General features: G+C 40.8%; 2 protein-coding genes across 4 annotated transcripts; one reads left to right on the top strand and one right to left on the bottom strand.

Annotated features, from left to right (window-relative positions):
• The first annotated feature begins 6,895 nt into the window (after positions 1-6,895).
• Positions 6,896-32,564, top strand: ZFYVE27 (zinc finger FYVE-type containing 27). Of its 3 annotated transcripts, none has more exons than XM_063307004.1 (14): positions 6,896-7,061; positions 8,291-8,491; positions 9,382-9,452; positions 9,744-9,930; positions 16,126-16,221; positions 19,824-19,936; positions 22,544-22,686; positions 23,046-23,117; positions 23,935-23,955; positions 24,282-24,426; positions 25,810-25,856; positions 25,994-26,075; positions 26,454-28,621; positions 28,943-32,564. In XM_063307004.1, exons 2-13 carry the CDS (start codon positions 8,292-8,294, stop codon positions 26,516-26,518), a joined length of 1,242 nt encoding a protein of 413 aa, XP_063163074.1. In that variant the 5' UTR covers positions 6,896-7,061; position 8,291; the 3' UTR covers positions 26,519-28,621; positions 28,943-32,564. The 3 variants fall into 3 exon arrangements, with proteins under 3 accessions (XP_063163074.1, XP_063163073.1, XP_063163075.1); XM_063307003.1 differs by lacking the exon at positions 6,896-7,061 and adding an exon at positions 7,068-7,451; XM_063307005.1 differs by lacking the exons at positions 6,896-7,061; positions 23,935-23,955 and adding an exon at positions 7,068-7,451.
• Positions 32,565-32,950: 386 nt separating this feature from the next.
• On the bottom strand, positions 32,951-40,125 carry SFRP5 (secreted frizzled related protein 5). Its single transcript, XM_063307796.1, has 3 exons — positions 39,603-40,125; positions 35,378-35,455; positions 32,951-33,294 (listed from the first exon to the last, which is right to left on the bottom strand). Exons 1-3 carry the CDS (start codon positions 40,123-40,125, stop codon positions 32,951-32,953), a joined length of 945 nt encoding a protein of 314 aa, XP_063163866.1.
• Between the last annotated feature and the right edge of the window lie 12,051 nt (positions 40,126-52,176).

Here is a 52,176-nt window from a genome sequence, read left to right as displayed (position 1 = left end):
AAAACAGAAGGATGCATTTTAGCTGACTGTTAAAGCTCCAAGTGTTTTACAGATTGAATCTATGCAGTCAGAAACACACATCACTAGGTCTGTTGCAGTCTTATGGATCATAGTGAATGTACTATTACTCTGTGTACATACACCTACGCACTCATAGAGGTACTTCTACAATGAGAGCACTTCAAAATATATCACTATGACATTGTGAGGGCAGCAATAAATATATACTGCCTCAAGCTCCAGAGTATTATTTTAATCCTGCAACAGCCTGTCAAAACCATAGTTTTTGATCAGAAGACAAGCCCAGACAGCAAAGGAAGGAATGACACTCAGATTGCAACACTTCCTGACAGTCAGTGGGAAGTGTGCTTCTAGGACAGAGAGAAGGATTCAAGGCCCAGAGGGGAAATGCTGCATGAAAGATCATCATGACACCCTGGGCAAAGCTGAAAGAGAAGCTGTTTTTTTGCATAAAAGGGCTCTCATACAAGGAAGAAGGAACTGACGAAAACCATGGAGTAACTCAGCAGAAGGGAACATCACAACTAGGAATGTACTTGAGCCATTATGAGCAAATGCAAGTTACTTTTCAATGTTCTGCCAGCAACAATAACATCAGATAGTAAAGTAGGAGACAGCAAAACTGAAACAAAATTCACAGGCTAGCTCTCACACAAATAGCAAAATGCCTTACTAAATTTAAACAATCAGGACTGAATTTGTTAAGGTCCTACGGCCAGAAAAAGGTAGAGGAGAATTCTGAATTAATCCACTGTAGGACGAAGGCTTCTTCATTGCAGGTTATCGATCAAAATCTACCATGCTGATCCACTCTGGGTTGGTAGATACACTTTTCAACTTTCCAGTCTAGCACCTAGACCTAGTCACCTAGCTGGCTTCCAACCTAAGGGTGGGCTAATTTATTGCAGATAAATAACTGGAATCCTTTTTTAAAGTTATGGTAGTAAGAGGGGATGGATTGAAGGCAGTCTGTTGAAAAACTTGTACTGTTAAGTCTCCTTCTTCGTAATTTTAACCCACTATTTCTTATCCAGTCTTCTGGAATATCTCTAAGCAGTACCTCTGGTCTCTCCGTGATAGACTTTCAAATACTTGAAGAGAGCTATCCTGTTTTTCCATGCAAAACATAACCAATGCCTCCTGCTATTCCTCCTAAATATTTCCTTCCAGGCTCCTTATCTTGATAGATCTATTCTTGACGCACTTCAGTTTATCAATGTTCTTCCTAAAATGCAATACCCATAACTGGATGCACAATTCTAGGTGCAGTCTGACCAATGCAAACTAGAGAGAAGCAATGACATCTCTTCATCTTGTTTCTTTAATTACAGTATGTTGATGCAACCTAAAATTGAAATTTTTTTTGCAGCTGTATTACACCATTGGTTCACGTTCATCTTGTGATCCACCAATAGCCCAATCCTTTTTGCATGTATTGCTGCCAAGTATGCACTCTTTATCCTATAATTGTCTTTTTTTCCTACCCAAATGTAGGATTTTGCATTTGTCCCTTGACATTTATTTTGCTGGTTCCTATCCATTGTTTCAACTTTTCAAAAATCCTTCTGAGCCTTAATACAGTCTTCTGAGGTATTTGCTATCCCCCTATCTTTGTATTTCCTGTAAATTTGATAATCATATTTTCTGATCCCTCTTCCAAGTCATTTATAAACATGTTGAACAGCACAGGACCTAAAATGGAACTCTGCAGTTTGACACTCAAAACTTCGCTCCAGCTTGATGCAGAGCCATTGACATACTTTTGGGGTATGATTGTGGAACCAGATCTATATCCATCTAATGATAGTACAGTCCAGCTCATATTTTGTCATCTTTTCTATTATAAGGTCAGGGGAAATTTTATCAAATGCTTTGCTAAATAGGAGATATACTGTGTGCACCACATTCTCTTAATCAATTAACTTGGTCACTGAATCAAAGGGAAAATTAGGTTGGTTTGACATGATTTACTCTTGATAAACCCATGCTAACTCCTGCCAGGCAATGTGTTCTTTTCTAAATGCTCACATACCAACTGCTTAATAATCTTACTAGTATGGTTTGTTGTAAAGTCTAAGACCCTATTTACTGAATATCCTACTCAACCATGCCTTTGATGCATGGTTGCAGTTTATGGGATAGTTTGGACAGAAAATGGATCTTCTGGAGTCAGTTTTCAGGCTTAGATATGAAGTTAAAACTGCACTGTTAGCTCTTGCAATTGTTAAGTTCCATATAGCTGGCAAACCCAACAAACAAGAACTCAGAATTCAGAAAGGCATATTTAATTCTAGTCAGGGATGAAACACATCGTTGACAACTGTAAAAGTCCCCAGGCAGCCTCTTAGCAAATCAATTAAGGCATAACTCTTCAAAATGTTTCCTTCCCACTGCCCCCCATCTGGGCTGGGCTGCCTCTTCTCACACCAACTGAACTCACACCTGTTTTTCAGTCTCTCACTTAGATGATTTCCATGGAACCTCAAGGAAGCCCAGCTCTCTTGATTCTTTTAGATTTCTCAGTTTGTAATACCATTGTCCATGGTATCTTTCTGGACAACCTACAAGTAGGGGAGCTGGAGGCACTGTTCTACAGTGATTTTGTTCCTTCCAAATTAGGCAATTATGATTTTGTTCCTTCCAAAGCAGACAAAAATAATTATATTAATGGAGAAGTATTTGAGCATGTCACTGCTCCAGTATGAGGTGCCACAGGGCTTGTACTCTGCTGATATCCACCTACATCTACCTCCTTTAGTTAAGCAGAAGTGCTGTGTACATTCTAAACTTGGAGGTTGTAACAATCTGAATGGGATGCAACAGACTGAAATTGAATACTGCAAGACAGAATGACTATTTGTTTAGAAATCAGGTGGTTCTCTGGTGGCTCCTGTGCTAACCGTGGATGCAGTTGTACTCCCCTGGCAGAGCACGTCCAAAACTTTGTTCTAGACTCACAGCTCCTGCTAGAACAGCAGGTGGAGGCTGTAGCTGGGTGAAGGGAGGAGGGCTGTGCCAATTGCAGCTCTATCAGAGCAGGGAGTCTTAGTGACAGTCACTCACATCCTTATTGTTGGGCTATTGCAATATGCTTTACCTGAGATAGCCCTTGAGGACTACTCAGAAACATCAACTGGTGCAAAACACAGCAGTTTACATGCTATGGCACTGCTATACCAACATTACAGTACCACATTGGTTGCCAGTTTGTTTCTGCATACAATTCAAGGCACTGGTAATTACCTATGCATTTTTATATAGCTTGGTCTAAGCTACCTACAGGACTGTCTCTTCCAGAGGCAACTGACTTAATGCGTTTGAGCAATCCATGAAGGAATACTCTGACTTCCCCCCCTCTTCAACAGACTGAAGGGAATGGGCCCAGAAACAAGCCATTTCAATTGCTGCCCCATTGTTGTGGAATATGCTGCCTCCTAAAATCTGTAATGCCCCCCACATGCCTATCTTTTCATTGAACAACAAAGAACTGCCTCTTTAAGTGAGCACTTGGAGATTAGGAGCAGCAGCAGCATCAATTTAACCCTATGTTTAATCTTGGTTTTATATTGTTTGCAATGATATATATTATTTTATTAGTTTTTATTTGGATGTCAGACACCCAGAGTTTCTATAGCTGGGGGGATATAATTTTTAATAATAAATAGTAGTGACTGATAGTAATGAACAGTGCTTGGCCCAACTACTGAAAATTTTAAAATGCTGAAGTCTACAAAAATCAGATTCTATTCTTCTCATTTACACATATGAATTGGCTCAAACTGTCTATGGGACAGGCTGAGATAAGTAAAGAAAGGGTTTGAGGGAGACAGTTCATCTGTGTAAGAGGTTTCTGTGGCTCTCATCTCATAGCTATGGAGGGGTTTGTTTTTTTTTAAGTGCAAAAGTTTATCCACATTTGACATTCTGGTTGCTTCCAATAAATTTATTATCTGATTATGGATTTTGAAAGTCTGTTTTCAAAAACAGACTCCCTGCAGAGAAGACCGAGAGGAAACTGCTCTTCCTCCTACCCTTCCAGGCCTAGTGGCAAGGTTTAAAGCCTGATTTCTACTGCCACCTGGTGGCTTTCTTGTGAATGCCAACTTTACTATTAGCAACATGTTGGGTATTTATTATTGTCTGCAAACACACAAACTCAGAATGTAATATGTGGGCAACATGCACCCGTGTTCAGGTCTACAAAAACTTGTAAGCAAGGAGAGTAAACAGCTCAAAGCCCTAACCCATTTACAAACACAATGGCTGAGTTCACACAATATGGTAGACAATGAATAGACATCAAAGAAAGCCAGTGAGCATTGCTTCTGTTGAGAAGTAGCCAACATTCCAAATCAATAAAATAACAAAATTATTTCAAAGTTATGGTTGTAACAGCATAAATATGGAAGCACTTGTAAATCTTGATAACAAAGGACTTGATGTTAAGAGATGGCCTATCAACCAGAGTTTGCACTGCATTGGATAATACAGACTGCACACGATATTCAAATTAACATTTTCAGATGCTTCTTTCAGTCTGCCAAAAATATTGTTACTTCTTGCTCTTATGCCGCAAAAGTTATTATTTCTGTTGTCAGCACAAAATCCAATCACTTTTACTTGTGAACTGAATTTAGCAACGGGCTTTCCATACAGCATAGTAGAAATTTCACCTAACAGAAGTAAATGCCAACATTTTTACTACAATTCTCTTAATATTTAAAGTAAAACATTACTATGGGTATCATCTATTGAAGCATCAATTGGCACCAATATATAATCAGTATATAATCAATCTGTCTCTCATGTTGGTTTTCAGATCATCTGTGGCAAACATTGCAAATATATTCATACCTAGAACTTTGGTCTTTGTATGACCATAGTAGAATTCATCATACATTTTTCAAACTAAAGCAGTAGTGTAGTCAGTTGACCAAAATGGTAGTTGTGCATTCCAACGTAAGAAAATGTGTCTTCAGATGCAGCTCTTAATTTACTTTTTGCAGTTCTTCACTGTATGAATATTGTATTTAGGAGGCACTTCTGTTACCAAGTGGTTTTTATGAATAGCACTGTAGTTTTTTGCACAAAGGAAAACATACATTAAAAAAACAAAATAAGTTGTATCAATATACTGTTCAGAGTATTCTTGACTTTGATTTAGTATGTGCCAACAAGTCATTTTCAGCTTCTAGTGACCACATGGATAGATTTTCTCCATGATGATCTATTCCTAACCTGTTTTTTTTTCAAGTCTCCCAACAGTGCACTCATTGCCACTGTAACTAAGTCCATCCACCTTGCTGTGGGTCATCCTTCCCACCTTTCTCAGCATTAGAACCTTTTTCAGAGAGCTGGGTCTTCGCATAATGTGTCTGAAGTAGGATAATTTGAGCCTGATCATTTGTGCCTTGAGTGAGAACTCTGTGTTGATCTAGTTTGTTTTCTTGCTGTCCATGGTAATCTCAGGAATCTTCTCCAACACCAAAGTTCAAATGCATCAATGCTTCTATTTTGTTTCTTCGAATCCAACTTTTGCTTTCACAGAGTATCACAGGGAATACCATAGCTTGCATAATTCTGAGCTTTGTAGGTATAGCCACATCACAGGATTTGAATATCTTTTCCAAGGCCTTCATGGCTGCTCTACCAAGTGCTAGTCTGTGGTGTATCTCTTGACTGCTTGTTCCTTTACTGTTGATGGTTGATCCTAAAAGGCAGAAGCTATTCACCACTTCGATATCTTCACTGTCAATTCTAATTTCAATTCTAACTTAATGTAATTCTAATAATCTTGACCTCAGGATTTAAATTTTAAAATTATTTTTGCCCAGATGAGTTTGCCTTCATTCTGAATTACCCTATTTACAACTGTTTTCAATAGCAGATACCAAATTCCAAAGAGGAAGCTTCTCACCAGGCGCAGTGAGCATAAATGGGAGTAAATCTTTTCTTCCAACCTTCTCTCTCCTTCCATCAGGAAGTCCACCCCACACCCCTCACCATGAATGACAGAAAATTCAGGCACTATGACAGCCCGGGTGGTTATTTAATACTACTTTTCTGGCTTGCTTCCCTTCCCGCACTGCCCACTCGACCCGAAATACTTGCACAAGCTCAACGAACAACGAATGTGGGAGGCAGTTCCTTTCCTGTGACTAAGGCGAGTGAAGCCGCCGCCTGCTCCTCCTCCTGTTTGTTGTTGTCATCCGGGAGAGGCTCCTGGAAACCCGGATGCCTTCTGGGTTTTAGGAATTGTCAGAAGGGGCCTGAGTTACCTTCCCAAAACCGGGACATTGGTTATCCAATTGCTAGGTCGCAAACAAGCAAACCACATTATGGCTTAGCCATGTTGTTTGACCTCAATCATAACATGAGATGCTTGTGTTTATCTTAGTATGAGGTAATTACTATGAAAAATATTAAACATCTGCTTAACTCGTAAGAAATCTTCAATGATCAGCCACCTCACAATGAAATCAATCTTTCTAATTTTAGGAACCTGATTGACAATGCTCTCGCTGTTTCCAGTAGGCACTCTTTCATTTATGTTACTCTTCTAGTTCTGTGACTGGATTTCAGCTTCTGAGCAAAGAGGCTCGCTAGAAACTCTGCTAACCAACGACTCACATTGGGATAGTATGGAGAGTCGAACAGCTCAAGTCGCAACTACCACAGAGCAAAAACGACTCCAGGAACTGGACAACCAGCTTGCCAGTACTGAGCAAGAAATCCAACTCTTATAGGTTGAGGACTAGAGGCTTTTAACCAATAGGAGGTGAGCTTTTCCAGGGAGACCGTCCGCGGTTGTGACCCTTCCCGCGCTACGGATTGGCTCGCTGCCTCTGATGGGCGGATACGGCCGCCGCTTCCCCGAAGCGTATACTGAGCAGAGGCGCTTAGGCACAGCCGGGTCTTTCCTACTAGGAAGTGCGGGCGGCTGCGAGCGGGGCGAGGTCGTGCGGATCAGTGGCGTTGGGAGGCTCCGCCCCTTCTCCTGATTTGAGATTGGAGTGACTGTAGAGCGGAGCAGGATCGAGGTGAGGGTTTGGTATCCGGTATGTCTCCATTATCTGGTCCAGGGAATTTGTACTTTCCTTCCCCGTGAAGCAAACTTCTCCAACCTAGAACCCGCCAGATGCGATGAACTCCTATAGCTCCCGCCAGCGCGGCAAGGACGTGTTGGATGCGATGCTGGCAATTGTAATTCAGCGCATCTGGACGGCGCCAGGTGGAAGAAGGTGTCATATAGGGAATTTTTACTTCATCGCATCAGTGTGCTTGGTTTCAAACCTCTAAGACTTAAGTTGTGGATTTTTGTGGTTTCCCTTCCTGGAAGGATGCTCATGCTGGTCAAGTGGAAATGCAGCTGGTGAGGCTTGCAGACACAGGGGTGGAGAGAATACAGATGCTGGATTTCTTTGTGTCAGGTAGTTATTAAATCACAGATCTCTTCAGCTATGAGTAAGTTGAAAACTTCCTTCATTTCTGGGAAAGGATTTAGGCTCCTTTTCTGCTATTGAGGGGATGGAACACAGCATCTGTCATAGTTTGTTTTTTTCTGTTTTGATGCAATTTCATTCAAGTAATGGAATTCCTCGATTAGACTATAATGCAGAATGTGATCTGGTCCTTTTTCTTTTTTTTCTACCACAGATGCGCCCCTCAACTTTTGACAAATGTAGGTTAAGGATCGTAATGTAGACTTGTTAGTGCTTGTCAGCATAATTGTTAGATAATAAAGTGGTGATTTATTTCCATTCTAACTTTCCCCCCTATATAATGGATATTTATAAGCAGGGATTTTGGTGTGGGACTGTAACTAAAACAATGATGATAACTGGGCTAGATTAATTCATGTAAATATAATATGATTTTGTGCATTTATGTTTCTTTCCAGTGAATTCTCATGCAACTTCTGAGTTATCTCCATTTGCTCATTATTGTCTGAATGGGAAATATAATTTTGTGTAGCCTTAGAACCATGCAGCTCATGGACAGATGGCAATTTGTGTTTCACTTCAGTGGCACAGAAATGAAATTTGTTGCTGGTTTATTTATTTGCTTGCTCATTATTTTTTGTTGTTAAAGGCTGCTGTTTACAATTTCCACTGTTAACAGCCTTTGAATTTTAGGTTTTATTAGATAATGTGTTAAAAAACAGTTTTGTTGTTATTTCAAAAAAGATTACCTTTGTTCACCTTAAGTTTTCCTTCAGGAAATAAATAAAATATATGTTTGAAGTAAAATTACAAATGCGTATTTACAGTATGCAGGTATCAGAACGTGATGGAGTGTCCACAGGGAATGGATTAGACAGCCCCACAGCATCTGAGTCTCAGCAAGTTTCGCCCTCTCACCCCAAGCCTCCTTCTTTGGACCTCTTCAATCTGGTGATATCCTATAAGCAGCTGGAGCTGTACCTGGAACCACTGCAGGATGTTGCTGAAGGAGTGTGGTTCCTCCTCAGGTGGGTGTCCTTCTAGGCAGCTACTTTTTCAAGTCATATTTCAGCAAAATCTATGCCTTCGGTCATTCTTGAGGACAGAGGAATAAATACTTTTTGCAAGATTTGCTTTTTCAAGTGGGAAAAAGGGAAGGGAAGCCCTTCTGGCTTAAATGTTTAAATCAGAGGATATCTGATTGATGATAATTATGGTCATTACCTTTCTTTTGTCCACCTGAGCTCTTAGTTCCTTTCATCTTAAGGCCATACAAAGGGCTTTGCTAGACCATACCAAAGGCTTATCTAGCTAGCATTCTTTCCCACACTGGCCATCTGCGCAAATTAACTTTTTAGGATCATAGTTGCTGTGGTTCTGAGGTAGCATGTAGCTCTTGAACCTCCTTTTAGTAGCTCTTAGGGGCCTTTTGATGTTGCTTTCAAACTATGATGATGCAGTTGCTGGTAATTTATTCCTGCCATATTGATGTTGGAAACCTAAGAAATCTCTAGTATAAGGTGTTACATGGTTTCACATACTTAAAAAAGAATAATTCTGGATTGTCCCAAATCCCAGGAAAGATTTATGCTTTCCAAATCCTTTCTAATTCTTAATGCTTTCCTCAGTGTTCTCCCTAATTAAGCTGTTAGCCCCCAAAGCTATCAGGTGTGGCGGCCATCAAAAGGTTGCCATCTTCTGGCCACCAGTAAGTCATAAACGCAAGAGCTTATTTTCTCTTGGATCAAGAGGCCCATTGCTCCTGTTTCTGGATTTACTGCATAGATCTGAAGTGAATAGTTGACTGATGATGATCTGATCTTCTTTCATCCCAGCCGTTCTCACTTTGTACTGTATTTCTGTAATAATAACATCCTTTTGGGATTGTAGTAAATGTTTGATTGTTTCTTCTCCACAGCTGGCAGATGCCCTTCTGCTCTCTCTTTACTTGCTTGGGGGTCAACTTTCTGCTGCTTACTCTGAGTGAAGGTGAGAAGTGTTGGATATATATGCTGGGGATCTGTACAACTTCGTTTTGCCAGAAATTGTATGATATTGTATTGAGTTAATGGGAGGAGAATAGAATATGATTTTATTGAGGATATATTTATGAAGGCTGGCAGGAGCTTGTCATCACATATGGTGGGAAATTGCACTGATAGCAGGGAGAGAAACCTCCTTTGATGGGGCAGTATGTTAAGGGGAGAAATAAAATTGCTGCTGATTAGACAAGCTGTGGGTGGTTTAATAAACCATTGTCTATTGCATCTTGCATTGTAGCTGCTTGGTATGGGCTGTGTGTCCTGCTGATCTCAGTGCCTGCCATGCTCGGCTATCTACAGGAAACATGCCGCATCCGTCTGACTGAAGAGCAGCTGGCACGCCGTAGGTATCACAGTGTGCGGCGAGAGGATGTGAGAAAAGTTCAACTTTCTCGAAATGAGGCTGTGGCTGAAGTTAAGGGCTTGTAAGTGCTGCTTGGGAGAGAAGGGTGGGCCCTTGGGCATTGTTTAAGCATGGAATTGAAGGGGTGTTGCTTGATAAAAGTTGCTTCTTGAGCTAATAAGGCTGGAGGGGGGAGTGTTTTATATGTTGTCTTGAGCTCCTGAAGGAATGGCAGGAAAAAACCCCTAACAAATAATAATAGGAAATTCCATAGGCTGAATCCACTATACTGTAGTAACTTTTTCATTTCTGAAGTCTTGTTCATGAGTCGCAATAGCCAATCCATTCCCACCCCCGTGATGGTCATTTCTTGTGTTATTTTTCTGTTTGGGTTTGTGTCATTTTTTCCTGTCTCTTGGGCTGTTACTACAGGAGTATTTTCAGTATAGACAGGTGGTGAACTGTTACACGTACAGCATATGATAGGAATGGTTTAGCCAGGCAACTCTTTTGTCATTCTTTCTGAACTGTCTCAGTCATTGGTGCCAACACCTATCATATCCTATTTGTTTTTTATCAACCACGTTATTACCCTTTTTGTGACAATTCATCTTTTATCTTTTTTAATCAACCATTTTTCTTTTTGCGTTTTTCTTTGTTATTTAGGGATGCTTCAGGTGAACCACTGCACAGGTTTGCAGAATGACTGTTTTTAAACTGTGTTTATTTTTTCATTTATGGAGCTGCAGAGTTGTGCACAATCGCACAAAACTCATTTTAACTTCTTTTCCCTTAAGGTGGCTGTCACAAAGAGCCAGACAGGTACTAGCATAGTATTTATTTATCACAGTTATGTAGCCACCCACCTCACATAGGTGACACTGGGTGGCGTATAATAAAAGCAAACCATAAAACTTAAAACTTATAATGAACATGAAATGTTAAAACTTACAATAAAAACATTAATATTAGCTAAAAAGACTAGGAGAGCGCATCTTCAACATTATGTGTAATGTAGCCATCTCATCAGTTCTCCATTTCCCTGAGATTGCCATGCCAGCCGATATAAACACGTTTTAAGGGACTTCCGGAAGGTTGGCAGGGATGGGGCCAATCTCACCTGTGGGGGAATGATGTTCCACAGAGCAAGTGTCATGGCAGAAAAGGCTCATCTCCTGGTCCTACCAGATGTAACTCCTTGGTGGATGGGACCCGCAGCATACCCCTTCTGCCAGACCTGATGGGATGGGCAAATGTGATTGGGAAGGGGTGGTCCCTCAGATAATCTGGCCACATGCCATGAAGGGCTTTAAAGGTCAAAAACAGCAGCTTGAATTGGACCGGGAAGCAAACTGGCAACCAATGCAGTTCACGAAGCAGAGGTGTAACATGTGCTATTCTAGAGGTGCACATAACTGCCCATGCTGCCGCATTTGTACCAGCTGAAACTTCTGGATACCCTTGAAGGACAGCCCCATGTAGAGCACATTACAATATTCTATCCGGGAGGTGAGCAGGGCATGACTGTGAGCAGAGCCTCTTGATCCAGGAATGGGTGCAACTGATGCACAAGATGAAGCTGTTCAAAGGCCCTCCTAGCCATGACTGCCACCTGCTTTTTGAGCAGCAGGAATCGCGAGTCCAGGAGGACCCCCAGATTGCGCACTGGGTCTGCTTGGGGCAGTGTAGCCTCATCCAATACCAAAGATGGCAAAGTCCTAGAACTAGAAGGCCCCAAAACCCAAAGCCACTCAGTCTTGCCAGAGTTCAGCCGAAGCCTGTGGTTCCCCATCCAGGCCCCCACAGCCCACAGGCACTGGGATAGGGCGTCAACAGCATCACTTAATTTGCTATGGGTGGAGATGTATAATTGGGTATCATCAGCGCATTGAAGATACCTCACCCCATGGTGACATTTGATCTCACCCACTGGCTTCACGTAGATGTTAAATAGGAGCAGAGAGAGCACTGAACCCTGCGGCACCCCACATAGTAGAGGCTGAGGGTGGGATCACTCAACCCCAATCAACACCAACTGGTAGTGACCCTGAAGAAAGGAGAACCAGCACAATACAGTGCCGCCCACCCCCAATCCATCGATTGTATTGAAAGCCATTGAGAGGTCAAGTAGAGCAAGGACAGATGCACAACCCCCATCCTGCTTTCACCAGAGATCATCTAAAAGTGCGATCAATGCTGTTTCTGACCGATACACAGGCCTGAATCCTGATTGAAAGGGTCTAGATAATCCGCTTCATCCAGTGTCCTCTGAAGCTGCTGCACGACTGCCTTCTCTACCACCTTCCCCGAAAAGACAAGGTTAGGTACTGGATGAAAATTGTCCAGTATGGTGGGATCCAGCAGTGGCTTCTTGAGAAGGGGGAGAACCAACGCCTCCTTAAGAGGTGGAGGAACAGCCCCCCTCACTCAAGGAAGGACAAACCACATTATGAACTGCAGTGTGTGTGTTTATTGTGGGAGGCAGGGAGGAGAGGACGTATTGGTGTTCTACCCTCCAATCTACCCCATATTCCAATAAATGCACTCTAAATAGTACAACATAGAGGTCAGCAGTTACATGTCCATCAAACTTGAGGGGATATGGATTGATTGACTGGTTTATACAGTCAGGACCAGAAATATTGGAACAAGGATAACTGTTTTGGCATTTGGCCTCTGTACACCACCACATTAAAGTTGAAAGGAAACACACCCAGATGGGAGCAAAGTCAGGACTTTCAGCTGTCATTCAAGGGGTATGACAAAAGTGGGGCACTAACCATTCTGGAAATACAGCTAGTGGCGTATACACACCACCATTGTTGGTGGCTCATAAGTAATGGAACAAACCAACATCATTACAAACATAAGGATCGCCTTTAATACCTGGATGAAAATTCTTTTCAGTCAATGACTGCCTGAAGTCTGGAACCCACGGACATGACCAAATGCTGAGTTTCCTCCCTCAAGACGCTTTGCCAGGCCTTGACTGCAGCTGCCTTCAGCTGCTGCTTGTTTGTGGGTCTTTCTGCCTTCAGTCTTGTCTTCAGTAAGTGAACAGCATGCTCTATTGGGTTGAGATCAGGTGACTGACTTGGCCATTGAAGGACATCCCACTTCTTTGCCTTGAGAAACTCTTGGGTAGCTTTTGCCGTACGTTTTGGGTTATTATCCATCTGCAATATGAAGTGGTGTCCTATCAGTTTGGCAGCATTTGGCTGAATCTGAGCAGAAAGTATAGCCCTGTACACTTCAGAATCATCCTGCTGCTTTCATCAGCAGTCAGGTCATCAATAATCACCAGGGACCCGGTTCCATTGGCAGCCATAACACTGCCTCTACCATGTTTGACAGATGATGTGGTATGCTTTGGATCAGGAGCTGTTCCTTTCTTTCTCCATAGTTTTCTCTTTCCATCATTCTGGTGCAAGTTAATCTTGGTTTCATCAGTCCAAAGAATCTTATTCCGGAACTGGGCAGGCTTTTTTAGGTGTTTGCTGGCAAAGTCTAATCTGGCCTTTCTGTTCTTGAGTGTTACCAGTGGTTTGCACCTTGTTGTGAAGCCTCTGTATTTACATTCATAAAGCTGTCCCTTGACAGTAGATGTTGACAATGACATGCCTACCTCCTAAAGAGTGTTCTTGACCTGGCTAGATGTTGTGAAAGGGTTCTTCACCATGAGCAGAATTCTGTGGTCATCCACTTTAATTGTCTTCCGTGATCTTCCAGGCCTTTTGCTGTTGCTGAGCTTGCCAGTTAATTCCTTCTTTTTCAGGATAACTGTTGTATTGGCCACTCCCAATGTTTTTGCTGTCTCTCTGATGGGTTTATTTTGTTTTCTCAGCCTAATGATGGCCTCCTTCACTCGCATGGACACCTCTTTGGACCTCATGTTGAGAGTTCCAGTGAACAGCTACCAGATGCAAATGTAACACTCAGAACCACCTCCAGGCCTTTTATCTGCTTGATTGGTCATGGGGTACCCAGGAAGCAGGTCACACCTGGCCATGCAGCTGCTTGTCAGCCATTCGTTCCATTACTTATGAGCCACGAACGGTGTGTGTGTATGCCACTGTCTGTACTTCCTGAATGGTTAGTGCTGCGCTTTTGTCCTGAGTGTATGCTGCTCCAGTCATCCAAGAGTTTGGGATTGGACTGGTTGTGTTTGAAGACAACTGATATGACATCACAGATACCGCATGATTTGCTACAGTATATGTCTCACATTTCACTGGTTGTGATTTGTTGTAAACAAGAATTGTGCAATATTGAATATAACATAGTAATGATGCATGTGTGGAGAATTTCTCTCTTAAGAAAAACTGGGCGATCATTACATATTTACTTGCACTGCCACCCTGTAATTTCCCCCCATAGATTAGCTGTTTATAAGAAACATTACATCATTTCACCCACTGGGAATATTATCTACCATTACTTTGAGTCTGTAACTCTATACTGGAGGGAGAGTTACTAGGCATATGAATGATTTCGTTACCCTCTTCACAAAAGTATGCATTGACATTCTAGAATAGTGAATTGATTTCAGTCACTAAGCAAGAAAGTCATTTTTAAATTATTGATTTTAATCAACTTCTTGATGTATTTACAACTGAATACTACTATTACTCTAGATTTAGCACATCAATTTACTATCGTATGACTACTGTATATAGTTATTAAGGATTTTGGCTTTTATCTTGTCCTCCTTCCTGAGATTGTTCATAAACTCTCTTAATTTTCTTATTTTCATTTCTCCTCCAGTATACAGTTTAAAAACCTGTGCTGGATCAGACCAAGGCCCATCTAGCCTGGTGTTCTGTTCCCACAGTGATCAGGTAGAAATTCACAAATGAGATACAGCATTAACAGTCATTCATAGCCATCACGGCTAGTAGAGGTTGGCAGGAAGGAATACATGCTTTTGTCACTGCAGTTTGTCAGGACAATTCTTAGATAAGGGACTAATCTAACCAGGTGCCAATATTATCTCCCTGCCAATTATATTTTTTGTTTGTGCTGTGGAGTCAGTAAAAATGCATCTTTAAATACTTTGCATGGAATATTTTAATTTTTTGTATCTTTTCTAAATACAAACTGCCTTTTTACCTTCTATAAAGATAAAAATAGCTTGATAATTTTATGGCTTTCTTTGAATAGAATGACTTCAAGTGCATGTTTTAATCATGCTAAAATACTGTATACTCCTACTTACAAACAAGATTTACATTTGGGTAGGCGTCTGTAGGATGAAACTGTTAGCCTCAAGGAGGTTCTGCAAAGTTGCTTTCTGCTTATGGCAGATGCTTGTTCAGGACTGCTTCATAAGGTATCATGGTTCAGCAGGAATTTGAATCCAGGTCTCCCATATTGGGAATATATCACACGTTGTAATGGATCACGCTGACTCTCATCTAGTCTGGGAAACTGATACAGTTGCTTTTTGCCTCCATCTCTGCCTGCCTATCTAGGGCTAGCTGGCATAAGAAGCTCCTGCAGGTCTCGCCCAACTCATGATGGGTGAGCTTAGCATGTCATAATTGGTAATTTACTCACCCAATACTAATCCAGTATTATAAATTTGGGCAAAAGTTTTCAGTTTAAAAACTCATAATAATCTGTAGCTTTCTGCATCCGTTTTTCACTGGCATGTGTACTGTATTCATCCCCATCCAGCGGGTCACAGTGCAAAGACTTGTGACAGCTCATCTTTCTTTCCTGTTACACACATGCTTCATTTTACAGCATCTGGCATCTCAGCATGTGCAATAGTAGGGGAAGTCGGATACCTGGGCATGCTAAATGCACATGTGGCAGAAGTATGTATTAACGTATCCCATCTTGGTTTGAATTACAAAAATATTAAACTTTGCTGGAATGCTTGGAACTTGTGCTTTTAAAAAAATGAAAAACTGTTAGAGCTGATTGATTTTAAATTTGGTGGCATCATTAATCCTAGCCTTTTCTGTGTGTGGACAGGGGGTCTGCTTTCTGAGTGTTGCTGCTTTCTTTGATTTCCTTGGAATAAACAAAGTGGTGGGGAAAGCTTTCTCTGTGAACTTAAGCCAGTGTTTCTCAACCTTGGCAACTTTACGATGGGTGGACTTCAACTCCCAGAATTGCCCAGCCAGCATAGCTTCTGGGAGTTGAAGTCCACTCGTCTTAAAGTTGCCAAGGTTGAGAAACACTGGCTTAGGTTGTCACCATGTTGCAGTCACCATCTGGCTGTGAACTAGATAGCACAGTTATATTTAAAGTTCTTGTCCTTTCTTTTCAGCCTGATCCGATTAGAAGCCCTCCTGAACAGGCTCTGCAGTGGCTGTGAAGCAGCTTACCGTGTCCTCTTCTGGGAGAACCTGACGGTGTCCTCCCGGTAAGTATTGGCTTAGGACAAGGGTGGGCAATCCTTTCAGCTCAGAACAACCTGTGCATGTGTTCATATGCTTTTGCCTTCTTTTCCCCAGTCTAATAACACTTCTTGCAGCTCACCAAACTGTGATTTAGCTATTGCAGCACTGGGGAAGAAAAGGCTGGGAGCTCTTCATGAAAATTAACGCATCACTGCTGGTCTTGCTTTCTTGGAAGTTGGGTATAGACTCATGCAAATTAGAACAGACATATGATTGGATATAATTGGATATAACGAGGCATTTAATTTCATTGGATATAACATGTCATGTGCCTGCTGAGGTCTGCAAGGCCGTTAAGGTGTAACTATAAGGTAATAGGGCAGGACTACAAAGACAATGAGGTTTTGAAAGAACAAAGAGGCAGTTATTTCATGAACATGGTTTACTTCCAGGGAGTTTGTTTGCTTATTTATTTATTTAAATTTATGTCACCGCCCATCTCCCCCAATGGGGGACTCTGGCTGGTTTACAATAAAATGATATTAAAAACATATCCACCTAATTCACCATTAGAAATATAAATAGAAAATAAATGTAAAATCCAAGTGGAGATGGAACACAATCACTAAGGGGTGCTATGGTGCCAGCCACCCCCAGGTGGAGCTGTCACTCTCCCCCTTCTGGCAGAACCAGGTCTTCAGTTTCTTCCGGAAGTCCGAGAGTGAGGAGACCTGTCTCAACTCCAGGGGCAAGATATTCCAAAGGGTGGGTGCCACTGCAGAGAAGTCTCGCCTCCTGGACCCCGCTGGATGAAATTCCTTTGCTGATGGGGTCCGTAGCATGCCCTCCCTGCCTGACTGGGTGGGGCAGGTTGATGTTATGGGGATGAGATGGTCCTTCAGGTACCCTGGTCCCATGCCATGTAGGGCTTTAAAGGTGATAACCAACACCTTGAATTGGACCCGGAAGCAAACTGGTACCCAATGCAGCTTGAGTTACTTTCTTCTGCTTTCCCAGAGCTCTGCTCGCCTCCCAGGATCTTTTCCCAGTGCATCACTATTTCTTGGCCTTCCAAATGTTTTTATGGCTGAACTAACAGTATTTCTGGGGAAGTATTTGTAGAGGGGGAAGGTACCCAATTTGACACTGCATAGCTGAGCCTGTGCTATATTTTCCCTGGGAAGATGTATTTGAGTTAGGGGTTTTTAACTTGTTTTCAAATATTCTCCTTCAGCTCCAACCCACCCCTGAAGCTTAAAGTAACTTACTTTATTTTAAGCTCCATAGCTGTTTTAATTAAAATTGTTTTTTTTTTATTTGGTGGGGGCGTTGTTTGTGTATGTAGATGCAAAGTAAGGTTACTGTGTACAGTATTTTCTACAGGAAACCCAAATGACTTTTAAAATTAAAAGACAAAAAAGTTAAACCCATTTTAAAATTATTTTACCCCATGCTTCTAAGTTGGAAAAAGTAATCTATAAAAAGCCCCAGAAGCTATTTTAATCATGTTTGCAGCTTTGTGGAAAATAATAACACTTTTAAAATATGAGTATTTGTCCCCATGAACAACTTTTCTTTGTGAAAGAGCATAAGCTTTCCCGTGCTATAGTAAATCTAGGGCTATGTATTTTTATAAAGCCACTTTAAATAAATAGCTGTGGAATCAGGGATGGCATAGAATCAAGTTTCAAATTAACAAGTTCCTATGGAAGGATCTTATCTGGATCTTTCGGAAACTGAAATATCAGTTTCTAATACTCTCACACCAGGGAACATTCTTCCTCACACTCCATGGATAAACCCTTTAAATAAGAACATCCTTAGAAGGTAGCTCCTGGACCAGGGATAGGTTACGTCTCAAACATAAAAACCCACCTGTTCCCTTCCATCCCAGAGACTAGACTCACACAAATAAAAAAGGTTGGATTTTAAAAAGTGATACAGCTGTATTTTGCTAATAAATAAGTCTTATTAAACTAGCAAGTCTATTTCCCTATAGGGGCAGGTTATGGCAATAAAAAAGAACCCCTAAAAGCATAACACCATTAACGGGTATTAAAAACTCAGCATAAGGAGGCTACAGAGCGTTATTTAGTATGGTATTTTTGAGAAAACAGCTCTTGTGTATGTATTTTAGGGAACCCTTGCTTCTGTATAGTAGAAATATCCCATGTCATATCACTTCCTTTGCTCAAACTGATAATACTCATATGTGGTAATCTTCAACTCGTTTGATTCCACTGAAATGTACATATTAAGGAAAGGGAGTATAGAGTAGCACCAGCTACTGCCAACTTGTAGGGGTTAGTTCACTGATATTTGATAATAGTTCGGTTTTCAATAGACAGTCCCATTGTTTCATTCAGATCCGATAAATACAGAGCCAATAATATAACAAACATGCATCGTTTTACAATGCAGAAACAGTATCAAAGGCAAAGGCTTTTAGGGTACAACTGCCTAGATTTTGAACAATTATAGGATGTTGATGATGATGATGATGATGATGGTTAATGTGACTATTTTTCAGCCAGCCCTTCTTCACCCTGGTATGTGAAAGGAGTGTTGTTAACCACTTCCTAGGTCAAATGGGGCTAGATGATGATTGTCCAGGAGGGATGATTTTTTGGCAGTGTGATACATGTGTCCAGGCAGATTTATACTTGCACTTTCACTCGGCAGTTTTCCAAGCCATCACCAGGTTTCAAGGAAAAACACTCAGGCAGCTGGTGCTGGATCACTGATCACTGGATTTACCTGGGTGAAATGGGCTAAAACTTTTGGTTACAGATAATATTATACCACCCTCAACAAGGATCCAGGTGGTATACTATACTGGAGAGACAGTTGATAATGAGCACTGGAACTATTTAGTCTAAAGCAATTTGATGGTCTTCTGTTGCATTGCCAAAGATCACTATATTTCAACTATGTTAAACATTATGAAAACAAAAATGTGTGAAGTTTAGTAAAGAGTGCCTCATAGAATGACACAAGGAAAAACAAAATTGCAGAGTAGCCCCTGCCATGGGTTTCCAGCTTGTTTTTCTTGACAGCATCTGGATAAAATAGGGTCCAAAATACAACAAAGCTATATAAAAACTCTGTATGTGCAGAAAACATAAAAACAGACAAAAAACACATGCCAACCTTTCAAACTCTTAGAATTATTTAAGCATTAAACTAGTAACATACTGAAATAAACCATGTATTCAAACATCTCCTTGAATTAAAACTTGCCTTTTAAACTTATTAACTGTCCTTACTTAAAATTCTCTGGAACACTCAGGCTTATAATTTGGTTTTAGGGAATGATGCAGCCTTCTGTTCTTCCAAACTCTGGAATCTTTTCCCAGTGTATCATTCCTTGGCCTTTCAAATGTTTTTATGGCTGAATTAACAATGTTAGTTTCCCTGAAAAAGTGTTTGTAGAGGGGGAAGTTACCCAATTTGATACCACATAGCTGAGCCAGTGCTTTTTTTTTCCTCTGGAAAGATGTATTTGAGTTAGGGAACTTTTAACTTGCCCCCTTCCCCAATTTCTCAGTCATTGGCATCTGGCTGTGGTCCTGATGTTCAAGTATGTCATGAATCTTCTGCTCCATTTTTCTTCTCTACTCCCTAGGTTTTATGGGCTGCTGATGGGTTCAGTTTGTGCCCTTTACCTGCTGCCCCTCTGCTGGATCTTTGTTCTTCTTAATAGTGCCCTTTTCTTGGGCAATGTGGCATTTTATCAAGGTAAGTTATCAAACTATTCTAACACATTCTATATAAGGCAGTCTTTGACTTGGAAGCTTCAGCTAGTCCAAAGTGCAGTGGTTTGTCAGCTAACTGGAGACAACAGATTTAGCTGCATAATATCTATACTGGGGTTGCTGCACTGGCTGCCAGTTTGTGTCTAGGTCCAGTTGAAAGTACTGGTTACTACCTTTGAAGCCCCACATGGCTCAGCACCCAGGTACTTTTAAGGGAAGGAGTACCGAGAGTTCTCACCCCATGCCCTTTAGAATACCTTGCCCTTCAAGGTAGACAAGACTAGGAGGCCAGTGCCATGTAGGTCAATGCTACTTTGTTGTAAAACTATAGCAACAGACTCTCACAAGTTTGAATATGCTTCCCCCCTTTTCCTTTATCTCTGTGAGAACTAGGAAGGAGCCTGTCTGAGATGTTTACTCATGCTACATTCTTGCTCGGGACTCAGATCTTTTATTTGACTGTTGTCTTGGTAGTGGCTCTTCCTCCTGTCTCTCAAGGCCATTCCCTCTGCCCTCAGCAGCCCCCAATCTCCTGGTTTTTAGGAAGATCTTAAAAACATTTTTATTCTGCATAGCATTTGGCTGCTGATGTCCTGGGCTGCTCTAGTCTGATTGTTGAGGATGTTTTATTGTGATTTTATTGTATGGCATTGAGTCCTTTGGGAAATGGGCTGTCTGTAAATGATTGCATAATTAAAATGTAAACAAATAAACCAATTTGCCCATGAACTACTCTATTGCATTGGAAATTTGGTAGAGAAAACTGGAGAAGCTTGCTGAAAATGGCATTCACGGTGGAGGCCTTTTTTTGCTATATGCTTGTGCGAGGCACAGAATCCATTCTACTAAATTCTGTGGCTGACTCCTGATGCAGGTGGGACTGATAAAACATTTTAGGGCAGGGAGTGGAAGGAGAGAAAGCAAGAATTGTTTCTCTTCTGTGCTTCCTCAGTCCCACGTTACATGCTTTGGTGCTCATAACAGCTGGACAGGGCTGCAACGGGGGGGGGGGGGGCAAGCAGGGCATGTGCCCCGGGTGCTGCGCTGGGGGGACGCCAAAATGAGCACTGGGGGGAGGTGCCAAAATGGGTACGGAATCCATGTTTGCCCCGGGTGACACAGACCCTAGCTGCGGGCCTGCAGCTGGATAGCAATGCCATTTCCTACAATGTAACTCTGATAATACTGGAAGCCTCATCATTGCAAGACCTCCTACTTGGAGAAGCTCACTTTGCAATTCCTTGTGGCACATATTGGTAGAGGACAAGGGATAGGATAAATAAGCATTTGAGTATTTACAAAAATGGGAGTGCAATGATTTGTGGATAACTGATACCCCTCTGAAATACCCAATACATCTGGCTAGTTTTATGGAGGAAAAACCTCTTCAGAGCATGGCTCTTTCATTGAAGCCCACTTCTAAGTGCTGTTCTCTTGCTGAATTTGTTTTTTGAACTTGCCAGAACCATAGATCGCTACAGTAATGATGGACTGAGGTTTGGAGCCTGATCCTTTCCTTTTTACCTTTTTTTCTTTTTTTGCCATTTGCTTGGGAAGGGGGTGATTATTGTACCCTTCCCACAATTGAAAATTGAGGCTTGTGGCAGATTTCCCCAAGTTTCAGTGATGTATGGCTTAATTACCTTTTCAGAGATGAGGCGACTAAGGGGATATCCATCTTCAGAAAGAAAGCCCTGTGTTGTGAATTGCATTGACAGCGTGATGCTGTCTACAGCACCCCAGTTGCATTTCCTTCTAGAACTTGATACAGTAGGTTTCCAGCAGAAAATATACTGCAGAGATCCACTTTTGGTATGTGATGGAATGAAAGCCCTCTTGGGTACTTTGTCCCACAACATTTAAGGAAGCTAACCCTCTCCTCCCAGAAATATTTGTTGCATCATTATGCAAAGCAGCCAGAGTTCCTAGACCTGTTTTCTGAGGTGATGAATAGTCCGCCAAATATCAAGACGGAATTGATTTAGACCTCTTATTGGTGGACAGCTGGAAAGTAGTATGAAGGAAAATAAACCTTGATTGAATGGCATTAAGGTTGTCAGGTTTTGTGTTGGAAGTGCATTTTGGAGAACATTCATAGCAACATTTGGCACTTCTTGTTTATTATTATTTTTTGTTTATTATTTTACTTGTTTATTATTATTTTTTCTATGTGGCAGCGGGGGGTGAGTCAGGAAGCTGAGATCATTAGACCATGATGTGGTTACTTCATTCTAAACATAGGGTGGATTCACACATCACTTTCAGCCTTGCTTTGTTTTATCCATGATTTCTTCAACAAATCATGATAGCCTGGGTTACATGTAACATGAAGCCATAAATAATATTTTTACATAACACAGTAGTTGGGCTCAGAGATCACTATTCTGGCCTAGTGCAGTGTGCAAGCCATCTTCTGTAATTACATCAGGACAGTGGCTGCTTTTCTGCCTGTACTTGACTTCTTGGCATTTAGACTGGCGGTGGGTGTGAAAGACCTGCTGCTTTGCCAGTGTCAGAAGCTTGAGCTGGTCTGTTGGGAAGTTCTCCTGAGCTCATGGAGGTTTTCAGCCATTTCTTTTTCTGTTCCCAGTGATGCTGGACCTAAAGTCAGCTGTAGAGCAGCGCTTGGGCTTCAAACCCATCCCTGTGGCTCCAGAGCCTGAAGAGCTGTATGTTGGAGAAGTGGGAGCTGATGTCTTGCCAGATTGGACACCTACACTGATTGGTACTGAGGTAAGACTTGGTGGAAGGAGCAAAGTAGAGAAATAATTAAATCTGTACATTCTGAAATCCTAGTTGTAAGATTTTATCTGTCCTCGCATAAAAACCTGGTGACCTAAGGATTGCCTGCAGGGTTCTTCTCTTGGGAGAGTTGCCATCCTTTTCTTTCCTCCTCCTTTTTGGACTTTTTAAATCTCAGCTGATTATGAGGCAGAAGCAATGCTGCTCTACATCTAGCAGGCAATGAGTTGCTAATTTGTCTGCTCTGCTATACTTTTTCAGCTCAGTCCTGTTCATTTACTAATTTTCTAAGTTTATTCCCGAACTCCTGCTCCCTTAACAATAACTTAAACTGTTGGCTTTCTTTATAGGACCTGACCCCTGGCAGTGTGGAGGAAGCAGAGGAAGCTGAACCTGATGATGAATTCAAGGATGCAATTGAGGTCTGTGGCTTGAGAATCTGGATTGGTCTGTCCTGAGACAAGTAAGTCAGTCTACCCCAACTCAGCGCTCTCCAGAGATGTTGGTCTTTAACTCCCCATCCTTGGCCATGCTGGGTATGAACTGTGGACATTATAATCCAATATCTATGGAGAATATCAGGTTGGGGAAGGCTGGAATAAGGAAATATTGATAAGTCAGTGGATTAAATGTGGCATTTGGGTATTGGGTAAGCTCTTTTGGTTGGTTTGTTGATGTTTCTTATTGATCATTAAGGTGGAATTATCTGTTTGGATCCATGGCACATGATATATTAACTGATGGTTGTAATTTCTTTTTCAAATTAATTTGGGATTCTTTATTGTTTTTTGGGTTTAATTTCTCATTAGTTTCCCAGAGTTAGCAAGATGAGTGGCTATAAAATTGTTTAAATAAATAAATTCATAATTCCTGCTGCTAAGGTTAGTGATGGGATGCAGGTCAAGTTCTGTACCTATGATGTAAATCCTTCTAGGTGCAGTATGAACAAGAAAGAAAAGGGACCTTTAAATAATATGCTGTCTTATAAACCTCCTAGTATGAATGTGTTTGCTGCCGCCTGGGGCTGTCTGTTGTGTTTTTATAGTTTTTAATTCTGTAAGCTGCCTGGAGTCACCGTGTGAGTTGGGCAGCCTTATAAACCTGTTAAACAAACAAACAAACAAATAAATGAATGGAAAAGGATACATTGATAGACACGACACTTGGATTGGATTGGGTTGTACTGTTTTCTGTCTTTCGGCCATCTTCTCTTGTCTTTTGTCCTTGCTGCAAGAACAGGAGACTCAGCTGCTTGTAATGGTGAGTGCAAGAACTGGGCTGCTGTGTCCTAAGCTTGAATTCCCTTTTTCTTCTATTGTTTGTGAATCCTGACATCTTAAGATTCAGTCTTTGCTCTATCTTTTGTCTGGATCATATCCCATCTTCTTATCAACCCTCCCAAGTTTGAAGACTACCTTTAACATTTTTGTGCCATCCCATCCTTTCTCCAGGCTTGGCCCAGCTTCTCCTAGAGTTCGGAGCTGTTCTTCTGGATTGTGCCTCCAGGATGTCCTTATCTTCATACCTTAGAGTTTTTCACAAACGGTGTGTGTACTGCATTCCTGACAACCTCTCTTTCTGTCTAGGAGGAGGATGACATCTCCCAGGGTTCAGGAGAATTTGAGCTTGGCCTTCCTGACAGTCCCTTTATGAGCAAGAATGAAGTGATTCGTAGCAGGGTATCACGGTTGACAGAACGTCTGCGCAAACGCTACCCAACCAACAACCTTGGTACTGGACTGAAAGGTGGACATGGTAGAGGGTTGTTCTGAGAGGTGCATATAATTGGGAATAAAGCAGGATTATTCAAGAGTATTGGCAGAAGAGGAGTCTTGAGCCAAAAGCTACTACAGAGGAAATTAGCACTGGGTAATGTTAGATGGATCATGACAGAAAAATGCCATCCTGACCACTATGTACATTAAAACTTTAAAAATATCAGGGCCAAGAAAAATCATCATCAATATTGCTTGGTGTAGGGGTAGGCAACATTTGTTTTTTACCAGGAATCACACATGCTTCTTCCAAGTTTCATTGGTTCCCAAGGGCCACAAGAAAGTGTCTTTAGCTTTTACCTGCTTTTAAAGTGTGTATCAAAATTTATTTTAAAGTAAAAAAAGCTATTTTAACCCTATTGGAAGCTTAATACATCTCCCTACATATGTACATACTGCACACTCTCCTTAAGTTATCAATTTCCATTGCATCCAACTTAATCTTTTCCAATTTTATCTCATTTGTTAGTTATTTCTTTTTTTAAAAAAATTGTACTACTGAATTTCACCACCATTGTATTGGGAACACTGGGGGCTGGGTCCAAAAATTGGTGGAAGGTAAAGAATTAGGGAGGCCAGGGCATAAAACTGCCAAACATAATTTGATTTTAATTTATTTTTATTTTGATGCTGATTAATTATGTTTAATTCATTTATACTTAATAACCGTGTTCTGAAAAAGCTATTTTACTAGAATTACTCAGTAAGCTAAGAGGTTTTATACCAGTCTTTCTCTATTTCATCTGTTAGATTTGATGCCCTCTATATCTTTGGTTCCTCCTGAGAGTTTTTAGGTGGGAGGATATTTCACCCAATGCCAATTTCTATGTTTATATAGAATCTCCACATTTCTGCATCTGGTACAAAGTTGCAGGTTGAGAATTGGTGTCTCCCTGGGGAGGGAACATATTTAGTCAGAGCATTTTTTTTCTTTCTCCTTTTTTTGCTGAATTCAAATTTTCTCATATCCAGATTCTTGCAGAGGATTCTCATTCTGAATTTCCTGGCATAAGCTGACCCATGGGTCAATCTCCAAGCTGGTCTAGTCGAATGTGAATCAGACCCTCACATTAAGCTGTACTGTGGCCTGTTTCTTTGGGCAATGTGTGTTATGCGAGCACAGGATTTGGTGTTTTGTATTTTGTTGACTTGGGTTTTGTGAGTTGTATGTGAATCCTGCCACTGGTGACATGATGGGGCTGTGGATGGGTGAGGACTCTGCCCAGGGGTTGGAGAAAGAAAGGAAGGGCAGGATTTTGGTGCAGTTCACTAAAAGAAGTGAACTGTAAAAGTAGTTATTAGATGTGACAGTTACTTGTATCCTTCTGATCTGTTGCAGGAAACTGTGCAAGTTGTTCTGCCACTTTTTCTGTATTGAAGAAGAGGGTGAGTCTATTCTCCAGCCCACCAACTCCCTGCCTGGCCTGTTCCATCTTGTTCTTTCCCTGCATGTTCTTCTTGTGGATCTCTGGCTGAACTCTGCAGCCTGCTCACTCATCTTCTTGCATCTTTTCCTTCTCTAGCGAAGCTGCAGTAACTGTGGGAACAGTTTTTGCTCCAGGTGCTGTTCTTTCAAAGTTCCCAAGAGCTACATGGGGGCTACAGGTGAGTGAATAAGAAAGAAAGAGGAGCAGATGGGATGGAGGGGAGAATCATTTAGGTAAAAGCCCTGTGGGTGGGTGTTTTCCTCTCCCGTTGGAGATCAGGGGAAGTCCTGACCTGCTCTAGTGGGGAGGCAATAGGTATTCTGAGGATGTGGACATGCTGCATAAGGTATAGTGCAGTGTTTCTCAACCTTGGCAACTTTCAGATGTGTGGACTTCAACTCCCAGAATTCCCCAGCAGCCAAGCTGGCTGGGGAATTGTGGGAGTTGAATCCACACATTAGAAAGTTATCAAGGTTGAGAAACGCTGGTGTAGTGGGTGGGAAGCTGCATGAGCTTTGGTTAGTCCTGAAATTCTGACTGGATTTTTTAATTGCAGCCCCTGATGCCCAGCGGGAGACTGTCTTTGTCTGTGGACAGTGTAACCAAGCACTCATCAAGTGAGAATTATGGAATCCAGTCTTCAGATGGATCTGCTGTGGATCTTACACTACGCTAGCTGCTACTTGGAGGGAGTCAAGCAACAGCTTCTTCTCTTCGTCCCTATACTTGTAATAGGGAGCACATCTAACCTGCTGACTGCTCTGCGTGCTCCCGCTCTCTTTCTTGCAAGCAATTGAGGAGGGTCCTGAAATCCTAATTGTGCGGAGAATTCTTTGTGCACTAAACCAACATAAGCTTACTTCCCTCCTCCCAAATCCAAGAGCAAACATCATTTCCTTAATAGTCTGTGGCCCCAATTTTTTCTGGAGCTTGGCTGACAAGAGGTTGGCTGTCCTCATTTTTGCAAGGTCCCTCTTGGCATTTGGACTCATCAAAGCTCTCAAAGTATGTGTTTTACTATTGCTGAGGTGCCATCCCTCTCTTTCTGTGTGCGCGCGCGTGTGTATGTATGTTCTGAAATGGAGGCTGGGTCTTCCTTCAGATGATGGTTATAGTTGGCTCTGAGAGCAGGCTTTGCAGTGTCAAGAGGACCAGCTGTAGTTGTCCAACCAGTGATGTAGCTGGATCTATTTTTTTCTCCCTATCTCAGGTGAGGACAGTGTTTCTCTCCCTTCTCCACCTCCATGCCACTGACTTTGCTTTTCTTACTTTTTAGCTAAAGCTCCTTAGCATGGTCAGACTAGGATCCGGAAAATGTGTGCTTTTCATCCCTGCATTGTTAGAAGGCAGAGGCTGCTGTAGTTAACCAGCATTCTTGCTAATAGCAAAGCCTAGCTGAATGTCAGGGAGCTTCCTCAGGAGATGGATCACTTCTACAGAAGTGGAACACTTTGGACTATTGCAGAGTAATATATATCCCAACAATAAACTGTATCCTTGGGTAGTGAAGCTAACATTTTCAGAGTATGAAGTAATTTTTATTGCTGTGAGGGCTGTAGGGGTGATATAGTAGGGTGCCTGCTATGGATAAACATTTCTGGAAGAAGAGTATTAGCATACAGATAGAACAATGGAACATAGGATGCATGATGGGGAATAAGACAATGGGAGGAATTCATTGGGACATACAGGATATGGTGGTCTCAACAGAACAGGCAAATTGTGTCTATAATGTGCTGAAGTATATGGGATATGAGATGGAACATAATAGATGTAATCTCAAATGTCAAGAGGAAGTGTTTTCTGTGGAGCTGGCAGTATCTTGGACAGTCCCTTTGAGACTCGGCCATGGTGAGGTATTGGGTATGCCTGATAGGAATACAACTGAGAATGTCTTTTGCTTTGGGGGCATGAGGAACATAGATACAAAAACTGGCTGGAAGGAGATTCACACTGCTTTTGACTTTAATAGATATACTGAATCTCCCTCTTCTGATTGGACAGTTGTACATGTCATCAAAGGCATCTGGTTTTCCAGGACTAAAATATATATTCCAGGACTAGATGGATTCTTACTTTAAGATGTGAAGTGACGTTTTATAAATCTTCACAGTGTATCAGGCATTCCCAACATTTTTGAGTTGCTTGGTTCCTTTGGAATGTTGAGACCATGTTGTGAATGCTCACTTAAAATAACTGTTGGGGTGGGAAAAAGGATTTCCCACTGGCAGAATGGCTGCCATGTGGGACATAGCTATTATATTGCTCCAGTTTATTAGAATGCTACCTCCCCTCTGCTTCTCCCACACAACCCTGGTTCTCTGCTACTTCTGCTAACTGTCATCCTTTTTCTGGACAGGTGGCTATTTCCAGATGAAGTTCTGAAGTGCAGTATCACAAAGATGATGCTGAAGGTTGGCATTTTTCTTTATAATGCCAGTTTCCCAATTGTAATGTATAATTTTTTAATATGTAATATGTGGTGAAATCAGGAGCCTAGTAGTTCCCATGAGAGGGGTCTCTGTGCAGATGGGAGCCCCCGTGAGAAACCTGGGTTATAAACTGTATAAAAGTTAAAACTTCCTGTTTATTTCCTGCCATCTTTTAAAATGACAAAAGCAACTGAGACTTTGGTGTCTATAAAACACATTTTGTAAAGTAATCCCATCAATAACACCTTTCATTAGGCTTTAGAGTTGTTAATTTCATGAAAAACGGTGAAAGGTGAAAGGTCCCCTGTGCAAGCACCGAATCATGTCTGACACTTTGAGGGGACACCGCTTTCATGACGTTTTCTTGGCAGACTGTAGTGGGGTGGTTTGCCATTGCCTTCCCCAGTCGTCACCTTCCCCAGCAAGCTGGGTGCTCATTTTACCAACCTCAGAAGGATGGAAGGCTGAGTCGACCTGAGCCTGCTACCCGAGAGAGAATCCAGCTTCTGCTGGGATCGAACTCGGGTCACGGGGAGAGTATTCATTTGTAATACTGCCGCCTACCACTCTGTGCCACACAAGGCTTTGTTAATTTCATAGAAGAGGTGATTAGATCTGTTCATCCCACCCTCCTATAAGCATTTAAAAACTGATTAGTAGGCTACCAGAGAAATGAGCTGTATGTAGTAACAATACAGCAGTAACAAGATATTACTTCAGACTTTGTACACCACTCATACAATATTTCTAATAACGTCCTGTGTCACTGGTACAGTATGATTTTTTAAAACTTGACCAAATGAGGAACTTCTCTTCCTCCCCGCCCCCCAAACTGCACATAGGAAACTGCACTGGGGCAGATCAGTTCACTGTATCCTGATGATTGTTGCCAAATCCTCTTGCTAAGATAATGTAATGCTTTTATTGTTGTATTTATTAATTGTCATTTGATTGGAAATATAAGGAAACAGTGCTGCTACTGCTGCGGAGAAACTGATAATGCTGGGTGCTGAATGGGTCGGGTCAGGGGTCAGGGTCAGGACTGTTACAAAGTGAGCCCCTGAGGTGTCAGCCAGCTCCAGGCATTTCTTGTGTGGCTTAATAGCTTTTCCACATTAAAAAATTGTGCCATTTTGCTTATTGCTTTCAAGTTAAAAATTTAGAGGGTAATTTTAAAAGTAAATTATCTTGATGAAGTCTGTACCTTTTCTCCCTTGAATTCAAAAGTATTCATCATTGGTAAAGTTGAGAAAAGAGTAATAGCTCATGTTTTTCTTCCCAGCAAGTTAGAACTGGAATTTGGTTGAAGCTTTCCTTTCTCCAAAATGTAACTTTACTTAAAAATAAGGGCCAGGGTTGGATAGATGAGAGTGCTATAATTATAGTCCGTCTGCTATTATTTGAAGAATTAATAATATTTTAAGCATTATAATGATAGGGTTAATCAGCATAATGTTGATTTGAGAAAACAGTATGTGGTAACTTAGATTGGTGCTAGAGGCTAGTTATGAGAGATTTTGTGGATCTCCGAGGAGCTAAATATTTCTAACTCAGTGAAGATCCATTACAGTAATAAAATAAGTATATTATGAATACTTAATTATCAATAAAATCATAAAGACATTTATACAGAGAAAACCCTGTTGAATTCAAAGCTTAATTCTGAGCAACTGAAATTAAATTCTAGGCTGGGAGGCGGCATGTAAATGCACAATAGTAGTGCTTCATCTTAATTCTATTAAAGAGGCTAACTTGGTCTGAGGCATAGAAATGATAAATGTTATTCCATAAAGAAGGGCTCTGTGTTGCTTCCATGTATTTAAGCAAAGATGGGTCTCACATTGGCAGATTTAGTAGAAATCAGTCCTAAAATGATGTAGAGGAACTATAAATCAAAAGACACAATTTATGGGAATGCTCAGATTTCACTGGCTGAAAGTTCTGTTTCCTGGTGGGTAACTTAACACTTGTTCTGGATAATGCTGATGGTGTTTGTGAGAAAAAAACATGTAGGATATTTTTTCCACAACTTTTCTTTGAAAAGGAGAATTAGAAGGAATTAACCCTTTTAAAAGAGTTTGTATTGCATTAGTCTGAGAGCAGAATAAAGAGATTTTGTTTATAAGAATAGAAAGTTCTAGCATGGAATTAATTTAAGAGGATGTTTTGAAAAAGAATGAGACAAAGGTAGCAAATGATAAAGTTGAACAAATGGAATTCCAGAGCTGTGCCCTTGTGTCAACAAAACATTTATGCTTCCAACTTTCAAAACTCACTCTCTCTGTGTGTGTGTGTGTGTGTGTGTGTTTGAGATGACTTTATGAGAGAGAGACTTGATCTATCTTGCAAAGATCAGTATAGATGGAATGGTAAGATGCCTCCTTGTTGATGGTTGAAAGTTGCAGATGATATGTAGGGGATAAACAATGTAATTAAGAAAATGCTAGTTGTGAAGTTTTATTGGGGAAGAGTGTTTCATCAGTTTTTAACTATTGTATTTTCGTTTTCTTCATTTAATTAGCAAATAGATACCACCTTGCAAGGAAAATTACAGATTGCATTAGAAGTAGTTAAACCTGGAGATTTAGGAACTAAAAGACCTCATCACTCCAAAATACTGTATTTTTGGTGCTAATCCCACAGATTCTGGCACAGTGTTAGGTCTGGGGTACAATGGAGGATGGAGAATTGAAATCAAGCCACCAATACTACTGCTACTGTTGCTTGCAGTAGCAGCATATAACCCCAGAAAAGAAGAGTTTCTAGGGAAAAAGAAGCTAAAAGAAGAGACTTGGATGGCAAACTAAAATGCAGATTCCTGAGACCTATGAGAATTATTCAGGGCCAATTCAATATAATGCTCTTTCTTTAAACAACTGATTCTTAAGAGATTAACTCTCAAAGTGCTATTTTTTCAAATTCTGTCTGGTGCAAATCACATACCTTTCACTTTCCTTCCCTCCCCTCCCTCCATTTTTGTTCTAAAACTTCAGGAATGTCCATTTCATCACCTATGAAAATTCATCTATTATAGACAAATATTTAAAAGAGTTGTGGCAACAAAGATAGCAGCCAGCAATCTTGATTCTCCACAGTGTGTGTGTCATGTAAGACATATGTAAACTTTGCAAACTCCCACATCTTAAAGTCCCCATATCTTAGATTTGCTGAGCTTGAGAAACACTGCTATCAAGTATCTAAGAATGTTCTTTTTTGTGACTGGAAGAGATCTTTCTTCTCACCCACCCTCTTCTCTTGTCCCTGCAAGTTTTGGCTAGGAGTAACTCCCTATGAAAAATTTATCTGTGTGCAAGCCAGGATTACTCGCTTCCATTTACTTTGTCTTAGGCAGCTGTCCTGTCCTCTCGCAGCGCTAATGCTATGTATGTATTTGTGTGCCCATCTGGAAGGTATGAGGAAGACAACCCCACTCTGTTTGCCATCTGGCTGGACTCTTGGTGGTCTGGCATCCTGCATGGTGGACAGCCACTTGGCAGGCCTGGTTGGTTTGGCATCCTTTCTTGTAGGCAAACACAGGAATACTTGTTTCTTTAGTATTGGCACATTAATGCATATCATAGTTGCAAAAGTTTCAGCAGTGTGTAGGTAGGTACGTGTGGGAAGTAATAGGGAAAAGACTGGAAGAACAAGGAAACTAACAGGTATGTTTTTCAGTGGTATTCCCCATAAATTTGGGGTAGTCATCCCCTCCCCTGTGTAATTGATCATGGATAATCTGTGTGCCTCTTGCTTTGTCTTTTGGACATGAGACACAATGCCAGCCTCCAGAGTAACATTAGAAATTGTTCCAAAACCATATCCGGCAACTCTGCCTTAACATATGCCCACATGATTCAGTGCAGAGCTGATAATGGCAGGGATGTATGTGTGTGAAATTATGGAGAAAGAGTCACTTTAGCTCAAAAGTACTGACTGCCCTCTAGCACCACCTTGGAGAAATTGCTCAATCTCTGCTTGAAATTCTGCTTGGTCTGGAAAGAAGCTAGAAGTGGAAGTTGGGGTTGGAGTTAAAGCCAAAATTTGGCCAGGCCCAGTGGAGTCCTACTTTGAGCAACATGTATTTCTTCAAGCACATGAGAATAGGGTGATCTGCCATACTTAGAGCTTCATTTCTGGATTATTATTAAAAAATAATGTAATAAGTTGCTTTAGAGTAGGTTTAAAAGAATGTATAAATGAATGGTTCATTAAACATGGATTTCCTGCTCATAACATTTATGCATTTTAAGACTTTTATTATAAGGAATTGAAAATGGAGGGATTTATTTTAAATGTTCCACTTTAACTATATGTTCCCATTAAAATGCTGAGCAATTCAGATACTGATGAAGGGAGGATACACTGGATCTGATGATGTTATTGCTTACAGCCACCAAGACTGTTCTTATTTGGCAGCTGATGGTGTATTGAGGATAAAGAGGCATTTCTGTAAGTTCTCTGAAGTCAGATATGTATCAACAATGGGCAGAATTCTTACGAAAAAATTTAATTAAACACAAGTTACCCTATGGAAAACAGAATCCTTGGAAGGATGGGCTCTAACAGCTTGTATCTTGATGTCAGCCTCCCCACAGAAAAAGGATATTTGTGGTGGGGGCATTCAGTGGGGGTCGGATCCATAAAAGAATGGATAGTGCATGGAACATGGATAAGAGAACATGAACTTGACAGCAAATTTCATCTCCTTGTTCTTCTTCTCCCAGCGGTAAATGGCTAAGACTAGCAGTCTCCCACCCACTTTTCGGCCCATAACCAGGAAGCTGCCACTGAGGTCATCAAGCTGAGGACAAGGACATGTGCCTGCATTTTTCATATGCATCACCAGCTTTTTGGTGTCCTTACGTTTCAATGGCCCCACTTTGAGCAGTTTTTTTTTCTTTTGAGTGGCCACTAATCGCCTCTCCCCATTCTCCTTCTTGATCTCTTTGATGCGCATCTTCACCACTGTGGAAGAGAGGATAGATAATAAATTGCATTAAGGATTTACAGACTAAGGAGTGAAGTCAGTGAAGGGAGAACTAGAGAAGGAGATAGAATTATAAGTATGAATTATGGAGTTGGTGGATATAGTTCCTTCGATTTTAACAGTTTCAAAACTGGCCTTTTTAAAATGCTGGCAGAGGAAGATAAAAAGTAGCAGATGTCAGACTAGTCAAAGTTGCATGAATAAATGGGAGTGATTTACTCACCCTTCATCACATTTTCTTATTGACTACTTTTTTTGCACAAAATGGATGACTGTTTGCTCCAGGGCCAAGCCATCTAAAACTATGGGCACCATGGTCACCCATGAAGTCCATTATGGTTTCAGTAGTGAGAGTATCTGGAAAAGGTACAAGTCATCCAGTACTACTTCTTTTTACAGACTGAACTTGGCTGGTTTTTGAGTTAAAAGAATTTTATAGAGCACAGTAGCATTTAATGTAGATGGAATTCCTATAGTTGTATTCATATACCCCTGGTTTCATCTTTTGATTTTCCCATGCAAGGGGAATTCTTTGGATGACTTGGCATGAATTGTTTCTAATGGAACATCACATGTGAACAGACCTACCAGAAGGCACAAGAGATGGAACATCAAAAGTGAATGAGCAAATCTGTACCTGCTTATGTGAGGGGGAAATATGCTACTTTGGGATCGCCTTATTGTAAGCATGTATGGTTTGGAAATAAAAGAAGGTCCAGGTATTGATTAATGACAACTTTTCAGATATGATTCCTGGAAAAAATTATAGGAATGTTATAAATTGTGTTTTTGAAATGAAATCTAAAGTAAAAAAAGAACTATTTCAGGTTCAGGGAAAGGGAAGGAAACTGGTGCCCTCCCTGTATCAAACTGAGTAAAATTCAAGGTTGACAACCTTAATTTGGTACCAGAAGTAGAATACCCTGCAAGCACATCTCTTTCTCCATATACCCCCACTTCCCTTTGTGGTAATAAACTGCTTTCCTTTCATGACTCAATTGCCTGCATAAAGCAGCTGCCTCAGTCTGTGTACTAGAAGAGTACACCCCTCTGCTGTGGGGGTGAAATGTATCATGTTCTGCATTGGAGTAAACTTCTGCTGATGGGACCAGCCTGTCTCCTATACAGTAGTTCCTTGATAAGGAAAAATCTGTCATCTTTAACCACTGCTATTTTCAGTCTTCTGTTTACCTAGAATAATTATTCTAAGTATTTGGCTGATCTCATTCTTTGTAAGATTGAACTTGAAGTAACTAAAATGATTACTTCGATTATTTTTTAAAAATGTATACCCTGGCTCTTGTACAAGGAGTATTCAAGGCAGCAGCATCTGATGTACTCCTTTAAATGGAACACCACAAAATTACAAAAAAGGGGAAAAAAGCACTAGAAATACTAATAATTATAGGGGATGAATATTACTTTTTAAAAACAAACCAGATTGCTTTAACCTGTTTAATTTTTTAAAATCCATCCTTTCCATTTTATCCTGACAACTATCCGAGGAGAGAGAATGACTAGTCCAAGGTTTGTTTGTAAAGAAATGGGAATATGGACCATAATCTCCACAGCCCAAATTCAACACTTTAACCACTAGACTGCAGCCAGTCACCAGGCTTTATTATTAGTGCCTGGTGATTGTCTTCAGAAAATGAATTCTGTGATCAGCCTGTTATTAAAACTCTTTGCCTTCAGATGTGAGAATATTCAAAGGTGTTGGAAGATACCTTCATGTAAGTCAGGCAGACTCAAGTGAAAACACTGCTTAGAAATGTAGGAAACTATGCTGCTTCAGTCTTTTAGTCTATTGAGAGTTGAGATGGGTTTCCACAGGTTCAGACAAAGCCTTTTTCCTGGAGTCACAATTTAGGGCTACTGTAGGTCAAAAGTCATATTAATCTGATCCCAGAAATAATCTGGAAGCCGCTGAAGGATCTGATTGAAAAAGGTGAAGCTCAAGCAGGGAAAGGGAAGTAAGAATAACAAATATATGACATATTCTTATCAGCTCCTTCTCCCAGTTCCCTGCTGCTTCCCTGCTGCTTTGGATGTATGATTTACCAAAGTCACTGGAACACATCTGCTCCATGATGCCATCCGCTTTGTGTTCCATCTCGCACTGGGTGCAGATCTTTGACACTGTAAGATGGAAAAAGGTTGAATGTGAGCTCAGAAAAATTGGACATATTTAACATTCTGCCCTGTAGATTCCTGGCTCTATTTTCATAGGCAAATGATTTCAAGTGATGATGGTGATTTCCTAATTACCTTGCCTTGTTATGAACTTCTTTTAATTGGACTATGTGTATATATTTGCCTTTTCTCTTGTCATGTACTCATCATACGCTATATAGTATAATTGTCATGAAGTATCCTGCACAAAAAGAAAATATAGAGTTCAGCTCATCCAGATAGGAACTTCTTATTGGAAAGAGTGTGGATAGGAATACATTTCAGAGAAACATTTTTCATATAGCTATTCCTGTGTTTAGTTCCCAATTTCTTTTATTTTGCAGACTTGCATCTTTGTCCCAGTCAATTTTCATTTAATTTTCCTTAACTTTTGAAGTAAAAGTCTTTACAATAGAAGTGTTAGGTAAATCAAAATACATTGTTTCTGAAGGAAGTTCATAAATTTGGAGATCTGGTAAAAAAAATCAAACTCTTTGAGTTCTCTGGAGCAAAAAGCCTCAAAATAAAGACTAAATAATATAGAACTATTATCAATATAAGTGATTACCTGTTTTTCTTTTGAAGCATTAGCTATTATAAGATGGAGTACTGATCAGAGAAGATTTCCCCAAATTGGTGCTATCCAGATATAAAAGGAATAAACTCCCATTATCCTAGTCAGATGTTGGCCACTGGATAATGGGAGCTGTAGACCTGTACCCAACCTATGGCTAAAGGGTGTTATGCAGTCTTCAGTACTTTGGATGCATCTCCCTGGAGAACCATCTCAGTACAGCTGCTGAATTGTTTTTTTAAAAAATAACGTTTAATGGGGATGATTAAATATATGAGGAATAATCATGTTTATGTGAAATTTAAGTTTAATACTCTATTGAACTTAGTTTTTACCTGCCTATTCCATACCTTTCCACTACGGCCCCCAGCATTCTACTCAGTAGACAAGTGAGGACCAAGACATCCCAGCAGGAAAGGGAATTCAGTTCTTGAACCTGTGTTGTTTTGGTGGGATGCATTAGGGCACTGCTCTCTAGCTGCCACCCTGGATCCTACGTGGGGATTGCATTCCACCATCATCTAGAACGTTTGCATACTCACTAGCATTAGCATGGTTTTGAGGAAAGGAAAAAAAGGAAAGAGAAAAACAAGAGAAAATAGACAATGAAGAGCAGAGTTTTTTACACACACAAAAAATCGGTGGGTCTAGTTTTTTTCCAGCTTATTAAACAGGATATGCTAAGGCTCCTATTGTTATATGAAAATACAAGGTGTGACATCTTTCTGGTTACCTCAGTTCAAGAAAGATGTACTGTAATTAAAGTTGGGCCCACACTGTGGGCTTGAATTAAAGAGAGATCCTGGATATGTGAAATACATTGCATAAGAATGTTATTTCTTTAGCTTTTTTGTTACTTCTGTCTTCTGAAATCATGCGACTCAGCATCAACCACCAAACATGACTTGCTTTACAAGTAGGCAGATAAAGATCCTTGCTAGCAATGATCTCTTCAGTCTGTCGAACGTTATGAGAATTAAATCACTGACCAAAAATGACAGTAGGAAAGGAATAAAAACATTTCCAATGCCCTTCTGAAGCAATGCACAGAGAAGCCCCATTAGAATACACCGCACCACAGCACTGATGTCAAACTGGGAATGGTGATTTTGACATCCTTCAGCCACCACAAAGCAGGCAGGGGGGCAGTTGCTTCTTGTGGATTTTTTAAAATTATTATTAAAATTCTACATGACTGATTGGCACTGGTGCCCTTATAGTGAGTTGGAATGGGGAGCTTACTCAACCACCCCTGTATGGCTGTGGAATCTCAGTGTGGACGTATGAGTCAGAAAATGAAAAGAAAGTATACTTAAAGAAGCTCCTTTTTTGCAGACAAGGATTGTGTCTCTCTTCTGACTGCCAGGCCAGAGGATTAACTTCTACAATGTTGTTCAGAGGACATAGCTGATGGGGAGTGGGGGTGGGGAGAGGTGAACTCAGGCAGAAACTGCTTTAGGGTTGTCTTAGGCAAAAGATACTCCCCTGTAACTTTCACACCCATTGGCTAGGTTTAGGCGTTTACATGTCATGCTAATCTCTTGATTCAGTTTAGCAGGTTGTGTGAATAGGACCTGTGTGTGTGCACGTGAGAGAGAGAGACAGTGAGATTAGTGCTGATGTTTCAAAACCATTTTAACATTCCTGTTTTCCCAGTTTTTTTATCTTGCTATTAAAAAAAAATGAAAAAGGGAAAATAAAACAGAGCTTATTGATGGAAGCACTTGGAATCACTCTGGTGTCTTAGGAATCAGACACAGGCTGTGTAGCTGAGCAATTTTGAAATGAAAGGACTTGGAGCTGGAAACTCTGGAGTTTGCTGGACTCCAGATTCTAAGACCAGGATTAACAGTAGCTTGGCTATATCTGCTTTTTGTCCAAGGAAAATATTCTCATAAAAATTGCTCTGAATGCTGTAGTATTTGGGAGCAAAACAATATACTCTGCCTCTATAAATACTCTTGATTAAATTCAGGAGTGGAAACACATGGAAAATGGTGCCTACCAAGTCCCAGATGTAGACTGGTTCTTACCAGATCCAGATTTGGTACTCATCAGGTGTAGGGAAGCTAGGAGTTTCTGTGTTTTTTCCAGCTTGCTCTATGATCTGAATACCTTTGAAATTAGCCTGCCCTCTCTTTTGATCAAACAGTGCCTCCGGCTGGCTGCTGTGCCAAAGAATTTGCTAATAACTGCTTGTAGATAGGAGGCGTGCATGCATGTGTGTGGGCAAACATTTGTTGTTCTTTTTTAGTTCTGAAATCTCTCTGTACCCACCTCTCCCTGGTTGTATTTATTGATTTGTAACTTTGGAGAGAGGCTGTTGCAATGATTCCTAGAATTGCATGCCTGAGAGGAAAAGCTCCTGCAGGGGACATTAAGTGAAGCAGCTTGCACTCCTAGAAGAAACATACTGGAGAAGAAGTCCCATTATGATGGATGTTTCGCCATATATGGATGCTACTGCTTATGTACTTGGGCTTGGAAATAAAATTCCAGAGGAAAAGAAACTCTGGACAGCAACCTTGAAATCATTAGAAGGAACAATTCACACACGAGGCTTGGCTGACAATAGTAACAGATTGTATTTTGCACTGGTAGTGAACACACACTTTAACTACAGTGTACTAGGATATATGAGAGCCAGTTAGGTGTAGTGGTTAAGGCACCAGGCTGGAGACTGTGAGTTCTAGTCCTGCCTGAGGCACAAAGCCAGCTGGGTGACCGTGGGCCAGTCACTTTCTCTCAGCCCTAGGAAGCAGGCAATGGCAAACCACTTCTGAAAAACCTTGCCAAGAAGACTGCAGGGATTTATCCAGGCAGTCTCTGGATGGATTAAAACTAGGATATATAGAATAGATAGCAAGAGAGAAAGAAAAGCCCAGATAATGTAAATCTTGAGGATAATGAAGCAGAAGGCAATGTCCTGCTCTTCTTATAATACAAGGAAAAAAACAAAAACAAAAAACCACCAATGATGTGGGTACAATGTTGCGTGGCAAACGTCTGTAAAAGTTGCCTAATGCAAAGAGCCTGTAAAAAGAAGCTATTTGGCTTGATGCTATTAGCCACTACCAGATCAGGAATAAGCCCAGATAAAAAATAGGCATGGGATGAAACTTCAAGTCTGAGCCTAGTCCATATGCCCTCCTCATATTGATCCATCAGCTACTAAAGAATCTGATCAATGCTCTCCAGGGCTTGGATAGCTCTTTTGCAGTTCTGCTAAATATAGCAGCCAGGAGAGAAGGTGAATCTAGAACAGTGTTTTCCAATCTAAGACAACTTCTAGGTGTTTTGACTTTAAGCCTAGAACTTTCCCACCAGCGTGGTCATTGCTGAGAATTATGGTAATAGAAGCCCACACAACTGAAAGCACTGACACTGGGAAACACTGATCTAGACTGAAGCATGCATAAGACTTTTGTTCTAGGAACCAAAGTCTAATGAGTATTGTAAAGTGGGATTCCATAGGAATGGTTCAAGCTAGCTTTATTAACTCTTTTCTTTTCCACCTCCCCTGCCCCTCCATCCTGTTACCTGGTGGTTGAGTAGCTTGGTTGTTTCCAAACTGTACTGTGATGCACAGGTCGTTGTCAAAGGGAAATTTATTGCAGTTGAGCATGTCAGGCCAGGGGAAGCCATAGGATTCCATGACAGGTGCACATGAATCTCGCACAACTTCACATAAGGAATGGCATGGATAGATGGGCTGGTCCAGGCAGACGGGTGCAAATAGAGAGCACAGGAAAACTTGGGTGTCTGAGTGGCATCGCTTGGCCAGCAGAGGTACCCAGCTGCTGGCTTGCTGCTTGACCTCAGGCATAGATTCATGCTCCAGCAGATTAGGTAAGCGCATGCGTTTGTAACCCACATTGTGGCAGAGCTGCAGGTCAGCTGGGATGTCTACACACTGCGGTTGCTTGGTATAGAAGCGTCCATGCTGAAAATTATCTGAAGGCCAGCTGTAGTAATCATACTCCTGACTCATGGACTGTGCCCAGCCCTGCACCAGAACCAGTAGCACTGCATCCAGGACGTTCCACTGACAGAGTAACACCATGGCTCATAGATAGTGCTGTCTCCACTGGAGAGAGGGCCTGTGGGAACTGAGTTGCCACAGGTGCCACCGACAACTAACTTGACTGCTCTGTCTTAATCCCAGCCAAACCAAACTTCCAATACCTGCTGTGGAAACGAGGTGCCTTTGCCCAGGAAAGCAAATTGCTTCTCTCCAAGTGGCTCCTTGTATCTGTCACTACAATGGAATGGAAGGAGCTAAAGCACGATTCACTTAAAGCCTCTGCTCCAGGCTGTTTAGCACCACCCCCTCTAGGTTTGCAAAGGAGCCTCTTGGGGGGAACCAGCAGCCAATCTTCAATAGGCAAACTTCCCTCCTCCCAAGACTGAGTTGGGTGCCAGCCACGAAGATGTCCCCACCTTTAGCTCTGGGCTGCTCCTCCAGCCCTCAGTCTTCCTCCCCCTCCTCCTTCCCTGCTCTGACCATCTGATTCGTTCATTCGCCTTTCTCAGCAGCCTTGTTCCTTTCCATAACATACATGGCATCAGGCCCCAGCTGCCATTGCTCTGAAATGCTACAAAGCAGCTATCTTTAGGCAGCAGATTTTTCCTGTCCCCAGGCTTCATTTCTGGAGTGCATTAAAAATGAGCAGATTTGTATGCAGCAGCTTTCATTCTCCCCTCCTGTTCTGGGAGTGAAATATATCATGTTAGTCCTGATAAGCCCATCGAAAACCTATCCATTTTAGTTAGCAGCCTCTTTAATGTATTGAGACAAGTGTTTAACTTACTAGTTAAATATTGAAACAATCACCCATGCATTCTGACTGTTTCATGTATAGATTACAGGTAAAGGTTTTGGTGATGGTGGTAGGAAACTCAGTCATCCCTTTTACAATCTTTTTTTGAGAGAGGCAAATGATAGGAAATTTGAATTTGTCACCAGGAATTGGTACATTGGGCTGTGTCAGTTTTAGCAAAGTTACAACAATGAGGGGATCTTGTCAGGATGGAGGGAAGGAAGGTCACTGGAGAAAGAAGAAGAGGTGGTCCTCCACCTCCTCTCTACATCAGACAGGTAAATAGATCACATTTATTTTTCCTGGAAAAGGGCACAAGAACTTAGACCATGTAGGCAACTAGAAATTGACATGGGGAGCATACACAGACTTTTGAAAGGGCCACTGCTGTTACCAGATGAATAAATGTCTCAAATGTAATTCACCAGATAGGATGGGAACAGAAAGACAGTAGTTGCTTACAGATTTAAGTGCCTTATTCTTTGGGTGGGAAGCTTTTTGCACAAGGAATGTTTTCAAATACTTCATTTATTTAACATATTTATATGACCATCTGTTCACCAAAGCATTCTGGGTAGCAAAGAAATAAAAACAACTGTGAGTCTCTGACAGCTGTTCAGAGGAGGGTCTGTCATCTGTGGGATCTGTAGCTGCTCTGCTATACAGAGCCTGTGCTAAACTAAGTCACTCAGCAAAACAAACTAGCTGTGCTTCTACACCATGCTCACCCACGATTAATTGAATTACCCTGATTGCCTGAGTTTGCACAATACACTGAATTCTAAACTAACCACACTGACTGGGTTTGTCAGCCATAATTGCTGATGATCTCTGTGCCACCTTTTCATTTAGAAAAAAACACTTTTACCTTACAGTTAAAACAGTACCTACAGTGTGGTATGTAATGTACAGTAAAAATATAGAATAAATGATATAAAAACTAAAAAATGAAAGCACAAATGTTTGTGTATTCATTTACTGCAATTATTTATACCCTCCATTTCCAAATCCTTCCAATCCTATCCAAGTGGCTTTCAAGCAACATAGATAATTCTGAATAAAAATAAAACAAATAGGTTTTTTTTTTTCAAAAATATAAGCAAACAAACATAGAAACATTTTCTAAACTCCTTCCCCAGGGCAGTTGACATTAATAGCCTTGTAGTAGAGAGGGGAGAATTCAGGGGAGAAGGCTTTGATATCCCCACCCCCTATGGCTTAATGGAATACCTCAGCCAATCCTGATTATTTAGGAAACCATGTTTAAAACATATTATCTATATTTTAAACAATCACAATCTTTTTGTGAAAATATACCTAGAATAAAATCTGTTAAGCTTTCTAATACTTCGCAGCTGTGATGTATAAATATAGCACTACAGGGCCTGTAATAAGCCCTGAAATGTTCCTTAGCTAGTTTATCTGTGTTCCAACTAGGACATGTTTAGAGAAAAGATGGGTTTGCACATCTGCCTGCTCTTCTTGTAGGTTCCACGTAGATCAGTGTTTCTCAAGCTTGGCAACTTTGATGCGTAGACTTCCCCATGCTTGCTGAGGAATTCTGGGAGTTGAAGTCCATACATCTTAAAGTTGCCAAGCTTGAGAAACACTGATGTAAGTGGTGCTGCAGAGCTATATGTCTTTGAAATCCTGGAAACTGGCTCACCTGCACTAGGTACCTTTCCCCAAGAAGGCCTATTAGGAAGTGATTTTTCACCACATTTTATCTGAGCTATCAGTGACTCATCCTTGTCTTGGGACTTCTGCCCCTCATTCTGAAGGCTCAGTTATTTTTTTCTGCTATGGACTTTGTCTCACAGAGAGCGAAAATCTGTCACCGAGACTGAAGCCAAATACCTACCTGACTGTAGGTCAGTCATCTTTGCTGACTGTAGATGTGGTTGGAAGGCAGCACTGAATCCTATTGAACATAGCATGTGTTCATTTTGATGGGATCGGTTAAACCACTCCTATTTTTTAGGTAGCATTACTGAATCTGGGCTGCACAAATTTGAACATCCATCAGATGGCAGCAAAGGTACAAAGTTTCTGTGCCCCTCTATTGCCATTTAGTGGTAGTTTGGATTTCTGCATCCTAAATCTGCTTGCACTGTCTTTGGATGTGTAGGATTACAATGCATACCATCTCTAACCAGCATAGTCCTTAGATATGCTGGAGGATGAAGGAGGTTGCAGCCCAACATATCTAGGAAAGCTGAGCTCAGCTATTAACTGGAGCCCTTGCTCTCTGCAGTATAAATATATCCACCAGACCTGGGCTGCATTACTTGGGCCAAATGTGAGATGACAGCAGGGAGATAGAGGAGTTTTCTCCCATTTACTGGCCACCCATATTTTTGCAGGCCAGATCTGGTAGCCATAGATAGATAGATAGATAGATAGATAGATAGATAGATAGATAGATAGATAGATAGATAGAAAATGGAGTAAAAGAGGAAGCAAACCCACTTTACAGTATGCTGAAATTGCCATCATGTTCTAACAAAAATTTTAAGACTTTTTGATCAGCAGAACTTCAGCAGGTGCAGTTTTCTCCATTGCATTTGAATGATTTGATTGTTGAATATTTTAAATTCACAGGAACATTTCCAATAAATAAGAGGACTAGGTATACAGTAGCATCACCAATGTTTGTGATTAAATAAGGTTGTGGAACAGAACTGCAAAGTTCTGAGTGACTGCTAAATTTTAGCTAATTGATACACAAACATTTCTTTGCTTCCATCTAGTGGTTGTCTAGTTTTTTGCAGCCCAAATCTTATACTGTAGCCCTAGGTTAAAGAAAGTTATATTTTCTTTGATCACTTTTAATGAGAAATAGCCTAATATGAAAATCTGAAAATCACCCTAATCTTGGGGGAAGGGTTGGGGTAGAGGGTGGTGGGAGTGGGGATCATAGGGTAGATAATAGAGTCTGTTATATTGATGGAATCCTAGCTACCCATTAAAGATAATAGTTTTATAAATATTGTGAGGATTTATGTAGCAGGAAAACATCACTAGAGAATTACTTCAAAGGTCAGACTAAAACCAACATGAAGCCAGAACACAATTAAATAATAACAAATTATTTGGGAGAATTGCTATGCTACACTCTGCTGTGAAATGTGTAGAGTTAATGGAGTTTTCCTTCCAAATATTGAATGGAAGTGCATTTAGCAAATGTTGAAGTGTTTAAAATGAGCAGTTTATTAGATTTATCCCCTTTTCATTTTATGTGAAAAACTTGTGCTTTAAAGAGACAAATTCAACCAAGATATCTTTTTCTAACACTGAAACTCAGTGGTTAGAACTTTGCTTGTAATTAAATGATCTCTGCTAAATAGCTATTAAAAGCACAGCGTCCCTGCCTGATTGTGGCAAAAAGAGATATGTTGTAAGTGAGGAATGTGGTAAAGCACATAACAGAAAATTTCTAAATAATAACCTGGTTTTATCACCTAAAAGATGATAAAAAGTGTAACAAAGACCCTTCCTTACATTATCAGAGACCATGTATCAATGAAGAGAGCCCAGCTTTGCTATCTGGGCACTGTGCCACTGGATCAAGAGTGGCACACAACACAAAAGGGTTTATGAACCCACTAGGCCTTGGGAATGGGGCAGGAATGAACATGCTGTTAACGGAAGAGTTTCAGAAAAGATTACTCAATTCTGGGAAAGAAGAAAGCACGAGGAAAGAAACTCAGCACAGTCCCACCTTTATGTTGTTTGGTATAAGATGTAGTAGAGAGAAACTCTGAGAAGCTTTCAAGATTCTGTTATTATATTCTACAACAATAAAGCTCATTCCTGAAACCCCCATTGCTCCTGTTTCTTGACCTGGCCTGACTTGAAGGGCTGACAATGGGTAACATTCTAGTTTCCTTCACAGCACTTGATATCACAATTGAAAAATATACTACCTCAAAATAAGATTCAGTAAGCTTTCTTCCTAGGTAAATAGGTCTAGGATTACGGCTGAAAGACTAACATGATCTTTATAGGTGGGGAAGGTTTGTAACATGCCAGTGAAATATTTTTCAAGTGCATTTCAAATAAAGCCTCTTTGCTAATCTCGCCATTCCTTGGTAGCCTGTATGCATTATGTGGCCATCATCAGGTGCTGTCACCCACTTTCGCATATACTACTTAGTACATAGATAACTTTTTGTTTACATACGTTCCAGGTGGGATCCAGCTTTGGCTTTTTAGCTGTAGTGGGGAGACACCTTCTCTCAGGCACATTAATTGGGGGCTGCCACTGGAGCTGAGATAAGATAAAGCCATGGCTTTATCAGGCCCACTGACTGGAGGGAAGGAGATGGCTTGAGGACCCCAGTCATCCCAGGTAGAAACAAGATAAGCTCTCCGGCACTGACAGAAAATCGCTGGCTTCTGATGAATGTGCTGTTTTGATGTTGGTAATGAACAGTATGTGGAGGGGGAGAATGACAGGCCTTGGAGTGTGAGTGTCACAAGGTGAGATTGTGCATGTGGGAATTTATAGGAGTGTGAAAACAAAATTGTGTATGAATCAGCCATTTGGGGTGATTTGGGGCTAATTGCTGGATGTTTCTATTGTGTTATTTTTAAGGAAGGAGTGAAATATATTTCTCTTCTGCTTGAAAAAGAACTGTTAGCCTGAAAAGACTGCACACTCACCCGGAAAAGATGGCTGGGTCAACCATTTGGCTTTTCTGTAAATTGCTTTCTGCCAAATCTCAGGCTCATTTTGTTCAGGAAGTGCCCCAAATATACAGAAGCACCTCCTCCAGGCGTCTTCCCTTATATTGTCCTTCTCTTCTTTTCCAAGAAGTAATCATTCCCAGATGCCAGACTACTGGGAAGAGAAAAATGCCTAGTACATCTGGGCCAAGGGAGGGGAGGATAAATGATCCAGGAACAAGCCGTCCTTCTAGGTCCTTGGAATGTGGCTTGACAAACTCCGGCTAAAGTACTCCACAGACGTGCCCCACCTGAGGTCCCCTTCCCACTTGTACATACGTTTGCACTGAACCTGGTGGAATACCTTGACCACCCTGCTTGCTGATGCAGCCAATGGAGAAAGAGAGAATTGTCATTCAGCTCCTCTGAAGACAAATGTTTCCACAGCTTTTGATTATAAACAGAATCCCTTTCACTGGCAAATGATTTCTGGCCCTCCAGCCCCTTGAACTCATGCTCTTGAGATGTGCCATGTCTCACATATTTCCTGATCCTCATGCCCAGCCCAGCTGAACTTGTATAGCATACCCAAGAGAAGATACAATCACTGGAACTGGAGGATTCACCATCACTGAATTCTAGAGAAATAAAAGTATATGTTTTCTTGTGTTACAACAAGGTAACTCAGGATTAACTGAACCATGTTTACTGAATCAACCTGATTGCCTGGATTTACATAGTCTATTCATCCATTAATTAACTAATCACATTTTAGCATATTGGATTCACACAATACAAATCCAACTAGCATATTTTGTGAATCCAACCATTAAGTGGGTGTGTTGTATAAATGTCTACAGCAGGTGAGATGGATATTGTGGAAAAGAACTACTGATATTGACATATTAGGAATATAAACCTGGGAATTCCCTACTTAAAGTAGCTGGGCCTCCAGACTTTCAAGCTGTAAAAAGAGACTTGGGAGATAAAATATAGTGCTTGGTACTACAGATGTAAAAAAGTCTCTTGAGATCAGTATATGGAGCCTAATAGCACATGATAAATATAGGGGATGGCTATTTCTGAATCTGATCAACCTGGAAATATAGGGACTAACAATAACTACAATCAAACCAGAAGGTGGATTGCTTAATTCTGGATTGTCATCCTGCAACTTTATTCCTCTTGGGGATTCCAGAAGGAGACCACAACCCTGAAGATTCAGGTCAGATAATATCCTAAGAATTCATGGCTATGTTTATACAAGAGACTAGTAAAACCTAAAATGAGGTTAGTTTGTGGTTCTGCCTATTGTGGGAATTAAGCCATTGTTTTGGCATGTTGGACAAACAATGTCATCACATTAAGCCATAATATGGTATAATTCTGTTGCTATATCATTTTATGTTAACACAACAGTTGGGTTTTGTTAATTTGGGTTAAATGAGTTGTGTGAACCCAGCCAGTATGTCTGTCTAACATTATTGTTTAAGTATGGACCATCTATGATTAGGAGGATTTTTTATTCTGTTATCAAGGAGGTACAGGCTGTATTATTGGCATTCTAGATTTTTTTTAGTGGTTGCTTTATAGCCTAGACAACCTACTTATAATTATTACTTGTTCAGCTTGTCCCAGGATAGATGGGAACACTTCTCCTAAATTTGAAAATGAAAATAAAGGTTGTTGACTACTGTGGTCTTGGGACTGAGATATACAGGCAGCTGGCTATCCAGAGAAGTGCCTAGGTTAGGGAAGGGAGGGGTTAATTCTGATCAAAGACTTGGCTAGTTAGTGGGAAAGGAGGGGTTATACTTTAGCTGGGAGATAGGCAGCTCTGCTCAAAGGCTGGTTGGGAGAGACAAATCGATTTCCCTGTGGGGTCTTTTTGTTTGTTCTTTTTACTGAGAGACATTATGGTGAGACAGGATGACGCCAATCTGGAAATGGGCAGAGGGGGCCAGGGTATTGCTGTGGAAAGGAAAATGGAGGGAATACTAGATATTGATAGCAGGGGAGGAAGGTGTGGCAGCCTTTACTGATTGTAGATTACTAGGTAGATTTGCTTCCCATGTAGATTGACAACTTCCTACAAGGTACTAGCTAGGGAATGTCCAGATCCTTTATTTTCCATTGTCACTGAAATATTTGATAAAGAAACACCTATGTGCATTTTCTGCATGATTTCACCTTCCCTAACCTGTGCTTTCATCATTGTCCAGCTAACATGGCTGTTAGCTGTTTGCAGAGTAATGATAATCACATGGGGAGCTGGACTGAGATCTTTCTCTCTTGCTGAATGGTATCATGCTCCAGCTACTTCTCAGAATTAGACATGGGTGCACTATAATCTTTAGCTCATATATGTCTGGAGGGTACAGGTAACCATGTAACATACTTCTTAAGCAATCCTGCAAAAATATATATTTATGTGGTTCTAATGTTACTGATATCACTATTTTCTCTGCCTCTTTCCCATGTCCCTTGTATTAAGTAATCAAAGGGAGTGAAAGAAAATGCTCCCTGTGAGGGATCCAGTTTATTTTCTCCCAGGACTTTAAGGGTGTAAACAGCATTTTTCCTTTACATTTTGATGTACAGGCAAATTAGTGATGCCTTTGGATACTACATTTTTTGTAAACATGGGCCAAATCAGCTGAAATGGTGGAGTTAACATTTGACCAAGAGCTGCTTAGAATAACCTAGCTGGGAAAGTCAGCCCGGAGACTAATGTTTCTAAAATTCTTTTGAGTAACAGTAGCAGATTTCAGCATCTCCTTCAAAGTTTACTGAAACCTTGAGATCCAGGAGCAAAATAACAAATATATAAATAAGTATATATATTTAGCAGGCATATATACACACACACATGCTAAAAATTAAGGACTAGGTTGTTTTGGACTCCACTCAGCCCAGGAATTCATGAGAGTACTTAAACTAAACTCAAAAATCCATTCACATAAAAATGCTGTTTGTTTTCCAGCGTTTTTTTAATGAACCCAATTTTGTTTTAGTTTTTAAGCAGTTGATACTGCTAGACAGTTGAGAATTAAAAACAGCCCCAAACTTTCACTTCTCATGTTGGTTGCCATTGATGTTATTCATTCCTCTTGCATTTATAATACAGAGGGTGTTTTTCAGTCCTTATTTCATAGATCCCAAATCACAACAAGGTCACTGTGATTCTTCCAGAGATATGTTGAATCAAGACTGTAATACTATATACAAAATTGGTGGTAATCTATTGAGTTCAATGAGGTTTCTTTTTGAACAGATTACATGTGATTGTGCTGCAAGTGCCCTTGAGTGTTATGATTTTAATTTGGGTAACTAGAAGTTCATGACTAATCTGAGGTTCCAATCCAGGTCCAAGTTCACTGTTACTACCATAGGATTACAATATAAACATCTTATACATTCACAAAGTTCTATCTTACATCAGTGCAGGATAAGGCAATTGCCTATCCTATCACTGACCAAACTCTCCACAGTCTGGATATTTCCTTTGATCTTCCATGATAAGGCAATGGGAGTTCTTTAGGTTCTGAGTGATTTCCCTTGAAATATTTATCTACTAATTAGTGAATATAGTCAGAGTCCTACTTTTTTATACACTGTCTGCCTTACACCAAATGGAGATATCATTACTGGAAGGTTATTGGTATTCTCTGCTGTTTCAGTAGGAGCACTGTGAGGAAAGTGAGTGGGGATGATGATTGATTTGGAGTGTGAGACATATGAAGACAAAAGAACCGGGCAACCCAAATAAATAGAATAGAATAGCGATAGCATAATACTATTTTCAGATAATGGAGGTTATCTGGAACAGGTTGATGGAGCATAGACACAGAGAAAGGGATCCAGTTAACATTAGAATAATGGGTTGTCAATTTCACTGGACTTTTAAAAATAATCTGTTGCACAAATATATTTTAGGAAAGAGATGAGTCCAAATGGTCCTGCTGAGGTTTGGGGCAATTTGAGCTCCGGCCCTTTTGAATGTATTTTCTGTTCTGAAAAGCTGTAGCAGTTTTACTTTAAGAAAATCAGCTGGTTTGGAGATCTTTTAGCCTGTTATGTTTCCAAGGCTGCTATTTGTTTTCCTAGCAGGCTTTTGTTGCACTTCTGCATGTGTGGAGACTTGGATATTTTTTTCTGAGCATTGTACCTAAATTTTGAGATGTTGGGATGCAACCTATATCTTCTGCAGGCTCATGCTCCAGATGAGTTGGACTTCAACTCCCATAATACTTAGATGCCATTGTTGTACTGTCTAAGGATTAGAGAAGCTGCAGTCCAACACATGTGGAGGGCATCTAGTTGAGAAAAACTGGTCTGAAACAAAAATTTATTTCCTGTGTTGTTCACTTGCTTTTCTATAAGGGAATCTATATGATGTCTGGATGGCACATGGATGTTCCACATGTTATCAATGGTTTCTTGACTGACTTGGCTCTTGTTGAATTTTACTATGTACAGTATTTAGGTACAAGTTATCACAAACTTTGGTGTTCCAGTAAAGAAAAGGTCAATGGCGGGTATGAGAAATGATGACTGTGATGACTTAACATAGTGTTTCTCAACCTTGGCAACTTTAAGATGTGTGGACTTCAACTCTCAGAATTCCCAGAATGCCTGGCTGGGGAATTCTGGGAGTTGAAGTCCACACATCTTAAAGTTGCCAAGGTTGAGAAATACTGACTTAACACTTTAAAAATAAAATCCCATTTTTTTAAAAAATGGTCCTACTAAAGTTAAATCCCCCAATATCACTTTTCCTTTTGTAAGGATTTTGTGTGTGTGTATGTGTGTTTTGGTGAAAGGTGTCAGAAAGCTTAGGGTCACAGAAGAAGTTGAGCTTTCCTAACTGCAACCCCCAGTTTGTTTTGGAATAAACCAATTTCCCCCAATCAGCTGTGGTATGCAAACACAAGAGAGAAGATTAACAGAGAATTAACCCTTTCTTTTTTGCTGCTGAGACAGAAATGAGTTGCTAAAGAGGCCACACAAATATGGGACTATTCTAGAAACTCCCATTCTGTGATCATTTTACTGACCCCCACCACACAGAAAGGGGATGGGACTCAGTAAGTCTCCTATAACACCATCCAACGCGGCTTTGATTCCAGTCAAGCCACTGGATTTTTCCTTCTCCCAGATAGGAAGAGAGGGACAGTTATGGCACTCAGTTTTCTTTGTAGTGGATGGGTTTCCTATTATGAAGATCACTTCCTATTTTACCAGAGAATCTGGGTTGCCTGCTGCCGGCTCATGGTTATTAGTGTTTATTCCGGGGTAGCAGCAGACTGTGTCAGCTGTGTTGTGTGAACATTGCTGCAGAGTTCAATACAAGTCTTGATGTTTAAGTGCCCTTTGCTATGTTCCCAGCCTGGTTTTGTTGTTGATCCTTGGTTTGCAAAGATTCTGGAGTAGTAGAAGACTCAGAGCAATGTATACATACATCTCTTTTAGGGTCTGCAGGTAGAGGTAGACACTTCTTTTCCTAAGTGACTCATTACATATTCAGATGCAAAGTTACTTGTCTGATTTTGCTCATTAAGTTTCCTGACCTCAGACTTCCTGACCCTCAGTCCTGGTCATGTGAAGGCATGTATTCTGCCCCTAAGTTTCACTACCATCTCATTCATATTCCCAAGATTTCATGGTTTTGCTGGCCCTACTTTCAAGCAAATTGGAATGATTGACCAATTTAGGCTACAGCTGCTGGAGTTAGAATAGTACCCCATTTCTCTTCAAGCACCCAGTTTTTATCCTCTGTTAGAATGAACTGCCATACAGTTTGTTTAGGGCCTCCTAAATTAGTGTGCAGTCATCCACTATCTGAACTTAGTGTTAAAGTTGCCAGCCCAGGTGCCACCCCTTCTTTCAGACAGCAAAATGTCTTGGGATGGCCTTTTCCCAGATGTCAGCACAGAGTCTAGTAAAAATAAACTTAAAAGGCCACAGAATTACCTTTCTGCTCAGGGGTTGATGAAAGGCCTGTGCAGGATAGGCTTAAAGCCAGCTGGATAGATACTCCTGTCTGTCAAGACACCCTCATTATTACCTCTCTGATCTCCCAGCGTAGGGGACTTCAGTGCTATTCATCTTTGGAAAGGAAGAAATATTAGTGCATCAAATTCCTGCTACATGACTGACTGATTGGATTGGGCTGCTTTCTTATGCCTAGGTAACTTCCACTCTGCACATTTATTTCTGCCTTTCTTCCTACCCTGTAATGCCCTTCATTGCCTTCTATGCAGAAAACATAAGGTGTTCAGTGTCTTATGACTTTTCAGTTCCTTCAGTTTCTCAACTTTGTAAAAATTTCTCTTCCATGTATATGGATTTGCAGAGCTAAAGCTTTGATCAAATTGTAATTGTAGCTAATGAGCCAAGGCACCAGCACCCCTTCACCATCTTTTCATGTTCTGTGACTGCTTTCTAGTTGTAGTTTGAATCTTGGCACTGGATTTGCAGAGGAAGCTGGTTTGGAGGACAAATAACTGCTTTGCAAGTTCACTGGGCCTGTGGTGCACCTGTGCCTGTCAGTGACATGCTGGGCTTAGCTCAACCTTTCCGCAGGGCAGCGTGGGAGACAGGAAGGATCCTGTGTTTACTGCAGA

Source organism: Candoia aspera, chromosome 6, assembly GCF_035149785.1.
Source record: "Candoia aspera isolate rCanAsp1 chromosome 6, rCanAsp1.hap2, whole genome shotgun sequence".
NCBI classification, from domain to species: domain Eukaryota; kingdom Metazoa; phylum Chordata; class Lepidosauria; order Squamata; family Boidae; genus Candoia; species Candoia aspera.
Note: the sequence above shows the minus strand (reverse complement) of the source record. Positions and strands in the feature narration are given on the sequence as shown.

What these genes read in the sequence shown, in the direction of transcription:
- ZFYVE27 (XM_063307004.1), top strand. Translation starts at nt 8,292, where the DNA reads ATGCAGGTATCAGAACGTGATGGAGTGTCCACAGGGAATGGATTAGAC. An exon ending in AACCTGACGGTGTCCTCCCG is followed by an intron (nt 16,222 to 19,823) that starts GTAAGTATTGGC and finishes TCTACTCCCTAG; the next exon opens with GTTTTATGGGCTGCTGATGG. An exon ending in TTTCTGTATTGAAGAAGAGG is followed by an intron (nt 25,857 to 25,993) that starts GTGAGTCTATTC and finishes TTCCTTCTCTAG; the next exon opens with CGAAGCTGCAGTAACTGTGG.
- SFRP5 (XM_063307796.1), bottom strand. Translation starts at nt 40,125, where the DNA reads ATGGTGTTACTCTGTCAGTGGAACGTCCTGGATGCAGTGCTACTGGTT. An exon ending in CCAAGCTACTCAACCACCAG is followed by an intron (nt 35,456 to 39,602) that starts GTAACAGGATGG and finishes TCCATCTTACAG; the next exon opens with TGTCAAAGATCTGCACCCAG. An exon ending in GATGTGTTCCAGTGACTTTG is followed by an intron (nt 33,295 to 35,377) that starts GTAAATCATACA and finishes TCTCTTCCACAG; the next exon opens with TGGTGAAGATGCGCATCAAA.